At 40.5% G+C, this 72,089-nt stretch overlaps 1 protein-coding gene and 2 non-coding genes across 3 annotated transcripts; 1 reads left to right on the top strand and 2 right to left on the bottom strand.

Moving 5' to 3' along the window:
• The first annotated feature begins 26,382 nt into the window (after positions 1-26,382).
• Positions 26,383-26,454, top strand: TRNAC-GCA. Its single transcript has one exon. It is a non-coding gene; the product is annotated as a tRNA-Cys (tRNA).
• Positions 26,455-38,800: 12,346 nt separating this feature from the next.
• Positions 38,801-43,466, bottom strand: LOC122428645 (glycine cleavage system H protein, mitochondrial-like). The gene is made up of 2 exons (XM_043448676.1): positions 43,430-43,466; positions 38,801-39,497 (listed from the first exon to the last, which is right to left on the bottom strand). The coding sequence occupies exons 1-2, from the start codon at positions 43,464-43,466 to the stop codon at positions 38,953-38,955; spliced, it is 582 nt and encodes a 193-aa protein (XP_043304611.1). The 3' UTR covers positions 38,801-38,952.
• Positions 43,467-52,483: 9,017 nt separating this feature from the next.
• Positions 52,484-52,555, bottom strand: TRNAC-ACA. Its single transcript has one exon. It is a non-coding gene; the product is annotated as a tRNA-Cys (tRNA).
• Between the last annotated feature and the right edge of the window lie 19,534 nt (positions 52,556-72,089).

Raw genomic sequence — 72,089 nt, 5'->3', positions numbered from 1 at the left:
TGGCGTCACTTACTCAATGAGCATGAGTTTGCGCAAACTCCAGGAGATGGTGAAGGACAAGGAACTCTGGTGTGCTGCAGTCCATGGGTTGCCAAGAGTCAGACATGACTGAGTGGCTAACAAGGACAACAACCCTCATAAGGCGCTAACTTTACCTTTTCAGTTCCTTCATGATGGAGGGCACTTTGTTCATCTTGGCCAATTACAGGTCTTGCCTTTACCCTCTGGATCCAGTGCTCTTTGACTTGTAAAACATTTCACTTTGGTTATCCACTTTTATGAAATTTTCTATTCTTTCTCAGATCAGGTTTGTTTATTTATTTATTTATTGGTATGTTGACACTGTTTATTTTATTTTTTCCAGGTGATTTTTTTTTCATTTATTTTTATTAGCTGGAGGCTAATTACTTTACAATATTGTAGTGGTTTTTGCCATACACTGACATGAATCAGCCATGGATTTACATGTGTTCCCCATCTCGATCCCCCCTCCCACCTCTCTCCCCATCGGATCCCTCCGGGTCTTCCCAGTGCACCAGCCTGAGCACCCAGATCAGGTTTAAAAAAAACATTTATTTATTTGCTTGGCTGCACTGGGTCTTAGTTGTGACATGTGAACTTTTAGTTGAGTTGAGGCAGGTGAAGTTTCAGCTGCAGCGTGTGGGATTCAGTTCCCTGACCAGGGACTGAACCCAGGTCCCCTGCGCCGGGAGCGTGGAGTCTTAGCCATGGGACCACCAGGGAAGTTCCTCTGCCAGATCAGTTTTGCAACCAGATTCTAATTTTCCATCTTTATCTTAGAAACAAACAAGCCTCGGTCCCACAGCTCCTTGAAGATTAATTTCACTCATTTTCCGTTATTCCGTATAACCCAAATTCTCAAGGATTGTTAACTGTACTGTTCACTGGTTCCACCTCCTGAACTTTTCTGTAATGTATTCCAGTATGGCTTCTACACCGCCTCACCACTGTACTGAAACTTCTTGTCTCAGGATCACTGACAATCCTGACACAGCTATTTGCAATGCCTCCTTCCTTGTCCTCTTATCCACCCGTTGGGTATTTGATGGGGTTGGCCATTTACTTCTTGAAACACTCTCTTCTCTTGGCTATCATTACCCTATTGTTTTTTAATTTTCCAAACACACTGGCTTCCTCAGTCAGTTTTCTTTCTCAGCTGGCTCCTCTTCCTCCCTTGAAGTGATGGCATTCCTCTGGTTTAAGTTGTGGATCCTCTTTCCTTTTCCTTTTACTCTTTCTCCCTGAGTGATCCCATTAATTCTCTGTTTTTTAAAAATCATTATGACTCAAGACTCTGAAGTTTATATCTCCAACCTAGATGATTTTTTTTTCCTGAGCACCATATGCAACTTTGCTTACCTGACAGCTCAACCTGTCTGTATGTCTTACAGACACTTCAAATCATATACATCTAAGATTGTTGTAGTTCAGTCACTAAGTTGTGTCCAGCTCTGTGACCCCATGGACCGAAGCAAGTCAGGTTCCTCTGTCCTTTAGTATTTCTTGGAGTTTGCTCAAATTCATGTCCATTGAGTCAGTGATGCTATCTAAACCATCTAATCCTCTGCCTCTCCCTTCTCCTTTTGCCTTCAATCTTTCCGAGCATGTGGGTTTTTTCCAATGTGTCTTTGAGTCAGGTGGCCCAGGTATTGAAGCTTCAGTTTCAGCATTAGTCCTTCCAATGAATACGTCTAAGATAGAACTTCTCATTTCTTTTCTATAAGTGAATACCCACCCCCATCTGTTCTATACCAATAAATGACACGATTTTCCTTTAGTTACTCAATCCAGGGGCTTCCCTGGTGGCTCAGTGGCAAAGAATCTGCATGTAATGCAGGAGACCCAGGTTCAATCCCTGTGTTGGGAAGATCCCCTGGAGGAGAACATGGCAACCCACTCCAGTATTCCTGCCTGGAGAATCCCATGGACTGAGGAGCCTGGCGGACTACAGTCCACAGGGTCATAAAGTGTCTGACATGACTGAAGTGACTGAGCATGCACATACTCAATCCAGAAACCTGAATCAACCCTGATTTTCTTTTCCCAGAACCCCATCCAAAGCATCGGTAACTTCAGCTGACTACCCTCCAAACTGCCTTGACTCTCTCTTTTCTCCCTCTTTTTGGTTGTTGGTCATAGCCCATCCTCCATAGACTATGGTGATGTCTCTTTGATGGTCTCTCTGATTCCACATTTCCACATTTGCTCCTCTATAATCCATTTCCACATCACAGGCAAAAGTAATTCATCTTCCAGAACATAAACCTTGTTTAAAACCTTCAGTGGCTTTTTTTTTATCTGTAACAAATCCAACCTCCTTGCAAGTCTTGTGGGCACTGTCGACCTACCTGATCTGTCTCTGCTGATCGCTCCAAACTTAGGCTGCACTATGCCATCACTACACCAAAGTCACTCTTTTTCAAACACACCCAAATCTTTCCTACTTCAAGATGTTCACACATGCTGCTCCTTCTGTTCTTTCTCTTCACTGTTGACTCGTGTGACTTGCCTGCTGGAAATCAGCTTAAATATTGTCTTTGACGTGGATGGCTTTTCTGATCAATCAGACTAAAGTAGGTAGCATTTCTACTCCATCTATCTGTGAGTGATCTAAATATCTTTCAAATGACAATTGCTTATTTTCAATCTATTCTCAGAAAACAACTTCTTTCCCTAATAGTGATATAAATCCCAGTGATCTATTCTTGGAAAAGCCAGTTTAAATATAAAATACTGACTGTGATATGGTAACAGTTTCATGACAATGGATTTGGATTCAAATTTGAGCTTAAACCTGTTGCTTTAAAATCAGCTCTTCCTTCCTCTGTTTCATAATTAGCAGATAGATGATAAATCAAACAGAATGAGATAAAGGAGAGATGGAATACAACTGCTGAATGATAAGACAGTCTTGTAAGACTTCCTGCATTCAGGAACAGAGGAGTCATGAGGAAAGGGTCAAACATTCGTTAGATGCTTGCTCTGTATGAGGCACTATGCGTGCGTACCTGCAACCTCAGTCACTTCAGCCGTGTCCGACTCTGTGACCCTATGGACTGGAGCCCACCAGGCTCCTCTGTTCATGGGATTCTCCAGGCAAGATTACTGGAGTGGGCTGCCATGCCCTCCTCGAGGGGAACTTCTCGGCCCAGGGATTGAACTGAGGTCTCTCTCCTGCACTGCAGGCGGATTCTTTACCACTGAGCCCCCAGGGAAGCCCCGTTGGGTACTGTACTAGATACTTAACTAGCTCTTCTGACTTTACAGCATTACTGGCCCAAAGTCGGGGCTGTTGCTGTTGTTCAGTCACTGAGTCATGTCCGACTCTGTGAGACCCCATGGACTGCAGCACGCCGGTCTTCCCTGTCCTTTACTATCTCCCAGAAGTTGCTCAAACTCATGTCCATCGAGTCGGTGATGCCATCCAACCATCTCATCCTCTGTCATCTCCTTCTCCTCCTGCCTTCAATCTTTCCCAGCATCAGGGTATTTTCAAATGAGTCAGTTCTTTGCATCAGGTGGCCAAAGTTTTGGAGCTTCAGCTTCAGCATCAGTCCTTCCAATGCGTATTCAGGGTTGATTTCCTTTAGGATTGACTGGTTGGATCTCCTTGCAGTTCAAGAGGCTCTCAAGAGTCTTCTCCAGCACCACAGTTCAAAAGCATCTTTGGCGCTCAGCCATCTTTATGGTCCAGCTCTCGCATCTGTACACAACTATAGGAAAAACCATAGCTTTGACTGTATGGGCCTTTGTTGGCAAAGTGATGTCTCTACTTTTTAGTGTGATGTCTAGGTTTGTCATAGCATTTCTTCCAAGGAGCAAGAAGTCATGGGCTATTAACTCATACTATTTTAGAGCTGGAAAGAATCTCAAAGATCGAAGATCCTTTAGTTTATTATGTGATGAACATGCCCATTATGTGATTCCTCTAGCAATACATCATCTAATGCTTTCCTGGTCTCCCCTTGAACTCTCTACCTCCCACTGCAGCTCATTCCATGGTTAATAATTCCAATTACCAGAATGTTTTAGCTCAATGGCCTGTAACTGTCTCCATGTAACTTCCACTCACTATGTCTATGCCCTGCAACCCAGCAGAGTGAGATGTCTCTGTCCACCCCATGAGTCATCCATGTATTAGAAGGTGGTCATCAAGTGGCCTTCAGGGCTTCTCCAAGCCAAATGTTATCAAGATGGTTTTAGACTTAGAGTTAGTGTGATTTGAGGCTGACTGACCACAACTAGGATTCCTGCAGACTTCCTCCCTTCATTTTTCCCCTGTGCCTCTGGGCCTGGTGAACATAGTTGGGATCATTTTGCAGTTCCTTATCTCTAAATAAATACTTTTTTAGGTGTAAGGATGCTCCTATTATTATTGTCCATAGAATAGCTGCTCTTTAAATGCTGCATTTTATTTGTGCTGCTGCTGCTGCTAAGTCGCTTTTGTGCTAGATGTATTTAACTTTAATCCAGTGGCTTCCCAGTTGGCTCAGTGATAAAGAATGTGCCTGCCAATGCAAGAGACACAGGAGGCGAGAGTTTGATCCCTGGGTCGGGAAGATCCCCGGGAAGAAGAAATGGCAACCCATTTCAGTATTCTTGCCTGGGAAATTCCATGGACAGAGGAGGCTGGCTGGCTACAGTCCATGGGGTCGCAAACAGTCAGACATGACTTAGCAACTAAGCAACAACAAAAACAACTTTAACCCACACAGTATCCTTGGGTGGTAGGTAATAGTTTGAAACATATGAAACCATCATTTTTACAGGAAAAAAATGGCTGACTAGCAGAGATATTACTTTGCCAACGAAGGTCTGTCTAGTCAAAGCTATGGTTTTTCCAGTAATCATGTATGGATGTGAGAGTTGGACTATAAAGAAAGCTGAGCATCGAATAATTGATGCTTTTGAACTGTGAGGTTGGAGAAGAATCTTGAGAGTCCCTTGGACTGCAAGAAGATCCAACCAGTCCATCCTAAAGGAAGTCAGTCCTGAATATTCATTGAAGAGACTGATGCTGAAGCTGAAACTCCAATCCTTTGGCCATCTGATGCTAAGAACTGACTCATTGGAAAAGACCCTGATGCTGGTGAAAATAGAAGGCAGGAGGAGAAGGGGACAAACAGAGGATGAGATGGTTGGATGGCATCACTAACTCAATGGACATGAGTTTGAATAACCTCTGGGAGTTGGTAGTGGAGGACAGGGAAGTCTGGTGTGCTGCAGTCCATGGGGTCACAGAGTCGGACACGACTGAGTAACTGAACTGAACTGAACTGATCAACAACTTCAAACGGTGCAATTATTACTAATCTCATTTTACAGATGAGAAAATCAGAGACTCAGACTTGCTACATAGCTTGTTCGAGGTCACAAAGCCAAGAGCAGGGTGAGGTCTACCCCTACAAACGTCCAGCTTGAGAGGTGGCTCATTGGCTGCACGTGCTGCTTCCTTTATGCATCACTTTGCCATTGCAGATGCAAGAAATCTAGGTGAAGAGAAAGAGACCACAGTCATCCATAACGCGGTGTGGCAGAGTGGAAAGGAAACAGGAATTTGAGGCAGCTGTGTATTTGCTAATTAAGTCATTATCCCAACACTTACTATTTGCGTGACCTTGAGAAAGTTACTGAACTTCCCTGAAAGCCAATTAGCGTGTCTCTAAAATTGGGTTATTAATATTTCACTTGCAGGGCTTGTGTGAGGATTCCGTGGGTTGACATTCTATCGAGCTCCCGCCCAGCACCTTCCTGTTGCCTGGCCTGTCTTGCTGTACGGTTTCAGCCCACCCACTGTCTCATTCTCCTACATCAAGGGACAGTCAGTTTTTTCCTAAAAGGCCATTAGTAGATGTTACAGACTTTGTGAGCTGAGAGGAAATACCCTGAGCTCTTCAAGCACCTGTTCTCACCAAAAGGCTATAGTTATCTTTACATTCTACTTTGAAAAAATGTAAAAGCCATTCTTAACTCACAGGCCATATAAAAAGAGGTGGGCCAAGGGGCTGGGGTTTGCCAGTCCCTCCGCTAGCTGGCTGTTAGCGTATTTTGCTCTCTCTTCTCAAGTCTCCAACACTTTCTCACTCATGTGTGTGTGAGCTTAGTCGCTAAGTCGTGTCCAACTCTCTGTGACCCCATGGACTGTAGCCCACCAGGCTCTTCTGTCCAAGGGGTTCTCCAGGCAAGAATACTGAAGTGGGCTGCCATTTCCTCCTCCAGGGGATCTTCCTGACCCAGGGATCGAGCCTGTGTCTCCTGCATCGGCGGGCAGGTTCTTTACCACTGAACCACCTGGGAAGTCCCTCTGGCTCATGCTCACTGTCAATGATTACATTGCTTCCTCTTTCATTGAGACAATAGAAGCAATCAAAAAAGACAGAGCGGCAGCTCCCCTGGCCTCACCTCCCTTTATCGTGCTTCAGTCTCCTCGTTTCTTTAACTAAAGAGCTCTCTGGGCTCCTGACACAAGCAACCACTTCTGCTAATGCACTCAATTCCATTGCCTCCTACTTACTCAGAAACAATGCTCTAACAATTTTCCCCTAGCTCCTTCAAGGCACTGACATTTCTTCCCCTGCTGGGTCAAACATGCTGTGATTTCTCTCATCTTAAGGAAACTCTCCCTTGACCCCACTTTCTCCTTCACTTACCATTCACTCCCCATTTCTTGCAGTAGAACTCCATGAATGGATTAACTATGTGGGCTAACTCTAATTTCTCTTTTCTCTTTCTTCACTATCAGTAATGACCTGTAGGTGGCCTACGTGAATGAGCAGTTCCTAGTCTTCATTTAGCCTGTTTTATCAGCAGTGTTTGCCGCAGGATGATTCCTTTCTCTCTGAAACCTTCCTTCACTAGCCTTCTTGGGTACAAGACTCCACTTCTTGTCCTCCTTAACCACTGCCGCTCCTTCTCAGGATCTTTGCTGTCCCTCCTCATCTTCACGACCTCTTAATGCTGGAGCATCTCAGGGACTGGTCCTTAGCTCTCGTCTATTTTCTATCTATACTCAGTCTTGTAATAATCTTATACAGCCTTATGGCTTTATCTATGTGTTATGACTTCCATATGTCTATTTCCAGCCTGGCTTATTTCCTGAACCCCAGATTTTTATATCTGACTGTCTGTTTAACATCTCTGCTTCCATATCTTATAGGTATTTCAAGTTCAATGTGAGTTTCAGCTCCTGCTATTTCCCCATCAACAAAATAGCTTTCTCTTTTTGTCCTTCTCATTTATGTAAATGGCAACTCTATTATTTTGGTCACTTAAGATAAAACCCCTAGCTTTATCCTCTTTAAAAAAATTTTAATCAACTTTTGAGATATAATTTATGCTCATTAGACTGTCCATTTAAAGTGCACAATTCAATGAATTTCGACCGATGTACATGTCATGAAACCACTGCCACAATCAATATACAGAACAGTTCTATTTCCCTTTGTCACCCATTTGCCCGGCTACATCTTCAACTACTTTCTTTTTCTCACATCTGAAATTCCATCCATCAGCAAATCCTGTTGCCCAAGTCTTCAAAATACACCTAGAATCCTATTCCTTCTTATCCTATTACTACTACTGTTCCAAGACACTCATTTTTTGTGGGTTTTTGCGATGACTTCCTGCTTATGCACTTCAGTGTGTTCAAAACACAGCAGTTGAATATACACTTGTTAAATATGAGTAGTTTCTATCACTCCATTGTTAAACCCTTGGTGTCTTCCCTTTTCAGGGCAAATGCCAAGCTCATTACAGGGGTACACTTCACTCTTTCCAATCTGTCCATCCATCATGCCCTTATCTTTCCATGTTCCAACTTCTCTCTCTCTCCTTTCCTTGTCTCCACCCTATTCCTTGAATATACCAAGTCTGCTCCCACCTCAGGGCCCTTGCATAGTCTGAGTTCCGGCCCCTTTCTTTCTCAGGTACACACATGACTTGCATCCTCACTTCCTTCAGATCTTTACTCCAAAGACCCTTTTCTCTATGAACCTTTTCTTGATTCTCTCATTTAAAATTGTACCCCCTCCCACTCTTTATTCCATACTCCTACCTTATTTTGCCATTGTACTTATCACTATTTGGTAGTCAACATATGCAGGTTGTGCCAGTGGTAAAGAACGCCCCTGCCAATGCAGGAGACGTTAGAGATGTGGATTTGATCCCTCAGTCAGGAAGATCCCCAGGGGGAGGGCATGGCAACCCACTCCAGTATTTTTGCCTGGAGAATCCCGTGGTCAGAGGAGTCTGGTGGGCCACAATCCATCAGATTGCAAAGTGTTGAACACAAATGAAGCAATTTAGCATGCACCCACACATACATTTGTTGACCCTGCTATATGCCAATGACCATTCTAGGCACTTGGAATGCAGTATTAAATGAAACAGTCGGAAATGTCTATCATCCTGGAGTTTTCACATATTTTACTAATTTTTCCTGCTTCTCAATCATCTCCCATTAATGAGAATTAAAGCTCTGCAATAACAGGGATTATGTCTATTTTGTTCAATGCTATATCAGTAGTGTCCAGAAAAATGCTGGCAAGTAGTGGGATTTTAACAAATACCAGCTGTTGTCTTTTAATTTTATTTCTCCGGATAAAAAAGCAACCTCTGGTCCAAGCTTTATTAATGTAGAATAGATTCCTGCAGTGTCCTACTTTAGACCTTGAGGGAATTTGCAGCCTGTGAAAATTGAAGACACAATTGAATTACTAATTAAAAAATGAAACCAGTTCAATTCTGTGATCCTCTAAGAGTGGGATTTAAACTCTGAAGTGGTATTAATCTAACTTTCCAGAGAACTTATCAAGAAAACTCCAGTTCTCTGCAGACAGCCTTTTCTAAGACTTTTGGCTTGATGAGCAGCTGCCTGCATGTTGAGTAATGAGGTGGGCTACGCCACAGATTGCTCCTTCCTTAAAAACGTGCCTTATAACACCATTGTCTGGATTAGTGCTTCCCAAAGTGTGGTCCCTTGACTATCTGCATTGGCACTGATCAACTCGAACGACTAAATCAGGATCTCTGGGGGTAAGATTCTAAAATCTTCATTCTTTGCTAACTCCTGATATAGATGGTTCTTTGAAGTTTACAGTTATTTGGTTTAAAATTTGTCTGAGTTAGGACAACTGGGGCTAGCAGGATTGAATCACTGTAGCTGAAAGAGAAAGTCAAGAATTCTCAGCAGGTGGGTTGCGGTGGTCAGGTGAGGATTGAAAGATGTGACTGAATTCAAAGGTTAGAATTTCTGGCTATGCCCTTGTTGTGGGTTGAATGGTACCCCTACACAAAAGAGAGTCCCAACTCCCAGCCCCTCAGAATGTTACCTGGTTTGAAAATTGTTGCAGATATAATTAGTTAAGATGAGGCCCTATGGGGGTAGGTGGAATCTCTAATCCAATATGATTGATGGCCTTACAAAAAGAGCTCCATGTAAAAACAGGAAAAATGCCACGTGAAGATGGAGGATTTGACGATGAATCTATAACCCACGGGACACCAAATTGTCAGCAAAGCTTGTGAAGCTAGGAAAAGACAAGGGAGGGTTTCTTTATAGGTCCCTGAGAGACCATGACTCTGCCCACATCTTGATTTTGAATTTCCAGCTTCTAGAAATGAGAGACAACTAGTTTAAGCTCCCCAGTTTGGCAGCCTCAGGGGACCAGGAGTGCCCTTGTCCTTCAGTTATTTATCAGACAACTACAAATGATGTTGTTCAGACTTATGGACGAGGGGAGAGGGGAGGAGAGGGTGAGATGTATGGAAAGAGTGACATGGAAACTTATATCATCATATGTAAAATAGATAGCCAATGGGAATTTGCTGCCTGGCTCAGGAAACTCAAACAGGGGCTCTGTATTAACCTAGAGGGGTGGGGTGGGGAGGGAGATGGGAGGGAGGGTCAGAAGGGAGGGGACATATGATTCATGTTGCGGTTTGATAGAAAACAACAAAAACTCTGTGAAGCAATTATCCTTCAATTAAAAAAATAAATTAATTAAAAAAAAGAAAAAAAATAATGTTGTTGAGGTGGGATTGTAGATAAAAGAAGAAGAGGCTAGAGTAACAACTTCAGAGACTTCTAGACTAAGGGAATTTTCAAAGTAGACTGGAAATTTTTCTAGAGGATAGACAAATAGACCAATGGAAGATTAAAGAAGCTAGAAAAATGTTCATACTGCATCAAAGCTGATGTGTGACAGAAATGGCATTGTTAGAAAGTGAGAGAGACATGGACTAAATAATATAAAGGAGCGAAAAACTTGGCTATCCACATACAAAAATAAAATTAGATCCCTACTTCATGTAATAACAGTAATGACTTAAACACATTTAGTAGGTACAGTTCTAAGAGCTTTTTGCATATCCCTGTTGCAACTTCACACTTACCTATCAATAGACACTGTAATTTGTATACCCATTTTACAGATTAAGAGACTAGGGCACATAAAGGTTAAGTGACTGGCTAAAAAGCGATAGAGCTGAGATGTGAGCCCAAGCAGTCTAGTTTCAGATTCCATGCTCTTAATCACTATGCCATACTATTTCTCACTTCATAAAGAAATCGAGTTAAGATATATTAAAAATTTGACTCTGAAGATAAAAAAACTGAAAAAATTTAGAAGAAAACAAAGAAGAATATCTTTAAGACTTCTGACATGAAATAAATAAAACTGGTAAAGTACAAGTTATAAAAAATATGGATGGCATATACTATGATGAAAATTTTCTTCATCAAAAGACATCACAATAAAAGTGAAAAAGATATCTGCAGCATGTACAATCAACAGAGACTTAGTATGCAGTGTATATAGAAGAAATCATTCTCATCACTATGGAAAGGACAGACAAAACAGTAAAAAAGTAACACATAAAAAACACACAGTGACATGGAACCTCACTGATGAGGAAACAGAAATAACTAATAATCACTTGAGAAGATGTTTGTAATTTCACACCTGTCACATTGACAGAAATTTAAAAAATTTCTGACAATACTACATCATGACAAGAATGTAAAGCAGTGGCAAGTCCTACACACTTCAAGGGGAATGTAAATTGGTGTAGCCGCACTGGAGATCAGTTTTACAATATTTAATAAAGTTGCAGATTCACTTGCCTTATAACTCAGCGACCCACAGGAATATACCCCATGGCAACTTGTCCAGGAGACAGAGATGCTCACAGCAAAATATGTTTTGTAAAAGTGTTTGTAATAGCAAACACTAATCATCAACAGAAAATTGGATAAACTCATGATGGTATATTCACACAAAGGACTACTATGCAGCACTGAAAATGAACAAACTAGAGCCAAGTATATTTATAAAAGAACCTTATAAACATAGTGATACTTTAGAAAATTGAAGAATATGTAAAAGTTAAATACATAAAGCTATATAAATGTTAAAAAGTTAAAAAATATATAATGGTTAGCAAATTTAAAAAAGTATGTAAAGGTTAAAAACATAACACAATTCAAGAATTGTTAAAGGTTAGACATACACCGAATAAAACTACCAAAAATGATTGGAAAAGGCAAACCCTATATTCAGCAGTGGTTACCTTTAGAGTGAAGGGGGGGATATATGTGTAATGAGTAAGCAGAGGGCATTAAATATACTGGGTTAGTGTCTTTTGAGACGAGGTGGTTGCATAGCATCAGCCACCAATTCAGTGGAGATGAACTTGGGCAAACTCTTGGAGATGGTGAGGGACAGGGAAGCCTGGCGTGCTCCATGGAGTCACAAAGAGTCAGACACGACTTAGTGACAGAACGACAGCAACAACAAAGTGCTGTTTTATTCCTTAAACTAAGGGTGGGTGCATGGTACTTACTTGCTGTTTCCTTTTCTATGTCTTAAATATTCCCCAAATAATTTTTTTTTAAGAGAAAAGAGCTGTAAAATGCAGGCAAGTCATCTGAATGTTAATTGTTGTTGGGCTTTCAGCTCAGAAGAGGCAGGAAGTGACCACATTGCCTCCTGTGGCATCCACTCTCTTCCCTTCTCTTATTCCAGGAAAGAGAAATGCTGTTAAGAATGTTTTTGGACTTCCTCTTTCTGAGAGCCAGGCTCTTTGTGTTTCTGTCCTAGGATTCCCTTCCTCGTGGTCTGGATAGGGTACTCTTTGGGTAAAGCAAGCTCTTTGCCGAGTGAGTACTTTTTGCAGAGTCATGGAGGTTTCTAGTCTTCTGTGTTTGACAAGCTGTTTTTGATTGAATATTTTTAAAGTGTGCTTTTTATTAACATGCTCTAAGTGACAAAATTCTCTCAAAAATAAAGTGTGCCTGACATATAGCTAATATTCCTCCTCTGCACAACCAAAGGCTTTTCTGGATGAGCCATAAATAAGAATGGAAGAGCTTGGTGTCTGGTGCCTCTGGAGGGCTCATAGCATCTCTCTGGGAATCCGTTTGGTCTCAATCAAAAGGAAAAGCTGGCGAGAAGGTGTTTTTCACACAGTCGTGGTGTTTCCTATGCTCTTCTGTACAGCAATGTCAACTGAAAATATCATTCAGGTTGTGGATGTTATTGTGTAATATCAATACTTTGCCACAGTGAGTTTTACCCAAGTATTTTAGTATAGTGGGTAGAATAAATCTGAGTTCAGATATTACTCTTTTTGTATTATTTCAGTAATACTTTTCCCTTTTCAGCATCCTGGCCATCAGCTCTAGTATTTGCAAAGCACCAAGGGGAGGAATAGAAAGCAGCCGACCACCTCTTTGTTTACATAAATTCAGAAGGATTCAACCTGGAAAACTATTATAAAAACTGGAAAAAAAATGCTTTCTCTCCCTTGAAAATTTATATTTCATAATAATCATTATTTTGATTACAGTGGCAGGGAAAATTCTTCCAGCTAATTCAGCATTTTTTTATTGTTTCAAGGAGTATTTTTTTTTTTTTTTTTAATTTTTTGGTTTTGTCAATTGCTGGTCATTTAAATTTGGTTCCACTACTGAAACTGAATTTGGAGCTTAAGAATGGAAAGATTTATTTTAACAAACTTCTTAAAGTATATGACTTTCTAAAGTGGTAATAAGAGGGAGGCATTGCCTGGATATGGTAGGATCGGGGTCAAGGAACAGGTATGATCCGAGAGTTCTCCTTGTCTGCAGGAACATTCCTCTGTAACAGTCATCATTATGAAGTGGCATGGGTGGGGGTAGACCTGCCCCTGGAGTCCTGTTTATTGTGCATAAAAGAATGCCTTTTTATTGTGCAGTTGCCAAGTTGTCTCCAACTCTTCACCACCCATTGCACTGCAGCATGCCAGGCTTCCCTGCTCCTCACCATCTCCCAAACTTTGCCCAAGTTCATGTCCCATGCATCAGTGATGCCATCCAACCATCTTAGACACCACTTAAAGCCGTTGCCTTGTTATTAAACTCCTGTGATGCTGGAATGGTGAATTTAAAAAGTATTTATTTATGTGGCTGCCTCAGGCATTAGTTGCATCATGTGGGGTCTTTCCTTGGGTCGCCCGAGTCTCTAGCTGTGGCCCGCAGGCTCCAAAGCAGTTGGGTTCAGTGGATGTAGCACTTTGATTGAGTTGCTCTGTGGTGTGTGGGATCTTATTTCCCCAATCAGGGATCAAACCCATATGCCCTCCATTACAAGTCAGATTCTTAACCACTGGGTTATCAGAGAAATCTCTGGAATGCTGAATTTTATCACTTGATTAGCCATTTTCTACCAGCATCCAGTAAACACTTTCTACTTTGTAGTCCTCTGAGTGAGAACAATTTTCCAATAGTATTATTTAATCCTTAGAAGCATATTTATTTTCCTAGATCACTTGCATTTGGTTACTTAGCAAAGAATGTATGAAAACGTCCTTGTTAAGCATGGAGCATGCGGTGGATGTGCCTGGATGCACGGCAGACCTGGGAGGCCGGGCCGAGTGCTTTTATACTGTTCATGTGGATGCTATTGTCCAAATTTCCATAGCTGTGTCACAACAATATAGCTATTCTAAGGGGTTTGTAGTGTGGAAGAGGGAGATGGCAGGGTAGAAGGACGTGCGCTCATCTTCTCCTGCGAGAACTCCGAAATTACAACTTGCTGGTGAACAACTGTTGACAGGAGAATGTTGGATCCCACCAGAAAAAGACACCTCACGTCCAAGGGCAAAGGAGAATCCCCAGCAAGATGGTAGGAGGGGCGAAGTCGCATTTGGAATCAAACCCCATACCCGCCAGAGACATTTGGAGGGCTCAAACTTTGTGCGCACCAGGACCCAGAGACCCAACAGAGACTGAGCCAGATCTGTGTCTGAGTGTCTCCTGAAGAGGTGAAGGTCAGTAGTGGCCTGCCGCAGGGGCAGAGGCTCTGGGTGCAGCAGACCTGGGTGTGGCATAAGCCCTCTTGGAGGAGGTTGCCATTAACCCTACTATAGAGTCGCCAGAACTTACACAGGACTAGGGAAATGGACTCTTTGAGGGCACAAACAGAACCTTGTGTGCACCAGGACCCAGGAGAAAGGGGCAGGGACCCCACAGAGACTGACCCAGACTTGCCTGTGAGTGTCGACGAGTCTCCAGCGGAGGTGTGGGTCGGCGGTGGTCTGCTGCAGGGTTGGGGGAACTGAGTGCAGCAGTGACTGCTTGGGACCTTTTGAAGGAGGTCTCTGTTATCTTCATTATCTCCACTAGAGTTTGGCCTCAGGTCAAACAACAGGGAGGGAACATAGCCCCACCATCAACAGAAAATTGGATTAAAGATATACTGAGCATGGCCCTGCCCATCAGAACAAGACCCAGTTTCCCACTCAATCAGTCTCTCCCAACAGGAAGCTTCCATAAGCTTCTTATCCTTATCCATCAGACCACCAACAGAATGTAAACCACAACCACAGAAAACTAATCAGACTGACCACATGGACCACAGGATTGTCTAACTCAATGAATTGTCTAACTCTGAGCCATGCCATGTAGGGCCACCCAAGATGGACAGGTCATGGTGGAGAGTTCTGCCAAAATGCGGTCCACTGGAGAAGGGAATGGCAAACACTTCAGTATTCTTGTCTTGAGAACCCCATGAACAGTTTGGAAAGGCAAAAAGATACAATATTGAAAGATGAACTCCCCAGCTTGATGGGTACCCAATATGTTCCTGAAGATCAGTGGAGAAATAACTCCAGAAAGAATGAAAAGACTGAGCCAAAGTAAAAACAACAGCCAGTTGTGGATGTTACTGGTGATGGAAGTAAAGTCCGATGCTATAAAGAGCAATATTGCATAGGAACCTGGAATGTTAGGTCCATGAATCAAGGCAAATTGGAAGTGGTCAAACAGGAGATGGGAAGAGTGAACATTGACATTTTAGGAATCAGTGAACTAAAATGGACTGGAATGGGTGAATTTAACTCAGATGACCACTATGTCTACTACTGTGGGCCAGAATCCCGTAGAAGAAATAGAGTAGCCACCATAGTCAACCAAAGAGTCCTAAATGAGTACTTGGATGCAATCTCAAAAATGACAGAATGATCTCTGTTCATTTCCAAGGCAAACCATTCAATATTACAGTAATCCAAGTCTATGTCCCGACCCATAATGCTGAAGAAGCTGAGGTTGAATGGTTCTATGAGGACTTACAAGACCTTCTAGAACTAACACACAAAAAAGATATCCTTTTCATTATAATGACTGGAATGTCAAAGTAGGAAGTCAAGAGATACCTGGAGTAACAGGCAAATTTGGTCTTGGAGTACAGAATGAAGCAGGGCAAAGGCTAACAGAGATTTGCCAAAAGAAGGCACTGGTCAGAGCAAACACCCTCTTCCAACAGCACAAGAGAAGACTCTACACATGGACATCACCAGATGGTCAACATCAAAATCAGATTGATTATATTCTTTGTAGCCAAAGATGGAGAAGTTCTATACAGTCAGCAAAAACAAGACCAGGAGCTGACTGTGGCTCAGATCATGAACTCCTTATTGCCAAATTCAGACTTAAATTGAAGAAAGTAGGAAAACCACTAGACCATTCAGGTATGACCTAAATCAAATCCCTTATGACTATACAGTGGAAGTGAGAAATAGATTTAAGGGACTAGATCTGGTAGACAGAGTGCCTGATGAACTATGGATGGAGGTTTGTGACACTGCATAGGAGACAGGGATCAAGACCATCCCCGTGGAAAAGGAATGCAAAAAGGCAATATGGTTGTCTGAGGAGGCCTTACAAATAGCTGTGAAGAGAAGTGAAAAGCAAAGCAGAAAAGGAAAATATACCCATTTGAATGCAGAGTTCCAAAGACTAGCCAGGAGAGATAAGAAAGCCTTCATCAGTGATCAATGCAAAGAAATAGAGGAAAACAACAGAATGGGAACGACTAGAGATCTCTTCAAGAAAATTAGAGATACCACGGGAACATTTCATGCAAAGTTGGGTTTGATAAAGGGCAGAAATGGTATAGACCTAACAGAAGCAGAAGATATTAAGAAGAGGTGACAAGAATACACAGAAGAACTGTACAAAAAAGATCTTCATGACCCAGATAATCACGATGGTGTGATCACTCACCTAGAGCCAGACATCCTGGAATGTGAAGTCAAGAAGGCCTTAGAAAACATCACTACAAAGAAAGCTAGTGGAGGTGATGGAATTCCAGTTGAGCTATTTCAAATCCTGAAAGATGATACTGTGAAAGTGCTGCACTAAATATGCCAGCAAATATACCAGCAAATTTGGAAAACTCAGCAGTGGCCACAGGACTGGAAAAGGTCAGTTTTCATTCCAATCCCAAAGAAAGGCAATCCCAAATAATACTCAAACTACCACACAGTTGCACTCATCTCACACGCTAGTAAAGTAATGCTCAAAATTCTCCAAGCCAGGCTTCAGCAATAGATGAACCATGAACTTCCAGCTGTTCAAGCTGGTTTTAGGAAAGGCAGAGGAAATTTGCCAAGATCAAATTGCCAACATCTGCTGGATCACTGAAAAAGCATGAGAGTTCCAGAAAGACATCTACTTCTGCTTTACTGACTATGCCGAAGTCTTTGACTGTGTGGATCACAATAAACAGTGGAAAATTCTGAAAGAGATGGGACTACCAGACCACCTGACCTGCCTCTTGAGAAACCTGTATGCAGGTCAGGAAGCAACAGTTAGAACTGGACATGGAACAACAGACTGGTTCCAAATAGGAAAAGGAGTATGTCAAGGCTGTATATTGTCACCCTGCTTATTTAACTTAAATGCAGAATACATCATGAGAAACGCTGGGCTGGAAGAAACACAAGCTGGAATCAAGATTGCCGGGAGAAATATCAACAACCTCAGATTTGCAGATGACACCACTCTTATGGCAGAAAGTGAAGAGGAACTAAAAAGCCTCTTGATGAAAGTGAAAGATGAGAGTGAAAAAGTTGGCTTAAAGCTCAACATTCAGAAAACTAAGATCATGGCATCTGGTCCCATCACTTCATGGGAAATAGATGGGGAAACAGTGGAAACAGTGTCAGACTTTATTTTTGGGGGCTCCAAAATCACTGCAGATGGTGATTGCAGCCATGAAATTAAAAGACGCTTACTCCTTGGAAGGAAAGTTATGACCAACCCAGACAGCATATTAAAAAGCAGAGCCATTACTTTGCCAACAAAGGTCTGTCTAATCAAGGCTATGGTTTTCCCAGTGGTCATGTATGGATGTGAGAGTTGGACTGTAAAGAAAGCTGAGCACTGAAAAATGGATGCTTTTGAACTGTGGTGTTGGAGAAGACTCTTGAGAGTCCCTTGGACTTCAAGGAGATCCAACCAGTCCATCCTAAAAGAGATCAGTCCTGGGTGTTCATTGGAAGGACTGATGCTGAAGCTGAAACCTCAGTACTTTGGCCTCCTGATGCGAAGAGTTGACTCATTGGAAAAGACCATGATGCTGGGAGATATTGGGGGCAGGAGGAGAAGGGGCTGACAGAGGATGAGATGGCTGGATGGCATCACTGACTCGATGGACATGAGTTTGAGTAAACTCCGTGAGTTGGTGATGGACAGGGAGGCCTGGTGTGCTGCGATTCATGGAGTCGCAAAGAGTTGGACACAACTGAGTGACTGAACTGAACTGAACTGAACAGGAGCCAGGGATCAAGACCATCCCCAAGAAAAAGAAATGCAAAAAAGGCAAAATGGTTGCCTGAGGAGGCCTTACAAATAGCTGACAAGAGAAGAGAAGCTAAAGGCAAAGGAGAAAAGGAAAGATATATCCATTTGAATGCAGAGTTTCAAAGAATATCAAGGACAGATAAGAAAGCCTTCCTAAGTGATCAATGCAAAGAAATAGAGGAAAACAATAGAATGGGAAACACTAGAGTTCTCTTCAAGAAAATGAGAGATAGCAAGAGAACATTTCATGCAAAGATGGCACAATTAAGGACAGAAATGGTATGGACCTAACAGAAACAGAAGATATTAAGAAGAGGTGGAAAGAATACACAGAAGAACTATACAAGAAAGATCTTCATGACCCAGATAACCATGATGGTGTGATCACTCACCTAGAGCCAGACACCCTGGTTTGGGAAGTCAAGTGGGCCTTAGGAAGCATCACTAGGAACAAAGCTAGTGGAGGTGATGGAATTCCAGTTGAGCTATTTCAAATCCTAAAAGATGATGCACTCAATATGCCAGCAAATTTGGAAAACTCAGCAGTGGCCACAGGACTGGAAAAGGTCAGTTTTCATTCTAATCCCAAAGAAATCAATCCCAAAGAATACTCAAACTACCACACAGTTGCACTCATCTCACACACTAGTAAAGTAATGCTCAAAATTCTCCAAGCCAGGCTTCAGCAATACGTGAACCATGAACTTCCAGATGTTCAAGCTGGTTTTAGAAAAGGCAGAGGAACCAGAGATCAAACTGCCGACATCTGTTGGATCATTGAAAAAGCATGAGAGTTCCAGAAAGACATCTACTTCTCCTTTACTGACTATGCCAAAGACTTTGACTGTGTGGATTACCACAAACTGTGGAAAATTCTGAAAGAGATGGGAATACCAGACTACCTTACCTGCCTCCTGAGAAACCTGTATGCAGGTCAGGAAGCAACAGTTAGAACTGGACATGGAACAACAGACTGGTTGCAAATCGGAAAAGGAGTATGTCAAGGCTGTATATTGTCACCCTGCTTATTAACTTATATTTAGAGTACATCATGTGAAATGCTGGGCTGGAAGAAGCACAAGCTGGAATCAAGATTGCCGGGTGAAATATCAGTAACCTCAAATATGCAAATGACGCCACTGTTATGGCAAAAAGCAAAGAAGAACAAAACAACCTCTTGCTGAAAGTGAAAGAGGAGAGTGAAAAAGTTGGCTTAAAACTCAGCATTCAGAAAACTAAGATCAAGGCAATCTGGTCCCATCACTTCATGGGAAATAGATGGGGAAACAGTGGAAACAGTATCAGACTTTATTTTCCTGGGCTCCAAAATCACTGTAGATGGTGACTGCAGGCATGAAATTTTTTTTAAAGACACTTGGTCCTTGGAAGAAAATTATGACCTACCTAGAGAGCATTTTAAAAAGCAGAGACATTACGTTGCCAACAAAGGTCTGTCTAGTCAAAGCTATGGTTTTTCCAGTAATCATGTATGGATGTGGGAGTTGGACTATAAAGAAAGCTAAGCACTGAAGAATTGATGCTTTTGAACTGTGGTGTTGGAGAAGACTCTTGAGAGTCCCTTGGACTACAAGGAGATCCAACCAGTCCATCCTTAAGGACATCTGTCCTGAATATTCATTGGAAGGACTGATGCTGAAGCTGAAACACCAGTACTTTGTCCATGTGATGGGAAGAGCTGACTTCTTGGAAAAGACCCTGATGTTGGGAAAGATTGAAGGCAGGAGGAGAAGGGGATGACAGAGGATGAGTTGGTTGGATGGCATCACCGACTCGATGGACATGAGTTTGAGTAAGCTCTGGGAGTTGGTGATGGACAGGGAACCCTGGCATGCTGCCACCCATGGGGTTGCAAAGAGTCAGACAGGCCTGAGCGACTGAACTGTACTGAAGGCGTGGTCTGTAAAAGTAGATGTGATGGTCTTGTTCATGCTCTGTATTCATATGTAAAACAAGGTCTGCCACAGAATACATGCTGTTTTCCCATTGAAGGAAAAGAAGCATTAATGAATGAATAGGTGACAGATTGAATACAAGACTTTTTATGTTCGTCATATTCATTCTTCTAACATTCCAGAATACCAGTTTTCTCTAACTAGGGCTGCTGGGAGATACAAAGAGCAGTAGGAAGTACCCAGAAAAGAGACAAGAAAGCAGCAGCTGGGAAGCACAGGCAGGTCGTAGGTCTCTAATCATTTTCTGTTTTATACACACAAGATTAAAGATTCCCTCTGAGTTTTGATTAAGGATGCACAGTTACAAGATTAAATATGGGTGAGTCAAATTAGAAGAGGTTTAACTCCAATCTCAGAATTAATCAAGGCTCCCTCTGCTACCCGCTCCCTCCCATTAAGCTGTCTTTACAGCATGGGATTAGAGAAAACCATTTAAGACTTTGTGTCCTCTGGCTCTCTGGTACCTTTTCCATACAGCTGTCCTCGTTCAGATCACAAACAATTCTCCCGTCAAGAATCAAAGCTCATTTCCCCTTGAAGTTTCTGTTTATAAGCATGACAAAATTCATTCCAGAGTCTGCACATATTTATTTATTTTGGCGACTGGCAGGGTCTGGTATCAGGTACAGCATGCTCTCGCCTTATGCATTGTCACGAAACGTATTAAAACTTGGTACGCTTGTCTATGTCCAAAAACACCTCCTTAATCATTCCAGTAATTATGCAAACAATCCCATGGGTCCGGCTATAAACATGTCCTTCCCTTCCCGAGAAGCCTTCTGATTCTCTCCTTGGAAGCCACACCAAAGGGAGTGTGGGCAGAACGCACCATTAATAAATCCACCGAGGGGAGGTTAATTTGATCACGAGGCGTCTGTGAAATAAAGCTGTCATGGCCGTATTAAAGGCTGTAGTTCAGGCAGAAGCTTGCATGGTAACAATCAAATAATTCTTAAGAAAGAAATAAAAGGATCAGAAAGAAAAATGTGGATCCTAACTGTAGACTAGATTCCAGATTTTGCAAATATGTTTTCTTGCTTGATAAAGAATAAGAGCTATTGCCCTTTAAATGCGTTATTGGTTGTAAGAAAATGTTCAAGTCCAAGAAAACTCTATAGAGACTTTGTTACTTATGGCTCAAAACCTGGCACACTGAACCCTTGGTGGTCCATATTTGACGTAGGTCCATCTCTTCAAGGGGTAGATGATCATGCTTATTCATGGAGGTCTTCCTTTCCCCCCCATGGGAGGGGACCATGAGTTTCAGAGACTCAGAGTCATTTAAAAAGGCTTATATTATCTTCTCTATCTTCTCTCTTCTTTGTTTTTTGTTTTTGTCTTACCTAGTACCAAGGAAGACCAGGAGAAATGTGAAAAGTTAGACCCTAGGTTCTTATGTAAGGTTCGAAACACAAAAGAGCCCTCATGATCCGGTGTGTGTGTGTGTGTGTGTGTGTGTGTGTGTGCATGCACACTCAGCTGTGTCTGACTCTTTGTGACCCCAGGGACTGTAGCCTGCCAGTCTCCTCTGTCCATGGAATTTCCCAGGCAAGAACACTGAAGTTGGTTGCTACTTCCCTTTCCTGGAGATCTTCCCAACCCAAGGGTTGAACCCTTGCATCTCCTGCATTGGCAGACCTGTTCTTTACCAGCGGAGCCACCATTATCAGATAAAGATATACAATCTCCAAAATGGAAAATGTCCAATATAAAGATAATGGAACTCCACTGAGTGCTAACATGGACTCTTTAAGGAACCTGGGCCAAGGGAGAGCCATAGACTCTGACGTGTGGCAGCCCACATTGGCTGTTTATAGTTGAGTGAAGGAGTCGATGCTTTGGGTTCCCAGATCCCAAATCATTGAGACACAATTTTCATTTCAAACTGTCTGCAGGGCATGATGGGAGGATCCCTGAGAAACTCTTGCGATAACCCTTCCAGCCTCTAAGATTAGAATGTAGTGTTCCCTGAGAAAGAAGCATCAGACATCTGGAAATGTGGATTAGCAGAGAAGGCTTTTATGGTCAAATAGAAAATCCTGGGCTTTATCCTTTAGATCACAGAGTCAATGGAGAAGTTTGGAGAGAGGAATAATGGGACAGAAATGGTGTCTAAAAATATGGATTTGAGTATGGTGTAACTTGAAGGATTTCTGGCAAAGAAGCTAGTTCAGAATATTTTTCCAACAATCTGTGTCTGAGAAGATGAAATCCTGTTGGTCTGTTGAATGAGCTGAACTCAACAAGAAGGGAAATAAGGAACAACTTTATTTTCATTCATCTATTGTATTTGAACATGTTCTGTCCAGTCCTCTCCCCTTATTCCTGGATGAAGTCTGGGCAAGATCTCAGCTGTCTTGTCCTTTTGCCTCATTAGAAAAGTCCCATTTTACTGTCACTTATTAAATGGTCCAGTCCAGTCTTAACGGAAACCTCAGCTTCATATCCAGTTCTGAGCTTCTCTCCTTTCCCCTGGCTCAGGTTTGAACTATCATCTAAGAAAGGGGTACAGTCTTTCCTTCTTATACTCCTTTCTCTTCTTTGTACCTGCTGCAAGTCACTCGTCCTGGATCGGAACATGAGAAAGAAGGGGTTAGAATGAAATGGAGAAAAGCATTTTTACCTAGTTCACGTTATTTGTCAGGTTCCCCTGGTGGCTATTGATTTGTGTGGCTGGTCTCCATGTTCTGGCTTATCTGCGGGCTGCTGAGTGATCTGCTGTGTGTATCATGTGGGGTTTGAATGGTGTGGCAGGAAATTCACTCCTCAGTTGGCTTCTTCCCACCCTCTGTCTACCACCTTGTGCCCTGCATTATATGCATATCCGCTTGCATCCCATCAAGATGGTGAAAGCCTGGCTACCTTCTAGTGTTCACTGAACCCATGGGAAATGCATGGCTCCTTGCCATTCCAAACTCGGGCTGTCTCTGATATTCTTTTCCTCTCTCCTACCAGCATCTCCATCTTCTACCTTCTCCAGTGGGAAGCAGGCACCAGACTGTATGTTCAACAAACACCCCTGAATTCTAGCACATCCACGTCAAACACTCTAGAGAACAATTCCACCGTATTCTTCTCCAGGGAAGTAAGAATTTCTGCAGTTTGTCAAGCCTCCAGCTGAGGAGTGAGATATTGTTAAGGGCAGAATGCATCTGTTGAAGTCTCAGCCCTAGAACTTCAGCACGTGACTATACTTACAGATAGAATTTGGGAAGTAATTAAAACAGAGTCACCGGGGCGGGCTCTAATCTGCTATGACTGGTGTTCTTATAAAAAGAGAAGGTTTAGACACAGAGAGTTGCAGAGAGAAGACCGTGTGAAGGTACACGGAGAGAAAGGCCAAGGAGAGAGACTTCAGAAAGAACCAACTCTCCTGACACCTGGACTGTGAGAACTGATGACTGTGAGAAAAGAAAGTTGTGTTGTTTGAGGCGTCCAGTCTGTGATATTTGTTACAGCTGACCTGACACACTAATATGTTGTTGTTGTTGTGGCTCAGTTGCTAAGTCATGTATGGCTCTTGCAACCCCAAGGACTATAGCCCAGCAGGCTCCTCTCTCCAAGGGATTTCCCAGGCAATGGAGTGCATTCCCTTCTCCAGGGGATCTTCTTGACCCAGGGATCAAACCCACATCTCTTGCATTGGCAGGCAGATGCTTTACCACTCTGCCACCTGGGAAGCCCAGCAAACTAGCCTAGGTACCCATTTTCATTTTGCCCATTTCTGTAAATTGGGTTGTGTGAATCAGGAATTTTGAAAATTCTCCAGAGTTCAGCTGGACTCTGAAGGCAAGAGTGTAGACTTGTGTGAGTGGCACCAAGAGCTTGGGCCTCTCTGCACTGGGGTGCCACGGGGCAGACTGGAGGAATTCAGCAGTGAACAGAGGCCGTACCCTGAAGCTGAGAGGTTGCTGGTCTGGCCCTGTGCCTGCCCAGTCGTTCAGCAGTGGGCATCCTGGGAAGAGGGCCCCTCCGTCTGCGCGCACCTGTGGTTTAGCTCTGCAGCACCCTGCCTGTATCTATGTACATGTTTGATTCTTTCAACTTGGATGCTCACGTTTAAGTCTGTTTCTATTTCTGCCACAACAGTGGGCAGGATTTTCCTTTGAATGGCGGATGCTTTGAGAGAATTTTGCTTTGAGAGAATTTTACTTTATTTGTACTTGTGTGTGTGTTTTTCTCTCTCACATTCTAGTTATTCAAGCTGAAAAAAAATGAGATGAAACTAAGTGTTCATTTGAATTTCAACTTCAGGCTATAGCCTATCTTGAAATTCCAATTTGGATGGCGTTTGTTTCAGGACTTAAAATAATGCAGGATTCTTTTAGCTGAAAATGTGAAATCAATGCCTTTTTGATGAATAGAAGTTTTACATCTGAATAATAAACAGGCTGGTCTTTGTTTTCATAAATAGCTGGGGAAAATCATAAACCTCAGTTATCTCCTGTCATTAAACTCATCCTGGAGATGTGTGGAATCTACTTTAGAAATACTTAACAAAAATAAGTTCACAAATGTAGATTATCCAAGGAGAAAACATTAAGCATTAAATATAGAGACTATGAATAAATTATTTGTTCTGTATAAAAACAGAGAAGCTCACAATGGAAGCATGAAATAGAGTAAGCGTCATTATTGTTGTTCAGCTGCTAAGTCGTGTCTGGCTCTGAAACCCTACCAACTATTGCATGCTAGGTTCCTCTGTCCTCCACTGTTTCCTGGAGTTTGCTCAGATTCATGTCCGTTGAGTTAGTGATTTTATCTGTCTCATCCTCTGCCACTGCCTTTGCCTTCTGCCTTCAATCTTTCCCAGCATTAGGGTCTTTTCCAATGAATCAACTCTTTGCATCTCGTGGCCAAAGTATTGGAGCTTCAGTTTCAGCATCAGTTCTTCCAATGAATACTCATGGTTGATTTCCTATAGGATTAACTGGTTTGATCTCCTTGCAGTCCAAAGGACTATCAAGAATCTTCTCCAGCACCACAATTTGAAAGCATCAATTCTTTGGCACTCAGCCTTCTTTATAGTTCAACTCTCACCTGCACATGGCTACTGGAAAAAATCGTAGCCTTGACTACACAAACCTTTGTTGGCAAAGGGAAGTCTCTGCTTTTGAATATGCTGTCTGGGTTTGTCATAGATTTTCTTCCAAGGAACAAGCGTCTTTTAATTTCATGGCTGCAGTCACAATCCTCAGTGATTTTGGAGCCCAAGAAAATGAAATCTGTCAATTTTTCACCTTCTGTTTGCCATGAAGTGGTGGGACTGGGTGCCATGATCTGAGTTTTTTGAACACTGAGTTTTAAGTCAGCTTTTTCATTTTCCTCCTTCACCCTCATCAAGATGTTCTTTATTTTCACTTCTTACCATTAGAGTGGTATCATCTGCATATCTGAGGTTGTTAATATTTCTCCCATCAATCTTGAGTCCAGGTTGTGATTCATCCAGCCTGGTATTTCTCATGATGTACTCTGCATATAAGTAAAAAAAAAGGAGGACGACAATATACAACTTTATTGTACTTCTTTCCAATTTTGAACCAGTCAGTTGTTCCATATCCAGTTCTAACTGTTGCTTCTTGACTTGCATACAGATTTCTCAAGAGACAGGTAAAGTGGTCTGGTATTCCCATCTCTAAGAATTTAAGAATTCACAGCTTGTTGTGACCCAAACAGTCAAAAGTTTTAGCATAGTCAATTAAGCAATAGTAGTTGTTTTTCCAGAATTCCTTTGCTTTCTCTATGATCCAACAGATGTTGACAGTTTGATCTTTGGTTCCTTTGCCTCTTTGAAGCCCAGCTTGTACATCTGGAAGTTCTCAGTTCACAGACTACTTAAGCTTAGCATGAAGAATTTTGAGCATTACCTTGCTAGCATGTGAAATGAGTGTAACTGTACAGTAGTTTGAACATTCTCTAGTATTGCCTTTCTTTGGGATTGGAATGAAAACTGACCTTTTCCAGTCCTGTGGCCACTGCTGAGTTTTCCAAATTTGCTGACATATTGAGTGCAGCACGTTCACAGCATCATCTGTTAGGATTTGAAATAACTCAGCTGGAATTCCTTTACCTCCACTAGCTTTGCTTGTAGTAATGCTTTCTAAGGCCCACTTGACTTAACATTCCAGGATGTCTGGCTCTACATGAGTGACCACACCATCATAGTTATCTGGGTCATTAAGACTTTTTTTTTTTCTTTTATAGTTCTTCTGTGTACTCTTATCACTTCTTCTTAATATTTTCTGCTTTTGTTTAAAGCAGGTGGCTTCCCTGGTGGCTCAGAGGATAAAGCGTCTGCCTGCAATGCAGGAGACCTGGGTTCGATCCCCAGGTTGGGAAGATTTCCTGGAGGAGGAAATGGCGACCCACTGCAGTACTCTTGCCTGGAGAATGCCATGGATGGAGGTGCCTGAGGGTCCATGGGGTCACAAAGAGTTGTACACGACTGAGCACCATCACTTTTCTACCATTTCTGCCCTTTTCTTGCCCATCCTTGCATGAAAATTTCCCTTGATATCTCATTTTCTTGAAGAGGTCTTTCCCATTCTGTTGTTTCCTTCTATTTCTTTGCATTGTTCATTCAAGAAGGCCTTCTTATCTCTCCTTGTTAGTCTCTAGAACTCTGCATTCAGTTGGGTATATCTTTCCCTTTCTCCCTTGTCTTTTGCTTCTCTTTTTTCTCAGCTATTTGTAAACCCCCTCAGACAACCACTTTGCCTTCTGGCATTTCTTTTTCATTGGGATGGTTTTGATCACTACCTCTTATACAGTGTTATGAAGCTCCATCCATAGTTCTTCAGGCACTCTGTCCATCAGATCTAATCCCTTGAATCTATTCATCACCTCTACTGTATAATTCTAAGGGAGTTGAGTCATATATGAGTGGCCTAGTGGTTTCCCTACTTTCTCTAATTTAAGGCTGAATTTTACAATAAGGAGCTGGTGATTGGAGCCACAGTCAGCTCCAGGTCTTGTTTTTTGCTGACTGTTTGGAGCGTCTCCCTCTTTGGTTGCAAAGAACATAATCAATCTGATTTTGGTATTGACTGTCTGGTGATGTCCATGTGTAAAGTTGTTTCTTGTGTCATTGGAAAGGGGTATTTGCTATGGCCAGTGTGTTCTCTTGACAAAATTCTGTTAGTCTTTGCCTTGCTTCATTTTGTACTCTAGGCCAAAGTTGCCTGTTATTCTGGATATCTCTCCACTCCTTACTTTTGCAGTCCAATCTCCTATGATAAAAAGAAAACCTTTTTTGAGTGTTAGTTCTTGGTTGTAGGTCTTCACAGAACTGGTCAACTTTAGTTTCTTAGGCATTTGTGGTTGGGGCAGAGACTTGGATTACTGTGATGCTGAATGGTTTGCCCTGGAAAGGAACCAAGATCACTCTGTTATTTTTGAGATTGCACCCAAGTACTGCCTCAGACTCTTTTGTTGACTATGGGGGCTACTCCATTTCTCCTAAGGGATTCTTGCCCACAGTATTAGATATGTGGTCATCTAAATAAAATTTGTCCATTCCCATCTGTTTCAGTTCACTTATTCCTAGGCTGTCGATGTTCAATCTTGCCATCTCCTGCTTGGCCACATCCAATTTTTCTTGATTCATGGACCTAACATTCCGGGTTCCTGTGCAATATTGTTCTTTACAGCTTTGAACTTTACTTTCACCACCAGACACATCCACAGCTGGGCGACATTTCCACTTTGGCCCAGTCGCTTCCTTTTTTTTAGAGCTAATAGTAATGGCCCTTTGCTCTTCCCCAGTAGCATATTGGAGACCTTCCACCCTGGTGGGTCATCTTCCAATATCATATCTTTTTGCCTTTTCATACGGTTCGTGCGGTTCCCGCAGTAAGAATACTGGAGTGATTTGCCATTCCTTCTCGGTGGGCCACGTTTTGTCAGAACTCTTCACAATGACCCATCTGTCCTGGGTGGCCCCGCACAGCATGGCTCATAGGCTCATTGAGTAACGCAAGACCCTTCGCCACAACAAGGCTGTGATCCATGAAGGGGACAGCATCATAGTAATCACCAAATGTAAGACACTTCAATAAAGACTTTAGTGTTTATGTTTATCTGAGGTTGATTTACCAGTTACTAGATGGTCAGTCTTCTTCCAGTGGCCATAAAGGATGATTTATAATAAGCATAAAGAGTAGGATATCCTCTGTGATTGATACCTTGATGAGGTAAGGAAATATATTGCAATTAAATTCCCATTGCTTTAATAGTTACAAAATTAGTATATATGGCTTAGTATTATAAGCATGCATGCTATTTGGTTGTCTTATCAATTTTGGGTCTGTATTATTTTAAAAAGTATCACACAAATAGAGTTCCTATGAGATTCTGCTTGATTTTCATTTGGGGAACTATTTGGTCCTCTTGGGGGAGGACTTGTACTTCTACAATTTTCTTCCAAGAACAACTTCTGGCTCATTTCATTTTAGTAAGGTATGTATAATTTACTGTTTTTAAAGTTCTACCCTTTTGGTGGAGCACAAGGAAACAGAATTTGGGAAATGGATTACAGATTTCGTATGAATTCAATGTAGAAACTATGTAAAGAAAGCAAGCATAATATTTAATCTCTGATACCCAAGCACAATCACTAAGCACAGAAACATATCACTAGAGGTGTTTTACTTTTACATTTTTTTAAAAGTAAAAATCCCCACTTTTTTTGGGGTAGTATATTGGACACAACTGAGTGACTGAATTGAAGTATGCATTGATTTCTGTATATGTATTAACTGTTCTGCTTTAACGAGCATTCTCTTGTTAATGATTATTATTTTCAACATTTATATTTTGAAATAATTATTTACTCACAGAGGTAAAGAGAAGTCCATGTACCATTCATTCAGTTTCTGCATTGGTAATATCTTACATAACTGTAGTGCAAGAGCAATATCAGGAAACTGACATTGGTATTGGTACAATATGTGTATGTAATTTCATCCCATGTTACAGATTTGTGTAATTACCTTCACAAAATACAAAACTATTCCATCACTGTAAATGTGCTACCCTTTTATAGTTAAGTCTCTCTGTCCTCCACCATTCCTTACTCCTGCTAACACAAGTTTGTTTTTCTTCTCTATTACATTGTCATTTTGAGAAAGTTATATGAATACAATCATCTAGTATGTGACCTTTTGAGGTTGGCTTGTTTTCCAGCTGGGCAGAATGCCCTGAGATTCATCTAAATCGTTGCATGTTTCAAGTTCTGCCTTTTAAATGCTGAGTAGGATTTCATGGTGCGACTGTATCAGTTTGTTTAGCCCTTCACCTGTTGAAGTACATTTGAGTAGCTTCTGCCTGTTTGCTATTGCAAATAAAGCTGCTACGAACAATCCTGTCCCAGTTTTTCTGTGCTCCTAAGTTTTCACTTCTCTGGGATATTCTCAGGAGTGTGATTATTGGGTCACAAGATGAATATATGCTTAGTTTAGCTTTTTTCTCTAAAGAAACTATCAGGTCATTTTTAAGAAACTGATGAGTTTAAGAATGTGCCAAGGCATATGGTGTAAGGATGTACCATTTTGCATTTCACCAGCAAGATTTTAGAGGTAGAGTTTTGTCACATCCTCATAAGCATTTGGTATAATCACTATTTTTAATTTGAGTACTTCTGTTAAAGGTATAGTGACATCTCATCATGGTCTTTTAAATATTCTTTTAAAATATGATTTTTAGTAGTTGGGGTTGTCTTCCTCCAGCATATATTTGAGATCTTAATAGATGATTGTTTTTCTATGCCATCTTAGCCAATAACCATTATAGCCTATTCCATGATATTTCCTCAAAAATTCTATTCTCACTGTTTTATTGAGCTATTACCTGGCCAGAGAAAACAGCCTACAGGTTGTCTTTTTCTTTAGACCAACTATTTATACATTGCCTTTGTGTTAACTATTCTCTCATAGGCTTGCAGGGAGAGAGAGACAGAGAAAGAGAGAGACAGGGAATCAATGTATCCTGATTTAAAATGAATACATTTGATGCTGCTGCTTGAACCTAGGTTGTGAGTTTATTGTGTTGGTTTTTGGCCTGGCGTATATCATCAGGAGGCATTTGAAGTCCCTGTTATCTGATCAACATAAACCTTCCTCACTGCCTTGCACAATTAATTTTTGTAATCACCAGAATTTGGCTGAGGAATCGCCTTTGGCCTTCAAGAGACCACAGCTCCTTGTCTGAATTTCCTTTCATTGCCAATTGGGGAGGGCTTCAGAGAGGAGGAACATGAAGGCAGGGGTGCATGCGGAGGTGGGTTTATGCGGGTGAGGAATGCAGTTTCATAAAATGAGTTTTGCTAGGGGAACAAAGTGCTCCCGCCTTCGTGGGAAGACAAGATTGAAGAAGAAGCTCTCCTTAATGCATTAGGCAAGAGCAGGTCGATGGATGAATCTGCCAAACTCCCTTCCTGGGAAGAAACAAGTCCCCCAAACCCGAGAGCTAATGGCATGCCAGCCAGTTTAAAAATGGACATTAGACCTGAGGCAAATGTGATGCCTATTAAACTGTAGAGGTTGTGAGAGAGGGGCACCTAATTAGGGCATAAGTCAGCCCAGTGTGACAGCACTCGGTCCAGGGAAGATGGATTCACCAGCCTGATGCTCAACTTCCCGGCTGAGCTGAGTAGGTTCACCTCTTGCTGGTGTCATCACAGATAATCCTCCTGGGACATGAGGTCTTAATGTATGAGTTCGTCAAGGCTAGATGTGAGACTTAATAACTCCATAAATCTCTGGGAGACTTTTTTTTTTCCTAACTGACTACTTCATAACAGCGCTTATTGATGATGAGCTGAGTTTTCAGAAATCAATTGCTAATTAGTGACCCAGACAAGAAAATGATATAGATGATACCCAGGTTGCAGACAAAAGCTATGAAAAAAAGGGGAAAGCTACTGAATACAGAAAGAACTCAAAGGCAAACAAGACCTGAATGCCAAGTCAGCTATAGAAAAACTCCTTGGGCTTGAAAGTAGGAGGCCTAGCATCTAGTTCTAATGCCAGCGTGAACTTTGAGAGCGTATCCGGGATGTTCATTTTGTGGACTAAACTAAGTGATCTGGAGAGTCTGATGTGGACTTATTCTTTTTTCTTAAGTAGACTTTCTTTTTTAGGGCAATTCTGGGCTCACCACAAAATTGAGTGAGAGGTGCAGAGATTGCCAATAAATTCCCAGTGTCCACATATGCATAACCTCCCCTACTGTCAAAATCCAAAACCAGAGTGGGAGTTTTACATTTTCACAATGGCTGAACCACACTGATATTTCACTGTAATCCTAAGTCCATGGCTTACATTGGGGCTCACTCTTGTTTTCATATATCCTATGGGCTTTGACAATGGATAAATGATACATACAGGCGTGCTCGGTTGCTTCAGTCATGTCTTGACTCTTTACAACCCTGTGGACTGCAGTCTGCCAGGCCCCTCTGTCCAAGGGATCCTCCAGGCAAGAATACTGGAGTGGGTTGCCATGCCTTCCTCCACACCTTGACCCAGGGATTGAACCCACATCTTTTACATTGGCAGGTGGATTTTTTTTTTTTTTAACCACTAGAGCCAGCTGGGAAGCCCACAAATGATATACCTCCACTTTTATAAGATATAGACTAGTGTCATTGCTTTGAAAAGTCCTCTGGGTTCCACTTCTTCACCTCTCCTTTCCCCCAACCCCTAATAACCATTGATTCTTTTACTGCCTCCAAAGTTTTATCTTTCCTAGAATGTCATGCAGTTAAATCAAGCAGTATGTAATTTTTCACTTAGAAACACGCATTTATTATACTTTTCCTGCTTGTCTACTCATAGCTTGACAGCTCATTTCTTTTTAGTGTTAAGTAACATCGCATCGTCTGGAGGTACCACAGCTTATTGATCCATTCTCCTGCTGAAGTACATCTTGGCTGCTTCTAGGTTCTGGCGATCATGACTAAAGCTGTTCTACATATCTACGTGGGGCTTCCCAGGTGGATCAGCAGTAAAGAATCCACCTGCCAATGCAGGAAACATGGGTTCGATCCCTGGGTTGGGAAGTGGCAATCCTCTCCAGCATTCTTGCCTGGGAAATCCCATGGACAGAAGAGCCTGGCAGGCTACAGTCCATGGGGTCACAGAGTCCAACACAGCTGATTGACTGAGAACACACACGCACACATTGTGTGAATCATTTTTAACTGAAGATCCATAATTGACATTAGAGTTTATTCTATGTTATATAGTTTTGAGAGTTTAGTAGAATGAATAATAACATGTATCCATCAAACAAATAGCATATAGATTTGGCTTCATTGACCTAAAAACTCCCACTGCCACACCTACTTCTTCTTTACCCTATCCTTCTCATCCCCTGGCCAAGTATTGAACTTTTTACTGTTTTCATAGTTTTCACCTTTACCAAAATATCCTATGGATGAAATTGTATAGTATAAAGCCTTTTTTGGATTGGTTCTTTTATTTAGCAAAACACATATAAGATCCCCCATATCTCTTTTGTAGCTTGATACCTATATTGTTAAGATTAATTAATTTGACCGTGAGTTATTCAATGCATAGTTGGGACTAAAGACAAAATCACAAATGAGAAACAGCTGTCCTTATATGAAGTTTACATGGAAACCAGTGGAGAGACAGATGATTAGACAGTGACACTGTAAGGCAGAAAGGAAGAAATGAGGTGAAAACTGAAGACAGTGCGTGACATCAGGGGATGTTTAAGAGAAGAGAGCAGGGTGATATAGGAGTGTAGTGAAGGAGACAAGGTTTGAACATAAGCTGAACCAGCTTCCCATTTTATAAGCCAGAAAGGGGAAAGGAAACATGAAAAAAAAAATCCACCAGCTGAGAAATTAATGCATTAGAGGAGAGTGAGAAAGTGAGACAGAAGACAACAAAGAAAAATGTATTTTTAGTTGTAGCGGTTCTGAATGAATATTTGGTATGAACATTTTATATTATTTCTTCTCATAACATGAAATAATCTTTCTGGTGCCTAGAACAAAATTAATTCCTTTCTCCTGAATAACTGAATTTAGATATTGGTCTTTTTCTGCTGAAAACTGCAGTATTTTAAAACTGGAAGGAACCTTGATGGAAATTTGGCTTAACTCACTCATTTTGCAGATGAAGAGACTAATGGCTAAAAACGAAGTGATTTTCCCAGGTATTTAGGAAATAGGAGTGTGGGGCTGGAAAGTAGGTCTTGTGATTCTAATGATCTTACTCTGCCTTCTTTCTAAAGATACAGAAAAAATGAGCAATAAATATGTCCAACAAAAAATTCTAAAATACATCGGGACAAAGAGGAGAATGACGGGTGAAACTGTTTCTTACCCAAGTAAGAGATGAGTCCAGAGAGTTCTTATATACCAGATATGACTGAAATCAGGAACTAGGAGTAAAAGGGGGAGATAAGAATAGTTGGTGTGGAGAGAGAAGAAAGGAACGGAAACCAGTAGAGAAAGGAGCTATGGGGACGGAAAGAGCGAATGAACAAGCACGCTGTTTGATCCTTCACTTTAAAGAGGATGTTGCCATTTTTATAGAGTCAAAACACTGAGTGCTGGGCAACTTTAAATTTCCAGATAGCCAAGGATGTGTGAAAATAACATCAATTCCAGGAAGGAAGTCAATTTCTGGTCATCTTTTGAGAAAATCTCAAGTGTGAGGCTATTCTTCTGAGGTCAACCCACTCTCACAGATGTCCTTGTTTCTCCAATTTTCTATACCATTTTTCTGTATTGTTCTAGAGTGCTTGGATGTAAGCAACTTGCATACTGCTGGGGGAGCTGATGGAAAGCTCATTTGCTCTTGCCAGGCCTGTTCATGTCCCACCGGAAAGGATTAAGATCTGTCCTTTTTCTCCTTTTCCTTCTCATCTCCCTCTTCTTTCTCCTTCTGTTCCTCTTTCTCTCTCTGTCTTTTAGCTGTGGATAAAGATGGTCTGCATCCCTGCAAATTGTTTCCTGTGCCTAAGACATTATTTTTTTGACTGATGTTTTTAAATGGCTTTGCATCTTTTCTCTCTTCCTTCCCAGACAGAGAGGTTTTTACCTACTCTGGGGATAAGAAATGGTGGGGTGTGGGTGATGATAACAGGGAAAAGGAACATTTTTAAAATCCAAAGCTAAAATAATGGCCTCTTAGTTCTTTGAGAGAATTGCAATGACGCATACATGGAACACAGTCCCTGAAATCCTCTTGTCCAGCAGCATGAATGGGATGGATGCAATGGGGTGGTTGTAGGAATATAAATTAATGCTTCACAATATGGGCTTCCCTGGTGGCTCAAATGGTAAAGAATCTGCCTGCAATGCAGGAGACCTGGGTTCAATCCCTGGGTCTGGAAGATCCCCTGGAGAAGGAAATGGCAACCCACTCCAGTACTCTTGCCTGGGAAGTTCCATGGAGAGAGGAGCCTGGTGGGCTATAGTCCATGGGGTCACAAAGAGTCCGTCATGACTGAGTGATTAGCTTTCACTTTTTCACTTTTCCTCACAATATATCCCAGCATATGGAAACAGTGGCAGATTTCATTTTCTTGGGCTCCAAAAATCACTGCAGACAGTGACTGCAGCCATGAAATAAAAAGATGCTTTCTCCTTGGAAGAAAAGCTATGACCAACTTAGCATATTAAAAAGCAGAGACATTACTTTGCCAACAAAGTTCCATCTAGTCAAAGCTATGGTTTTTCCAGTAGTCATGTATGGATGTGAGAGTTGGACCATAGAGAAGGCTGAGTGCCAGATAATTGATGCTTCTGAACTGTGGTACTAGACAAGACTCTTGAGAGTCCCTTGGACTGCAAGGAGATCCAACCAGTCAATCCTGAAAGAAATCAACCCTGAATATTCCTTGGAAGGACTGATACTGAAGTGCCAATACTTGGGCCACTTTATGTGAAGAGCCGACTCATTGGAAAAGACCCTGATGCTGGGAAAGATTGAAGGCAGGAGGAGAAGGGGATGACAGAGGCCGAGATGGTTGAATGGCATCACCAACTCAGTGGACATGAGTTTCAGCAGACTCTGAGGGATAGTGAAGGACAGGGAAGCCTGGTTATGCTGCAGTCCATGAGATCTCAAGGAGTTGGACACAATTTACCAACTCAACAGCAATATAATAATAATGATAATAATGAAAATTGCAAAATATCACTAGAATTACTAAAAGTGACATAGACTAGGGACTTTCTGGTGGTCCTGTGGTTAAGAATCCATCTGCCAATGCAGGGAACATGGGTTGGATCCCTGGTCAGGAAACTGAGATTCCACATTCCCATGTGGCAACTACTGGGCCTGTGAGCCCCAACTAAGATGTGACACAGGCAAAAACAAAATAAATAAATAAAATAAGAATGACATAGAGTAGATATGAAGTGAGCAAATGCTGTTGGATAAATGGTGTTAACAGGATCACTTGACAAAGTGTTTCCAGCAAACCTTCAATTTGTAAAAATGCAACATCTGGAAAGTGCAGAAAAATGAGGTATGTTTGTATATGAATTTCCCAGATGGTATTAGTGGTAAATAACTCACCTGCCAATGCTGAAGTTGTCTTACAACTTGGGTTCGATTCCTGGGTCAATTCCTTGGTCAATTCCTGGGTCAATTCCTTGGGTTCAATTCCTGGGTCAGGAAGATCCCCTGGAGGAGGAAATGGTTTCCCACCCTAATATTCTTGCCTGAGAAATCCCATGGACAGAGGAGCCTGGTGGGTTACAGTCCATGGGATACCAAAGAATCAGACATGACAGAGCAACAGAGCTACACAGATGCCTGTACATGCCAGTGCTTTTTAATAGACTATTTTTGATAGTTGTTTTACAAATTCTTTCCAGTTTGCTGCTTATATATGATACCTAATTAACATGCCACATATTTGCCTTTCAAAACTATCCCAGTGTTGCCAGTGACTTTACTTGTTTCGGGAAGTGGTTCTCAAAACACAGAGATGTTACTTCGCTGACAAAGGTCCGTCTCGTCAAAGCTATGGTTTTTCCAGTAGTCATGTATGGATGTGAGAGTTGGACCATAAAGAAGGCTGAAGACCCAAGAATTGATGCTTTTGAGCTGTGGTGTTGGAGAAGACTCTTGAGAGTCCCTTGGATTCCAAGGAGATCAAACCAGTCCATCCTAAAGGAAATAAGTCCTGAATATTCTTTAGGGTGAAGCTCCAATACTTTGGCCATGTGATGTTCACTAGAAAGGACCCTGATGCTGGGAAAGATTGAGGGCAGGAGGAGAAGGGGATGACAGAGGATGAGATGGTTGGATGGCATCACTGACTCAATGGACATGAGTTTGAACAAACTCCAGGAGATGATGGAGGACAGAGGAGCCTGTCATGCTACAGTCCATGAGGTTGCAGAGTTAGAATCAATTTAGTGACTGAACAACAACAGCAACAAATCTCTATACCTACATCTAGATCTTTATATCTATCTCTCTCTATAACTCAGCAATATCTGTTAATATATATTTCTATCTCTGTTTATCTATGTCTTCTTTTTCAGATTCTTTTCCCTTATAGATTATTGCAAGATATTGAACAGATTTCCCTGTGCTATACAGTCCTTGTTTGTCTATTTTATACATAGTATTGTGCATTTATTAATCCCAAACTCCTAATTTATCCCACCCCCCATGATCCTCCTTGATAACCATGTTTGTTTTCTATGTCTGTGAGTCTGTTTTGTATTCATTCATATTATTTTTTTTTGAGACTCCGCATATAAATGATATCATATGGCATTTATCTTTCTCTGTCTGACTTACTTCACTTAGTCTGATAATCTCTAGGTCCATACATGTTGCTGCAAATGGCATCATTTTGTTCATCCTGCCATGCTTTTTAAGGCCTTCCAACTGATTAAGCCAGGCCTGCCAGATTATCCAAGATAATTTCCCTTAATTAAAGTCAACTGAGTAGGGACTTTAATGAAATCTGCAAAAATCTTTTCATAGCAATGACTAAGTTTGTGTTTGATTGAATAACTGGAAACAATAGCTCAGCCAAGTTAACACATCACAGAAGCCACTACAGAAGGCATGGACTGACTTGAAAGGGAGAGTACCAGGAAGCATTAAATGGTGGTTTTGAGGCTCAAGAATATAAATCTTCTCTCCTTCTCAGTTTTGGGTGTGCTCTGCATTCAGAAATTTTCTCCTAATGCAGTTGGAAAGAAAGCAAAATAAGACCTCAATAATCATTTCTGCAAATGTGTGAAAGCCGAATGTGAAGAGAGAAGCTTGTTTTCAGAAACTGGGAACTGACTCGCCTTTAAAAGGAAAATCAGTTGCCTCTAGAAAAGTGGAATTGCAGTGTTGTCCTGAATGGCAATTTGCCTTGGATGGCAAAATTTATTACCAACCTATCAGGCAAGACACTGAAGACAAAGCTTTTATGTCTCAGTCAGTCAGCGATGCAGCCTTGGACCCAGGTGAGGAGCATGAGTCTGGAGAGGAAGGCTGCCTGCCCTTTCATCTCGGGGTGTTTGATGAGAAGTTGGACAGGTAGATCATGGTTTATTTTAGTGTATCATAAAAATGACTATGACCCTCCTCCCTATATCTGAGGGAGTTTCGCTAGTCTATTAATTAAAGATCCACGCTTAATTTAAAAACCTCTGATTGTCAGGGAATCAATCACTTAGCAGTGACAGGTAAACTCTTAAGAACTTGGAGCACAATTTAATTTCCATCTCAGAGAGTCAGAGATTAATGTGGCGCTTATGGCAGCCAGAGTGGATAATGATATGTTCGATAAGAGTCCACCATGACAGTCTATCATGAGCTCTGGGGTTAGCAGATAAATGTTATTATTGAAGGACAGTAGAAATCACTGCTGTCATAAAGTACACCTTTCAGAGGAAAACTGCCTGAAAAGGATGGAGTCCACATGAAAACCATGAATTATATCACACAAACAGGAAAATACTCATCAGGGTCAGTGTAATGGAAAAGTAGCACCGCTTTATCTCCTCTTTATGTTCTTCTTGGTCTCTTATGTTACAGCCTCCTGGCACCATCTTGATACCCTCTGGGTACCCAAAGGTCTTCCTCAAATCTTCCCTCTCAGGTTTTTAGTCAGCCTTTGATTCTTTCCCTCCCAAATTTCTTCTCTTAAGACATAGCTCTCCTGTAAATAATAACCTTCAGAACTCTGTTTTCAGTACTCAGACTTCTGGGAGATGTTCTGACAATGGAATTCACTCATTGGTGGTAGATCACAGATTAAAATATGAAGTTCCCACTGGTTTGACATGGAAATTTTTTTTTTTATTAAGAAGTTGAATATTTTATTATTAAATTGTTTATTCTCCTGCAAGGCTGTTGCTTCACTGTATAAAAATAGCACCAGCAAACACAGTATATTGCAAAATTAAGACAGTAATATTCTTCACTGGACACTATACAACTAACAAACTTTTCTCCACTGGCAGTTATTTCTAGTGGGAAGATCATTTTGACCCAAATCCAAGGATAGCTGTAAGCAAGTTACAATGTCATATAAGGTATAAGATAACCATGTTATCCTGGAATTACATAATTTTTGTAATTAGTTTTATCAGAGATAATTTCAGGAATTCTGAATATTATAACTGGAGCCTAGCCTAAAAATCACAGGATGCTGTGGAAAAGATACACAGTGTTTAACGGAAGGCATTAGAAAGTTAAGGGGTATTTTCTTCAGGAAACATTGTTACAAGTAGTTTCTTTTGCTAAAAGTTGCTTTTTAAATATCTATCCACCACTAATTTAAGACAACTATGCTAGATTAAGTTGTTTCAAAGTAGTTTATTTAGGGGTTCCATTTTCATTCCTCAATAGATTTTATGTATTTTTCATATGCTTCTTCACTCATGAGTTCATCTAGTTCTGAAGGGTTACTGAATGTCATCTTGATCAGCCAACCGTCTTCATAACAAGACTTGTTGACAAGTCCTGGATTTTCTGCTAGGGCTGTATTAATTTCAGTTACTTCTCCTGATAGAGGGGAATAGAGTTCACCAGCAGCTTTCACACTTTCCAAAGCACCCAACTCCTCTTGTTCGTTCAACTTTGTCCCAACTTCAGGCAGACTACAGTAAACAACATCTCCCAAAGCTTCCTGTGCAAAATTGCTGATTCCCATTGTTCCAACACCGTTTTCTGTTGTTACCCATTCATGTTTTTCTGTGAATTTCCACACCGACAGCAGAGCAGGGCCGGTGCGCAGTGCCCGGACGGCACCCGCCCGCAGTCCCCAGGGCCTCGGCGAGCAGGGCGCGCTGGCTGCAGAGATGGCGCGCAGGCTGCCGACCGCGGCCCGCACGCTCCGCGCGGCGCCTAGAGCACCCCGGCCGTGACATGGAAATTTAACTGTTTTAATTCACCTTCTTTCTTGTAGAGGAAGGATGGCATGGAGATACTTTCTCATCCATTTCCTGGGAAAGAGGACTAATTTTTTGGCTGCTGCTGATGGAGTTTGATGCGCCATCAGATTCCATCAAAAAAGAAAGAGAGGGAGGAAAGTATTTCAGCAGAGAGAATATATACTTGGGAATGTGTACTTATCTTCCCCAAGCTCAAGACCAGTTGAGGATAATGATAAGGAAGTTGTTCTTCCATCATGTCCAACTCTTTGCAACCCCATGAACTGCAGCATGCCAGTCTTCCCTATCCTTCACTATGTCCCAGAGTGTGCTCAAAATCATGTTCATTAAGTCCATGATGCCATCCAACCATCTCCTCCTCTGTCACCCCCTTCTCCTTTTGCCTTCAATCTTTTCCAGCCTCAGGGTCATTTCCGATGAGTCAGCATTTCACATCCAGAGGCCCAAATATTGGAGCTTCAGCTTCAGCATTCATCCTTCCAATGACTATTCAGGGTTGATTTCCTTCAGGACTGACTGGTCTGATCTCCTTGCAGTTCAACAAGGAAGTATTAAGACCGAATATTGTCTTTATTTCTATTGTAGCTGACCTTGAGAATGTGACATATATGTAGGCAAGTGGAGTCCTGATTCTGAACCCAAGAAACAGACAGGCTTACCCTCTCAGTCCTAGGCTATGTTGGACCAGCACAGGACTCCCCATAGGGATGCCTCTGTAAGACATTCATCATGGAATAACAGAAGAATGTTGACTCCCTTTGAGCAGCTCCCTCTAAGAGAGGATCAAGGAGGGCCTGGGAAGCATAGTCCGTTTCTTACCTCTTATTCTTTAATAAAATAAAAATTTCTCTCTCAATTCTTAGGGATAGAGTAGGTGAGAAGGAAGACATAGCCAGAAGTGTTACCTATTGCACTCCCTTTCTATGGGGGAGAAATTCATCTCTTCACGAGAAAGAATGATGTTGAGGAGATTCCCATGTAGGTAGAAGGAGAGATCTGTGCTTGCTGGAACAGAGGAGCTCTGTGCTCATCTCCTGGATGCACTTCTGGAAGAACTGAGAAGAAATGACTGGTTGTCAGTATTTAAAGAAGCAGAACCCCAGGCACCTGACTTACCAGCCTTCTCAAAGATTAACACACATCAAAACATGGGCTAGAGGTAGTTGAATGACTAGAGTTGAATTTACCATCAGGGTGTCAGAATAGGGGGTGGGAATTGAAATGCACCTGAGCTATAGACAACTAAGGAATGGGATATTATATTTTGTGAACTCTAAGATGCTTAAAGCTCAACATTCAGAAAACTAAGTTCATGGCATCCGATCCCAACACTTCATGGCAAATAGATGGGAAACAGTGGAAACAGTGGCTGACTTTATTTTTGGGGGCTCCAAAATCACTGTAGATGGTGATTGCAGCCATGAAATTAAAAGACGCTTACTCCTTGGAAGGAAAGTTATGACCAACCCAGATAGCATATTAAAAAGCAGAGACATTACTTTGTCAACAAAGGTCCCTCTGGTCAAGGCTATGGTTTTTCCAGTAGTCATGTATGGATGTGAGAGTTGGACTATAAAGAAAGGTGAGTGCCAAAGAATTGATGCTTTTGAACTGTGGTGTTGGAGAAGACTCTTGAGAGTCCCTTGGACTGCAAGGAGATCCAACCAGTCCATCCTAAAGGAAATCAGTCCTGAATATTCATTGGAAGGACTGATGCTGAAGCTGAAACTCCAATACTTTGGCCACCTGATGTGAAGAACTGACTCACTGGAAAAGACCCTGATGCTCAGAAAGATTGAGGGTGGGAGGAGAAGGGGATGACAGAGGATGAGATGGTTGGATGGCATCACTGACTCAATGGACATGAATTTGGGTAAACTCCAGGAGTTGGTGATGGACAGGGAGGCCTGGCATGCTGTGGTTCATGGGGTTGCAAAGAGTCAGACACAACTGAGCGTCTGAACTGAACTGAAGATGCTGAATTCAGTTATACTCCACCAAGAAAAATGTTGCTACTAAACTGTGACTTAATTCTATCATTTCTCTTGGTGTTTTTACTTTATACTGATGAAAACATTTTTCCTAGATTTCTCTAGGTATAGAATTCTGTCATGTACTACCCCTATGCATAAATAAAAAGGAAAATATAAGCAGAATCAATTTTAATCCACATTAATAGTAGTCTTTCCCACTTGGAGTTTTCTGAATACAGTTTTCTGTATTTCATTTTGATTTCATTTCTGAATTTCATTTTGATTCAGACTTGTCAGTGTTCATGGTTTCTTTTCAGTACCTTCCTCTGTGCTATGAAAGCATTGGACATGCAGCATTTATGAAAAGTATGTTCCTTGAAATTAATATGATGTTCAATTAAGAAAAGAAATAGATAGGAAAGAGAGGGGAAAAAAGCTTGTTCCACCATTGTTTCTGGATGTTCACTTCCCATTTCACCATAACTGCCACATGGTGACAATGATGGTAAGACACTTTTGATTGTAAAAATTCTCCCAATTTCAGAGATGTTAAGATGTAAATTTTAAAAAATGTGTAGCCTAGAATGGATAGATAGTATTTTTTTTGTTTTTTTGCACAACTGAGTTTCATTCCTATTACATTTATAATTGGGAGATAGCTTAAAGGCCTATTTTCCAATATTTTACAAAATGATAATAAAATCAAGGCTTATATAAGCTATGTCTATTTCCCAGGATCACAAAATCTTGTGGGTTTTAATGTAATACTGCTTAGAGGTGTGTGTGCGTTCAATTGTTCAGCCATGTCCAACTCTTTGTGACCCCATGGATCATATGCAGCCTGCAAGGCTCCTCTGTCCATAGAATTTCCCAGGCAAGAATACTGGAGTGGGTTGCCATTTCCTCCTCCAGGGGATCTTCTAAACCCAGGGATCAAATCTGTGTCTCCTGCATTGTAGGGAGATCCTTTACCACTCAGCCACTGGGGAAGCCCACTGCTTAGAGGTATGACAACTTAATTCTCAGTAATGACAGCTCCTTGTGGGCTCTGGGCAGTGGGGCCATGATTGGTTATGTAACAGCTGGGTCTCTTTCTCTTATATCTTAAATTACATAAATATGCCACCATCTACTATCTGTGTTTCAATAGGGTCTTTTATTGATCATTACAAAGAGGCATTAGACGGATTTAGGAATAGAAAAATAGGATGCATTTACTCCAATATTCAAAATGATAATAAAACCAGTACAAAATGATAATAAAACCAAGGCTCATATAAGCTGTGTCTATTTCCCAGATCACATAATCTTGTGGATTTTAATATAATACTGCTTAGAGGTGTATTGGCTTCCTTTGTAGCTTAGTCGGTAAAGAATCTGCCTGTAGTGCAGGAGATCTGGCTTCGATCCCTGGGTCTGGAAGATCCCCTGAAGAAGGAAATGGCAACCCACTCCGGTATCCTTGCCTGGAAAATCTCATGGACAGAAAAGCCTAGTGGGCTGCAGTCCACGGGGTCACAAAGACTCGGACACAAGTGGGTGACTAACACTTACTTACTTACTCCAATATTTAGTGCCTCTCAGTTTATCACCTTTTGCCTTAACCAAATATTAAATGTTAACTGATGTATAGGTCAATGGAGTTCTATGAGCTGTATGATCTTGGGATGTCACTTAGTTTATCTGGCTATTGAGTTACTTAGTTACAGAGTCGGGGTTTCCCTGGTGGTTCCACGGTAATAGAATCTGCTGGAGATGTGGGTTTAATCCCTGGGCCCAGAAGATCGCCTGGAGGAGGAAATGGCAACTTTCTTGCCTGGGAAATCCCATGGACAGAGAAGTCTGGTGGGCTACAGTCCACGGGATTGCAAAGAGTCAGACTTGACTTAGTGACTAAACAACAACACCTGTAGAATACACAGGTTAGATTAGATCATCTTCCAACAGGACACATAATGATCTTCCGGTTCATCACAGTTCATCACGATACAAGATACACATCTACAGGAAATAAGGTCTAAGTTGAATGGTTTATCTTTGTTGGAGAAATGCGAAACCAAAATGGTTCTGACAGAATGATTAGCAATAAATTGATCCCTGAAAGATCAATTATGCCAAGATTTATTTCTGTACAAGCGAAGGACTATTTAGTCATTCTGGATCATTTTAGTTTTTAATCTTCAAATGTCATCACTGTAGCTTCTGATCTTTTCTAAGGGATTTAAGTCATTTTGGTAAGGTTTATAATTTCACATCAAATCATGGCTAACAATAAGAGGAAGTTCAGGGGCTCAAAAATGGCTATAAGAGCAGAGAAAGGGACCTGCAGTGAATCCACAAGCTAACCAGATACCTGATGCAGGAATGTTTATTTTCTAAGAGATACCACCCCTGTGAGTGATGTTGATCTGAGTCTCAGAGAAATGAGGAGTGTCTTGCAATCTTTCTGCTGGCTAATGCACCAGAAACCTAGCTGGCCCATTCCTTGGATATTTGGTTCTGCTTCTTTATTTTCCAGCTGCTGTTATCTATATTCCTCTGTCCAGCTTTCTCCACAGGATCCTCTTATGCACTTATTTCCCTTAACTTTTCCCCACTCTGCTGTATCTGAGGCAAGCCTAACAATGTTTTTATTGTTTATTTGTTTATATTGCTAAGGACTACATGATCAAAAAAGGTAACCAATCTTAGCAAAAAAATCTCATAATATATGAAGTCTCTAGAGTTCGCTGAAATGGAAAGAAGTTTACATATACATTCTGGCAGCCTGTTTTGCAGACTACCAGTCCTGATGGCTCAGCAGGTTAAGAATCTGCCTGCAAGGCTGGAGACTCCGGTTCGATCCCTGGGTTGGGAAGATCCCCTGGAGGAGGAAATGGCAACCCGCTCCAGTATTCTTGCCTGGAACATCCCATGGACAGAGGAGCCTGGTGGGCTACAGTTCATGGGGTTGCAAAGAGTCGGACACAGCTGAGTGATTAAGCCAGCAGCAACAGCAGCCGTCCTGACTACATTGGGTTCTGGTCCAGGGTGCTCCAAAGTCAGCCTCGAGTCCAGCAGCTCTGGCACTGTTGGTGCCTGCATTGTGTGGCTCCCTCCTTCCTGTATCTCTTTGTCATGTTCCTTCCTTAACCTTTAAGCTACTTTTAAAAGCTGACCTTTAGTCCAAATGGTGTGTCCAGAGTTGGTCATTATAACATGATCACGCTTGGGTTCGTTTTCAGGTTATTATTTTCTCTCTTCGCCTTGATCTGTGGGAATGCCACTTCTTTCTTGCTGACTCCTAGTTCCCCACCTTGGTCCAGGTCAATACTTTTCTACATTCATCTCAACTCCAAATGGGAGATTCTTTCCAGTGGTATGCTGTTAAATGTTTAGCAGCCAGCTCTTAGAAGCAGAAGAAAAATCTGTCCTGCGGCATTTGCAATTTCCACAGTGTAAGTACTCCCACTGTGGTTGATTTCAAACTACCTATGTGGTACCACTGAACTAGTATTTGGGGACAGAAGCACAGAGATGGCTGTTACTAGCTGGCTCCAGTATCCCACTGGTTCTCTCTCTAACTAATTTATTGAGAACGGTGGTTGGCATAGTGCATGGAGAAACCAAATTTATTCTTACTGCATCTCAAAAAACAAAACAAAACAAAAAACTTTTGTCATTTTTTCCCCCTCATCTTAAGAAATCCTAGGCAGATTCCATAACTTCTCTGATGACTTTTAGTATTAAAATATCTACTCAATGTACAGTTCATGTAAAAAAAGCTGGCGCTTGGAGCCTGATGCTCATTTTTTACCCCAAGTCCAGGTGACCTCAGGGGGTCCTTCCAGAGCTAATATGCTGGGAAAATCAGAAATACTTGTTCACAGTCCTTTGTGACTTGGCTTTATTGATGTGAGCCAGTAGTCTATAATCTGGTCAACTTGTAATGTTGAATTTCTCTCTCTCTCTTTTTGATACTCTTTGGTCTGACCCAACAAAGCGCTTATGGGCTCTAGAACTAGATTGCCTGGTTTTGAATCTTGGCTTTGCCACTTACTAGCAGTGCGACTTTGACCTTCCCATGCCTTTGTTTTCTCACCTGGAAAATGGGGAAATTAGGAGAGCACCTATTTCATAGTGTTCTGCAGATTACAGGGTTATTATGGGTATAGGATTTGCAGCAGTGATGTGAGTGGTGGGTACTATATACATGTCAGATACCATTGAAAAGTGTGAAAGTGTTAGTCACTCAGTCGTGTCCGACTTTTTTGCAACCTCATGGACTGTAGCCTGCCAGGCTCCTCTGTCCATTGGATTCACCAGGCAAGAATACCGGAGTGGGTAGCCATTCCCTTCTCCAGGGGATCTTCCTGACCCAGGGATCAAACCTGGGTCTCCTGCATTGCAGGTAGATTCTTTATCATCTGAGCCACCAGGGAAGCTCTAGATATCTTCAGTTCAGTTCAGTCACTCAGTCGTGTCCGGCACTTTGCGACCCCATGGACTGCAGCATGCCAGGCCTCCCTGTCCATCACCAACTCCCAGAGCTTACTCAAACTCATGTCCATCGAGTTGGTGATGTCATCCAGCCATCTCATCCTCTGTCGTCCCCTTCTCCTCCCGCCTTCAATCTTTCCCAGCACCAGGGTCTTTTCCAATGAGTTGGTTCTTCACCATATATTATCACTATCAAAAAATGATGGAGACACACAGGCTACTTCTCTCTGCCTCCTGCAGGCAGTGTGGCGTCTCTCTCTGCGTTAAGTTCTCTCTGAGCTTGAGGAACACACATCCTCCGTATGACTCTCTTCTGCCATGTTCACTTTCCCTGGCTGAAGGAGCTGTGCCTCCCCGCTCTGTGGACGGGAGGGTAAGTACCACGGCCTAGGACACGTGAGGCTGTGTTCCCTCTCTGGTCTCTCCAAGGTCCTCATGAGGTTCATCTTTCCAATAGTTCTTTTTTTGAACTAATAACTCCATTCCTGGTAATCAATCCTAATAAACAAAAACTCAAATAATGGCAAAGCCTCCTGTTTAAAGATGTTCTTTGTATCTCTCTCCTTTTGGTTTTCTCTTATATACTCTGGTGTGGGGGAGGGTGGTATTTGGTAAAGCTGTTAGAACTGGTTTTAGCTACCCCGTGGCAAGTCTTACACAGATACCCCTTTAAAATCATGAGGATACTTGTCAGGGAATGTTCTCAATTTGGGGTCTCAGGTGAAAATGGAAGACAGGAGGGTTGGGTCTTAATATTCTGCCACACACCCTTTCCTGGATCCTCCCACAAACTTCCCTAAAATACAGAATATTAAATCTGTATTCTGCAAATTCTTCTATCCAGCTAGACTTGTTCCCTTCTGTGACTTTTTGTGTCTTTAAACTTATTTTCTAATGACAACGTTCTGCAACACTTAAAACATTTACCAAATATATTTTCTGGTTTATCTAAAAAATGTGTTCTTTTAAAAAATTTATTTTTGGCCCATACCCTGGGGGTGCTAGAATATTTGCTTCCTTTTATAAGTTACACCTGATATCAAGAACATTAACACCAATTTTGACAAAATAGTAATTGCACTGTACATTTTATGTATGTTACAATTCATAGTAAGTTGAAACAGGAGTATTTTTCATAAGCTCCCACCACTGCAATTTTTATAATCTAATACATAGTAAGGATGCTAACTAGTTAGAATCAATGTGTTCAAGAAAGACTTTGAAGCTGTATTTTAATTTTAAGAATTTATTTATAGCTCTGATAAATGGCATTTTACATGTTGTATCACAGTGGGGTTCATTCTAAGCACTAAGTGTGGGACTTATGAATTACAAAAGAATCTTCTACTTTACACCAAATGCTTTGCCTCTTAATGGAAATTTATCATTGATTTTATTTGAAATAACTTGCTTTTTGAGACCATAAATAATTCAGTTTCTATTGAATTAAATCATAACCTCAGGACTATAAATCTAGCAATCTAGAATAGTTGATTAATGCTATGAAATGTTAAGCTTGAGTAAAGGGTTATGAATACATGAAAGGATGGGGAAAGTGATAGTATTGGAAACTTTAAATACATTGGCATTATTATATTAATGCACTTCTAGGATATTTATTCATAATATGTGGATTATATCACAATGTATTATATTATTGGAAACCCTGCATGTGTGTGTATGCTCCTCTACCCGTGGGATGCTCTAGGCAAGAATACTAAGGTGGGTCGCCATGCCCTTCTCCAGCGAATCTTCCCAACCCGGGGACTGAACCTGTGTCTCTTAAGTCTCCTGTATCCACAGACAGGTCCTTTATCACTAGCACCACCTGGGAAACCCTAAATAAACTCCAATGAAAACACTTAAATTTTATAACAGGATAAGTAATGAGTTTATTTGCAAATTAAGATGACAATAAAATGTCACATAAAAGCCAAATAGGGTCGGGCATTAGCACTCAATGGGATATTATGTACTTGTTTGAAGGTGATTTTGTAAAAATGTATAATAGGAGAATTATTCATGCCATAGTAAAGAAAGTTAGGTACTTTTGTCTACACAGACACACACACACACACACATATATATATACATTCAGTTCAGTTCAGTTTAGTTGCTAAGTCATATCTGACCCTTTGTAACCACATGGACTGCTGCACGGGGCTTCCCTGTCCATCATGAACTCCCAGAGCTTACTCAAACTTATGTTAATCGAGTCGGTGATGCCATCCAACCATCGCATCCTCTGTCATCCCCTTCTCCTCTCTCCTTCAATCTTTCTGAGCATCAGGGTCTTTTCCAATGAGTCAGTTCTTCACATCAGGTGGCCAAAATATTGGAGTTTCAGCTTCAGCATCAGTCCTTCCAATGAATATTCAGGACTGATTTCCTTTAGGATGGACTGGTTGGATCTCCTTGCAGTCTAAGGGACTCTCAAGAGTCTTCTCCAACACCACAGTTCAAAAGCATCAATTCTTCTGCGCTCAGCTTTCTTTATAGTCCAACTCTCACATCCATACATGACTACTGGGCAAACCATAGCTTTGACTAGATGGACATTTGTTGGTAAAGTAATGTCTCTTCTTTTTAGTATGCTGTCTAGGTTGGTCATAGCTTTTCTTCCAAGGAGCAAGTGTCTTTTAATTTCATGGCTGCAGTCACCATCTGCAGTGATTTTGGAGCCCCCCAAAATAAAGTCTGTCACTGTTTCCCCATCTATTTGCCATGAAGTGATGGAACTGGATGCCATGATCTTAGTTTTCTGAATGTTGAGCTTTAAGCCAACTTTTTACTCTCCTCTTTCACTTTCATCAAGCGGCTCTTTAGTTCTTCTTTGCTTTCTGCCATAAGGGTGGTGTCATCTGTGTATCTGAGGTTATTGGTATTTCTTCCGGCAATCTTTATTCCAGCTTGTGCTTCATCCAGCCTGGCATTACACATGATGTACTCTGCATATAAGTTGAATAAGCAGGGTGACAATATACAGCCTTGATGTACTCCTTCCCCTATTTGGAACCAGTCTGTTTTCCATGTCCAATTCTAACTGTTGCTTCTTGACCTGCATACAGATTTCTTAGGAGGCAGGTAAGGTAGTCTGGTATTCCCATCTCTTGAAGAATTTTCCACAGTTTGCTGTGATCCACACAGTCAAAGACTTTGGCGTAGTCAATAAAGCAAAAGTAGATGTTTTTCTGGAACTCTCTTGCTTTTTTGATGATCTAGTGGATGTTGGCAATTTGATATATTGCATATGTGTATATATTTATATATACATGTGAAGTTTCATATATAAAAATGAACATGATTATATGAAACCAAAAAGAAAAAAACAAAACCCCAAATTCCATTTAGATCCACAAAAAAAGAAAATCAAGTCATCAAGTGTTAACACTGATAGTATTTTGTATAGTGGGAGTATGGTTGATCTTTTTTCTCTGTTTTCTATTTTCCATAATGAGCATATATTCGTTTTAGAATGAACAAAACAAGAAAGTTTTCAAAAGTAATGCAGCCACACATAATGGGTTCCCTGTATTAAATTTACATAAATGTGTGATTTCATTAAACAGAAATGCATTAGCACCAAACTGCACTTCCTATTACCGTGTGTCACTTCAGGCAGTTATTGAGAATCCTTCCCACCTTAAAGAGTATAAACCTATTTCTTTAGTTCTGCAGCCTAAGTTAAAAGGTGGAGTAAGTGCTAACATTTCTTTTTTAAGAAAAAAACATCAATTTTAGTGCAGACTTTCTACCTAGCACTGAAAATGTCATTAGGAAATTGTAGTCCTTAACCTAAAAGCTTAAAAATCTAAATTATATGGATGAATCAGTTTAGACTCATGAATAATATGAAAAGGTCTTTTAATCGTAAAAAGGCCTGGACAATAAAATGAATCGTTTTGAGGTTGGCTATTTCTGTGTAAGATGAGATTTTTTTTTCCCTCAGAAACATTTGAAAGTGTATTGCAGCTGGAAATCATTCCAACAGTGAAGGGAAAAAAATAGAGCTATAAATAGGATAAAGAAACAAGTGAGCAATTAGAAAACAGAGGAACAAACTGAAGACAACAATAGAGGCTGGGAAAACAGCAGCAGTAGATTCAGAATCTGTGTTTACTAATGGCCTATGTAAGCAGACAGAGGAGAGACTGTCCATCATGTATGGATCCATGTGACTTTTTGACACCTGGTTTCACATATAATAGGAGATTATTTAAGTCAGGACCTCTAGAAATAAATAATCTTTTGCTGCCATTCAAGAATAATAACATAGTTATTAACAATAAGAATTAATGTCTAATATCTAATAATAAGAATATATGAAATCAGCTTGTCCATTAGTTTTTTTTTTTTTTTTGAGTTTTCATATGCAACATATACAAATTTTAGCTCACATTGCAATTGTGATGTGCAGAGGAAAATAATTATTTTTTCTGCAACTGATCTGTTTCTCTCCCAGAGAGCTCATCTTCTAGTTAGTAGGGAAAAAATATTACCTAAATGTGCAGTTTAAAGCCAAGACCCCTTGGATGAATTAAACACTTCCAAGCAACTACCAAGACTCTATTGTGGAGTGATTTTCCAGCATTTTATGAGAAGTTTATCTTTCTGAGCTGCAATTCAGGTGTATGGAGGGAGGTTAGTTGCCCTTGGCAATGAGTGAAGGCTAGGTTGGGCTGGTCCTTGATTCTACCCAGATGCTATATTCTTTTGTGTCCCTTTGGGTCCTGCCTTCCTCATACTGACAAGTTTGTAGCTGGAGAACTCCCAAGACCTTTTAACGGTTTAGGAATGACCTACCATTTCCCTTCAGATCTTAATGGTGCTAGGCTTTGGTTAAATTATTTCCTTAAACTTAATTTTTTCATGCATGTGTGTATTTATTCATGTGCATAAGTGTTCAGATTTATGTATGTATCTGATTATCTGTGTCTATTTTTATTTGTGAAAAGTTGATTTACAGTATTAAATAAATTTCATGTGTACAAGATAATGATTCACAGTTTTTAAGGTTGCACTCCATTTACAATTTTGGCTATATTTCCTGTGCCATACAGTATACCCTTGCAGCTTATTTACTTTATACATAGTAGCTAGTATCACTTAATCTCCCACCCCTGTCTTGTCCCTCCCATCTTCCTTCTCCCCACTGGTAACCACTAGTTTGTTCCTTTTATCTGTAAGTCTGTTTCTTCTTTGTTATATTCTCTGGTTTGTTGTTTATTTTTTAGATTCCACATATAAGTGATAAATACAGTATTTGTCTGTGTCTGATTTATTTCATTAGGCATAGTATTCTCTAGGTTCAACCATGTTGCTTCAAATGGGAAAAATTTATTTTTTATGGCTGAGAGTATCCCACTGTGTGTGCACACACGTATTTGTTGTTGTTGTTTCATCACTAAGTCATGTCCAACTCTTTGTGTCCTCATGGACTGTAGCCCACCACGTTCCTCTGGCCATGGGATTTTCCAGGCAAGAGTACTGGAGTGGGTTCCCATTTCCTTCTCTGACACATACATATACCATGTCTTATTCATCAGTTCATTCATTGATGGACACTTAGATTGCTCCCATATCTTGGCAAGTGTAAGTAAACTTTTATAAATATTGGGATGCATGTATCTGTTCAAACTAGTGCTGTTTTCTTTGGATATATGCTCAAGAGTGGAATTGCTGGATCATATGGTAGTTCTATTTTTAGTGTTTTAAGGAAACTCCACACTATTTTCCACAGTGGCTGCACCAGTTTACATTCTCAACATGTGTTTTTCATATTTAGGTGTGTATCTGCTCATGTACACCTTTTGTGAGGACAGCAGGAAGGGGAGAGAAAGCATAGGTATTAAACTCTATTTTGTATGTATGAAGTCTAGGTATTTATGGGCATCATTATCATATATAATCTTCATGGAAATCTTAGCAGTAGCTACTGTTATCATCTCTTAATCAATAAAGAAGGTGAACCTGAAATTTAATATCAGAAACGGAGCCCATGTCTAATTGAATTCAAAATATATGTTCATTTTATTGTGTTATGGGTGTAGTAAGAATGGAAGAAATAAGTTTATGACCCTTGGTGTTCATTTTGTGATGTTGCCATTTAAATCAGTTATACCAGTTACACTATTACCAAAAATGTTTTCTAGTTTGTAGCTGCATGATAGTATTCAAGTTTGCTTCAATGTGCATATCTTTGATATTTAGTGAGAAAGAGCATATTTTCACTGTTTAAATGTATTTGTATGTTTTTCATGTATATATTGCTGTCTGTTTCCATTTTAATGGTATTATTGTTATTCTTGTACAGTTTAGTGAGAGACTAAATGATGTAGAAGTCCCCTGGACAGCAAGGAGGTCAAACCAGTCAATATTAAAGGAAAGTGAAAGTGAAGTCGCTCAGTCATGTCCGACTCTTTGCGACCCCATGGACTGTAACCTATCAGGCTCCTCTGACCATGGGATTTTCCAGGCAAGAATACTGGAGTGGGTTGCCATTTCCTTCTCCAGGGGAATCTTCCCAACCCAGGGATTGAACCCGGGTCTCCTGCATTGTAGGCAGACGCTTTACCATCTGAGCCACCAGGGAAGCTCAATTAAAGGAAATCAACCTTGAATATTCATTGAAAGGATGGATGCTGAAACTGAAGCTCCAATACTTTGGCCACCTGATGCTGAGAGGCGACTCATTGGAAAAGACCCTGATGCTGGGAAAGATTGAGGACAGGAGAACAAAGGGGTGACAGAGGATGAGATGGTTGGATGGCATCATTGACTCAATCAACATGACTTTGAGCAAATTCCAGGAGACAGTGAAGAACAGGGAATCATGGCATGCTGCAGTTCATGGGGCCAAGAGTCACAGATGACTGAGCAGTTGAACAACATTTGCCATAGAAAGAAATATTTTGCATATTTGATATCAATATTGTTTCTATCTCTTTTTCCTTTCCAGCTGAGGTTTTCTGTGTTTGGTAAACTTTCTAAGATAAAAGTTTAAAATTTTGCTTTTTTTTTTTAATTAGTTGGAGGCCAATCACTTCACAACATTTCAGTGGGTTTTTTCATACATTGATATGAATCAGCCATGGATTTACACGTATTCCCCATCCCGATCCCCGCTCCCACCTCCCTCTCCACCCGATTCCTCTGGGTCTTCCCAGTGCACCAGGCCCGAGCACTTGTCTCATGCATCCAACCTGGGCTGGTGATCTGTTTCACTATAGATAATATACATGATGTTCTCTCGAAACCTCCCACCCTCGTCTTCTCCCACAGAGTCCAAAAGTCTGTTCTGTACATCTGTGTCTCTTTCTCTGTTTTGCATATAGGGTTATCATTACCATCTTTCTAAATTCCATATATATGTGTTAGTATGCTGTAATGCTCTTTATCTTTCTGGCTTACTTCACTCTGTATAAGGGGCTACAGTTTCATCCATCTCACTAGAACTGATTCAAATGAATTCTTTTTAATGGCTGAGTAATATTCCATGGTGTATATGTACCATAGCTTCCTTATCCATTCATCTGCTAATGGGCATCTAGGTTGCTTCCATATCCTGGCTATTATAAACAGTGCTGCGATGAACATTGGGGTGCACGTGTCTCTTTCAGATCTGGTTTCCTCAGTGTGTATGCCCAGAAGTGGGATTGCTGGGTCATATGGCAGTTCTATTTCCAGTTTTTTAAGAAATCTCCACACTCTTCTCCATAGTGGCTGTACTAGTTTGCATTCCCACCAACAGTGTAAGAGGGTTCCCTTTTCTCCACACCCTCTCCAGCATTGATTGCTTGTAGACTTTTGGATAGCAGCCATCCTGACTGGCGTGTAATGGTACCTCATTGTGGTTTTGATTTGCATTTCTCTGATAATGAGTGATGTTGAGCATCTTTTCATGTGTTTATTAGCCATCTGTATGTCTTCTTTGGAGAAATGTCTGTTAGTTCTTTGGCCCATTTTTTGATTGGGTCATTATTTTTCTGGAATTAAGCTTCAGGAGTTGCTTGTATATTTTTGAGATTAATCCTTGTCTGTTTCTTCATTTGCTATTATTTTCTCCCAATCTGAGGGCTGTCTTTTCACCTTGCTTATAGTTTCCTTTGTAGTGCAAAAGCTTTTAAGTTTCATTAGGTCCCATTTGTTTATTTTTGCTTTTATTTCCAATATTCTGGGAGGTGGGTCATAAAGGATCCTGCTGTGATTCATGTCGGAGAGTGTTTTGCCTATGTTCTCCTCTAGGAGTTTTACAGTTTCTGGTCTTACATTTAGATCTTTAATCCATTTTGAGTTTATTTTTGTGTATGGTGTTAGAAACTGTTCTAGTTTCATTCTTTTACAAGTGGTTGACCAGTTTTCCCAGCACCACTTGTTAAAGAGGTTGTCTTTTTTCCATTGTATATCCTTGCCTCCTTTGTCAAAGATAAGGTGTCCATAGGTTCGTGGATTTATCTCTGGGCTTTCTATTCTGTTCCATTGATCTATATTTCTGTCTTTGTGCCAGTACCATACTGTCTTGATGACTGTGGCTTTGTAGAAGAGTCTGAAGTCAGGCAGGTTGATTCCTCCAGTTCCATTCTTCTTTCTCAAGATTACTTTGGCTATTCGAGGTTTTTTGTATTTCCATACAAATTGTGAAATTATTTCTTCTAGTTCTGTGAAAAATACCGTTGGTAGCTTGATAGGGATTGCATTGAATCTATAGATTGCTTTGGGTAGAATAGCCATTTTGACAATATTGATTCTTCCAATCCATGAACACGGTATGTTTCTCCATCTGTTTGTGTCCTCTTTGATTTCTTTCATCAGTGTTTTATAGTTTTCTATGTATAGGTCTTTTGTTTCTTTAGGTAGATATACTCCTAAGTATTTTATTCTTTTTGTTGCAATGGTGAATGGTATTGTTTCCTTAATTTCTCTTTCTGTTTGCTCATTGTTAGTGTATAGGAATGCAAGGGATTTCTGTGTGTTAATTTTATATCCTGCAACTTTACTATATTCATTGATTAGCTCTAGTAATTTTCTGGTAGAGTCTTTAGGGTTTTCTATGTAGAGGATCATGTCATCTGCAAACAGCGAGAGTTTCACTTCTTCTTTTCCTATCTGGGTTCCTTTTACTTCTTTTTCTGCTCTGATTGCTGTGGCCAAAACTTCCAAAACTATGTTGAATAGTAGTGGTGAGAGTGGGCACCCTTGTCTTGTTCCTGATCTCAGGGGAAATGCTTTCAATTTTTCACCACTGAGGGTAATGCTTGCTGTGGGTTTGTCATATATAGCTTTTATTATGTTGAGGTATGTTCCTTCTATTCCTGCTTTCTGGAGAGTTTTAATCATAAATGGTGTTGAATTTTGTCAAAGGCTTTCTCTTGCATCTATTGAGATAAATCATATGGTTTTTATCTTTCAATTTGTTAATGTGGTGTATTACATTGATTGATTTGCGGATATTAAAGAATCCTTGCATTCCTGGGATAAAGCCCACTTGGTCATGGTGTATGATTTTTTTAATATGTTGTTGGATTCTGTTTGCTAGAATTTTGTTAAGGATTTTTGCATCTATGTTCATCAGTGATATTGGCCTGTAGTTTTCTTTTTTTGTGGCATCTTTGTCAGGTTTTGGAATTAGGGTGATGGTGGCCTCATAGAATGAGTTTGGAAGTTTACCTTCTTCTGCAATTTTCTGGAAGAGTTTGAGTAAGATAGGTGTTAGCTCTTCTCTAAATTTTTGGTAGAATTCAGCTGTGAAGCCATCTGGTCCTGGGCTTTTGTTTGCTGGAAGATTTCTGATTACAGTTTCGATTTCCTTGCTTGTGATGGGTCTGTTAAGATCTTCTATTTCTTCCTGGTTCAGTTTTGGAAAGTTATACTTTTCTAAGAATTTGTCCATTTCTTCCAAGTTGTCCATTTTATTGGCATAGAGCTGCTGGTAGTAGTCTCTTATGATCCTTTGTATTTCAGTGTTGTCTGTTGTGATCTCTCCATTTTCATTTCTAATTTTGTTAATTTGGTTCTTCTCTCTTTGTTTCTTAATGAGTCTTGCTAATGGTTTGTCAATTTTGTTTATTTTTTCAAAAAACCAGCTTTTAGCTTTGTTGATTTTTGCTATGGTCTCTTTAGTTTCTTTTGCATTTATTTCTGCCCTGATTTTTAAGATTTCTTTCCTTCTGCTAACCCTGGGGTTCTTCATTTCTTCCTTCTCTAATTGCTTTAGGTGTAGAGTTAGGTTATTTATTTGGCTTTTTTCTTGTTTCTTGATGTGAGCCTGTAATGCTATGAACCTTTCCCCTTAGCACTGCTTTTACAGTGTCCCATAGGTTTTGGGTGTTTGTGTTTTCATTTCATTCATTTTATAATATTTTGATTTCTTTGATTCTTCTATGATTGTGTTATTCAGAAGCGTGTTATTTTAGCCTCCATATTGTTTAAGTTTTTTAACATTTTTCCCTGTAATGTGAGATCTAATCTTACTGACCACCGTGATCAGGAAAAGATGACTGGAATGATTTCAATTTTTTTGAATTTCCAAGACCAGATTTTATGGCCCAGGGATTGGATCTTATTCTGGAGATGTTCCGTTGTGCACTTGAGAAAAAGGTGAAGTTGATTGGTTTGGGGTGAAATGTCCTATAGATATCAATTAGGTCTAGCTGGTCCATTGTGTCATTTAAAGTTTGTGTTTCCTTGTTAATTTTCTGTGTAGTTGATCTATCCATAGTTGTGAGTGGGGTATTAAAGTCTCCCACTATTATTGTGTTACTATTAATTTCCTCTTTCATACTCGTTAGTGTTTGCCGTACATATTGCGGTGCTCCTATGTTGGGTGCAAATATATTTATAATTGTTATATCTTCTTCTTGGATTGATCCTTTGATCATTATGTAGTGTCCTTCTTTGTCTCTTTTCACAGCTTTTATTTGAAAGTCTATTTTATCTGATATGAGTATTGCGACTCCTGCTTTCTTTTGGTCTCCGTTTGTATGAAATATTTTTTTCCAGCCCTTCACTTTCAGTCTGTATGTGTCTCTTGCTTTGAGGTGGGTCTCTTGTAGACAGCATATATAGGGGTCTTGTTTTTGTATCCATTCAGCCAATTTTTGTCTTTTGGTTGGGGCATTCAACCCATTTACATTTAAGGTAATTATTGATAGGTGTGGTCCCGTTGCCATTTACTTTGTTGTTTTGGGTTCACGTTTATACAACCTTTCTGCATTTCCTGTCTAGAGAAGATCCTTTAGCATTTGTTGAAGAGCTGGTTTGGTGGTGCTGAATTCTCTCAGCTTTTGCTTATCTGTAAAGCTTTTGAATTCTCCTTCAATATTTAATGAATCCTTGCTTGGATACAGTAATCTAGGTTGTAGGTATTCTCTTTCATACTTTTCAGTACGTCCTGCCTTCCCTTCTGGCCTGGAGGGTTTCTATTGATAGATCAGCTGTTATCCTAATGGGAATCCCTTTTGTGTGTTATTTGTTTTTTCCTTGCTGCTTTTAATATTTGTCCTTTATGTTTGATCTTTGTTAATTTGACTAATATGTGTCTTGGGGTGTTTTGCCTTGGGTTGATCCTGTTTGGGACTCTCTGAGTTTCTTGTACTTGGGTGATTATTTCCTTCCCCATTTTAGGGAAGTTTTCAACTATTATCTCCTCAAGTATTTTCTCATGCCTTTCTTTTTGTCTTCTTTTCCTGGAAACTTCCTATGATTTGAATTGTTAGGCATTTCACAGTGTCCCAGAGGTCCCCTTGAGGTTGTCCTCATTCTTTGATCCTTTTTTCTTTTTATCCTCTCTGCTTCATTTATTTCCACCATTTTATCTTCTACCTCACTTATCCTATCTTCTGTCTCCGTTATTCTACTCTTGGTTCCCTCCAGAGTGTTTTTGATCTCATTCATTGCATTATTCATTTTTAATTGACTCTTTATTTCTTCTAGGTCTTTATTAAACATTTCTTGCATCTTTTCAATCTTTGTCTCCAGGCTATTTATCTGTAACTCCATTTTGTTTTCAAGATTTTGGATCATTTTTATTATCATTATTCTAAATTCTTTTTCAGGTAGATTCCCTATCTCCTCCTCTTTTGTTTGACTTGGTGGGCATTTTTCATGTTCCTTTACCTGTTGGGTATTTCTTTGCCTTTTCATCTTGTTTAGATTGCTGTGTCTGGACTGGGCTTTCTGTATTCTGGAGGTCTGTGGTTCCTTTTTATTGTGGAGGATTAACCCAGTGGGTGGGGTTAGACGATTGGCTTGTCAAGATTTCCTGGTTAGGGGAGCTTGCGTCAGTATTCTGGTGCGTGGAACTTGATTTCTTCTCTTTGGAGAGCAATGGAGTGCCCAGTAATGAGTTTTGAGATGGGTCTATGTGTTAGGTGTGTCCTTGGGCAGCCTGTATGTTGATGTTCAGGGCTATGTTCCTGCGTTGCTGGAGAATTTGCGTGGTATGTCTTGCTCTAAAACTTATTGGCTCTTGGGTGGTGGTTGGTTTCAGTGTAGGTATGAAGGCTTTTGGACAGTCACTTATTACTTAAAGTTCCATGTAGTCAGGAGTTTTCTGGTGTTCTCAGGTTTTGGGCTTAAGTCTCCTGCCTCTGGGTTTCAGTTTTATTCTTCCTGTAGTCTCAGGACTTCTCCAACTATACAGCCCTGATAAGAAAACTTCTAGGTTAATGGCTAAAAGATTCTCCCCCGTTAGGGACACCCAGAGAGGTTCACAGAGTTACATGAAGAAGAGGAGAGGGAGGAGGGAGATAGAGATGAGCAGGAGGAGACAAAGGGGGACTCAAGAGGAGAGAGACAGATCTACGCAGCTGTCTGTTCCCAGAGTGTTCTCCGTAGCCCAGTCACCTAGAAAGATTCACAGAATTGGATTGGAAAGAGAAGGGGAAAGGAGGAAATAGAGGTGTTCTGAGGTAGAAAACAGAGAGTCAAGATTGGGAGAGAATAATCTTCGGTTTAAAAATAGGGCTTCTCTTCTTTTTTTTTTTGTAAGGTTATAGCGTATTGAAAATGAAAATTAAGGAGTAGTAGAGGAGTACTAGAGGACTTTAAAAGAAATAAGAGAAAAAGAAAAATAGAAAATAGAAGAGAAAAAGGAAAGAAAAAAAAAGAAGAAAAAAGAAAAAAAAAAGAAAGAAAGAAAAAAAAAAAGAAAAAAAATTTTTTTTCCCCTAATTAAAAAATCGTAAAAGTCTATGGAAATGAAAGTTAAGGAGTAATGGGGGAGTAATAGGGGATTTTAAAGGAAAATAAAAGAGAAAAAAGAAAAAATAAAAAAAAATTAAAAAAGAAAAAATAAAAAAAGAGAAAAAAGTAAAATTATATCTAGGAGTTTCTCTGGAGCTGTTGCGGTCAGTGTGGGTTCGGCTCAGTTTCAGATAGCTCCTCGTTCCAGCTTACACTTCTCGATATCTACAGGCCCCTTCCGGTGTAGTCGGTGGTTTCTAGAGGGATTTTAATCTGTTGCACCAGTCCCTTCTGAAGCGGTTCCCTTTGTTTATTTGGCTTCTGTTTGCCGGTCTCTTCAGAGCCTCATTTCCGCCCTGACACAGGCGGGCGGAGGTGGACTCTTATTCAGGTAGCTAGTTCCGTCGCTTTGAGGGGAGGGGCTGACGCTGCTTTCTCCATCTGCGCCGCTCAGGCTCCCGGCTGCTCTATATGGAGCGCGCCCCGCGCTGCGCTAGGTTCCAGCTGTTCCACAAAAGCGCGGAAGGAAAAGCTGCGCCTGCTCTCTGTGCCTTCCCCGCCAGAGCGGTCCAGGCAGCCAGGGGCTTGGTGGGCGCACTATCCCCAGGTGTGGCGCACTCACTCCCTTCCGCGGACCCAGTTTCAGTTTCCGCTGGCGCCAGTCGGGTGGTGCGCCTTCCGCCCTCTGCGTCCCCAGCCCCAGTCCCCGCCCGCGCCGGTCGGGTGCCTGCGCCCTGTGTCTCGCCGCGACCTTCCCCTCCCCCCTGCCTCCTGCCTCCGGCGGGGCTGGGCGGGTCCGCAGCCTGCGAGCTCTTCTCTGGACTTTCTCGGTCTCTTTGTTCTGCGAACGGCCGGCAGTGTGTTCGGGCAGGTTAATTTTCTCTCTCTCTTTTGGTCTCCCACAGTTCAAGTTGGTAACTCACAGAAGCTCCCTCCGATTGTCCTCAGGGCACTCAGGCCCGGACCCTACCCCAAGCAATGCCGCCTAAGACCTCCCGGGACGGATCTCCGTCCTTAGCTCTTTTGTCTCACTTTTTATCTTTTATATTTTGTCTTACCTCCTTTTGAAGACAATGGGCTGCTTTTCTGGGCGCCTGATGACCTCAGCTAGCGATCAGAAGTTGTTTTGCGAAGTTTGCTCTGCGTTCAGTTATTCTTTTGATGAATTTGTAGGAGAGAAAGTGGTATCCCCGTCCTACTCCTCCGCCATCTTGGCTCCTCCAAAAGTTTAAAATTTTGCAAACAGAAATTTCATAATTTTTTTCTTTGCAATTTTACTTGGTACTTTGACCTAGAAAGTTATTGTACATGTGTAAAGCAATTATCCTCCTATTAAAAAAATAAAATAGACATTAAAAAAAAATAATCATTCCTCTGCAGGTAAAGGAGATATCTTAATTGTTCTAATATTTATGACTTTGCTAAAAATGATTCTTTTATGGACCTAGCCTTTATTTAGGGGGTGATAAAAGGTAAATATATAACTTAATTTCTTTTAAAATTGGTAAATTTTATCAATATAACTTATTTATAATTTTTATTTTAGCCAATGGGGCTTTAATATAATGCTGCTGCAGTTTCTGATTTATCTGTTTTGTTCTATTCATCCTTTTTTTCCAGTCTTATGACAGCTAAATTTTTATTACTGATGTTTTGTAAGCTTTTTAAAGAAAATATTTATTTATTTACTTATTTCACTGTGCTGGGTCTTAGTTGCGGCGGGAAAGAGCTTTCACTTTGGCACTGGGACTCTCCGGTGCGATGCAGGGGCTCCAGAGCGTGCCGGCTCAGCTGCTCCGTGGCCTGTGAGATCCCCCTGAACCGGGATGGAGCCTGCGTCTCTGCAGTGAAAGGTGAATTCTTAGCCAGTGGACCACCAGGGAAGTCCCTATAAGATTTTCATATCTGATAAAACTCAGTTCTCCCAAAAGAATACTTTGCTTTTCCTGCATTAAAAAAAACCTGTGATGATTCCTTTTTAAAAAATATTTCTTTAATATTCCAACTACTTTAAATGTTTTTTTCAGAATCAGTTTTAGAAGTTTTTTGTTATCTTCCTACCACTCCTAATTGGGGATGTGAATGAGATTATAATACCCATATAAATTAGAGCAGCCAAACTCTCCACATACATGCATTTTTTTCTTATTTAATCTATGTGTCGCCTATGACATCTACAGATAATCAAATATATTGAACTACAAGTTCAAGTTTCCTGGCATTTGGTTAAATAATCTTTTCATCACACCACACAATGCAAGCTGTATAATATTTCAAAGAAAAGAGACCATGTCTTTCTTATTTTTCCTAGAGGAGAAGAGAATCACAAATTTGTTATGATGTATCTAATAATTATTTTTAGTATTGTGCTTGCTCAGTGGCTAGGTCATGTCTAATTCTTTGTGATACTTTGGGCTGTAGTCCACCAGGCTCCACTGTCCATGGGATTTTTCCAGCAAGAATACTGAAGTGGGTTTCCTTCTCCAGGGGATCCCCCCAACCCAGGGATCAAACCCACATCTCCTGTGTGTCCTGCATTGCAGACAGATTCTTTATCCACTGAGCCACTGGGGAAGCCCCATTTTTTTTTTTTTCTTTTTACCGGGTGGCATAATGGCCCCATTGATGGTCCCGTCCGATGCCAAGGCCCTGATTCTGTCACAGATTCTTAACTTTCCCTCTTATCAAAGCTTATGATTCAGAAATATATTTCAGATCAATATCTGCCTCCAGCCTGGGGGTGTGGGGAGCTGCTGAGTGGTCCTTCTCAGCCCGTTAATGCTCAGTATTACTGCTAAGGAAGCGGACACATGCTAAGGACACATTTTCAGTGACATTGACAGCTCAACCATCTTTACAAAGATATAAAACATGGTCATTAAGATACACATCATCACATGTGATAGCTCACTGTTTTTTCCTCCAAAATTTTAATATGAGCATTTTCTAACATATACAGACATTGCAAAAATGGTATAATAGATTTAGTGCTTAACTTTTTGGGTCATGGTTTCTTTTTTCTTGAGTTTAAAAATTAGATTCAGCTCTTTATTGGTCAGATTAAAGACTTCATGGCTTTTCTATTGCATCATTTCTTATATATGTCTTTTATATGTCTGCCTGATGCTTTTAAATGTGAACAGCTTCTTAGCTGGAGATAATCCTCTTGGGAAACCATTTTATTTCTCTTAGACCATAATAGGCCTTATACTATCATCATCTGGCATTCATTGACACAGTGAATAAATAGAAGGCCAATGTGATGTTTTAACTCTCGTGGGCGATTTTCCCATTTGCCTGGATGCCAGTTTGTTTCTTAATTCTTTTTTAATGTTTATTGATTTATTTGGGCTGTGCTGAGTATTCCGTGCCAGGGCTATTCTCCAGTTGCAGTGAGTGGGCTTCTCTTTGCAGCGGCTTCTCTGTGGAGCATGGGGTCTAGGGTGCTCAGGCTTTCAGTCATGACTCCCAGTGTCTAGAGCACAAGATCAATAGCTGTGTCACAACAGCTCCACGGCATGTGGGATGCTCCCAGATCAGGGATCAAACCCATGTCTCCTACATCGGCAGGTGGATGCTCTACCACTGAGTTATTGCGGAAGCCCTATTTTTTCTTTTTTATTCTTGATGTTTGATAGTCTGTCGGTGGGGAGGGTTCTCTATCACACTGGATATGCCCAGTCATGATACACTCTTTCACTCTAACACATAGGTTTTATCTATAGAATTTCAAGGTTTGTTTTTCTTGTGCTATAACTTATATTTTGTGGGTTTATTTGTTGGATTTTCTGCCTGAGAGGCACTAATTCTTCTTAGGATGGAGTGCTTCTGTCCTTCATAAAATTTAGTTCCTCTCTTTGTTTTTCAGTCGCTCAGTCGTGTCCAACTCTTTGCGACCCCGTGGACTGCAGCACGCCAGGCTTCCTGTCCTTCACCGTCTCCCGGAGTTTGCTCAAACTCAAGTCTGTTGAGTCGGTGATGCCATCCAACCATCTCACACTCTGTTGTCCGCTTCTCTTCCTGTCTTCAATCTTTCCCAGCATCAGGGTCTTTTCCAGTGAGTTGGCTCTTCACATCAGGTGGCCAGAGTATTGGAGTTTCAGCTTCAGCATCAGTTCTTCTAATGAATATTCAGGGTTGATTTCCCATAGGATGGACTGGTTTAATCTACTTGCTGTCTAATTGTTTAAATTTCTTCATTTTTTAAAAATCTGCGTTCATGGCCTCTACTTTCCACATGCCAATAATTTGCTCTTTAGCAATATGTATTCAACTCCTTGCTACTTCTAATAAATTTTTTTTAGTTCAGGAGTGATGTTGATTTGGGCATCAATTTACTGCCTTAGCTATACAATCTCCCTTTTCATCTCATTCTATCCTTTTATCATCTCTCTCTATCCATTAAATAATTAAGCCATTTTATAGTGGAACACAATTTGTAGCAATTTGTGATTTCCTTCTGTTCACTGAGTAATTTTTTCCCTCCGGTCTTGGGTCTTTGTCTTTCGGATGTTCTGCTTCTACTACTCCTCCCACTCATTTTGCCGTCACCTGCTTGCAGAGTGGCCACGCTGTTTCTCTTCACCTTGCTTACACTTTGGCAGTTCTATGCGGACATTCTATTTGCTCAGTTGAGGAGATCTCTTTTTTTTTAATTTATTTTTTAATTGGAGGAAAGTTGCTTTACAATATTTTGCTGATTTCTGCTGCACAACAGCACAAATTAGTCATAATTATATATATATATATATATATATGTATATATATATATATATATTTCCTCCCTCCCCTCCCCCACAACCGTATCTCTCTAGGTCATCACGGAGCGCCAGGCTGGACTCCCTGTGTTACATTGCAGCTTCCCACTAGCTATCTACTTTACACGTGATAATGTATACGTGTCAACACCACTTTCTCAGTTCATCCCACCCTTTCCTTCCCCTGATGTGTCTGTCCACAGAGATACCTAGGATATGTTCTGCCTCCACAATTTTTAAATCATATATGTTCGATATAATTAGCTAGGAGGCATCCACGTTTCCATGGGGCAGGGATATCCTTGAACTTCAGCTTAATCTTCAGTTCAAGCCAATATGGCTTTCTTCATTTAACCTGGTTCACTCCAGGAACCATTCCATTATCCCTCTGTTAAAAGAAGAAAAAAATAGAAATGTGCATTCAGGCTGTTTCTATTTAGGCTTGGGGGTATTAGTGAACCATTTCAGGGCTTCAGAAGCTCACTGACACCCCTGGGATGTGGGGGACTCTTGGAGGAGGGGTGTGAAGCGGTCCTGTGTCTCTCTCTAGTCTAGAGTCACCTGTAACTTCCCTTCCATTACTTTAAAAAATGTACATTCCTAGTTTAATTCTTTTTTTTGTTTGTTTGTTTTTTGGTTGATGCAATTCTTTTTCCTCTGCTTCTTAGATGTCAGTGGAGGGAAGTTCCGTGTTGCAGTTTAAATTTGTATTTATCCAGAAATTCTGCTAAGCATACTATTCATGATGCTGTGAAGAGGACAGCAGAGGCTGACATAGCCAGCCTGCAGAGATACCTAGAGTTGTTAATAAGATGCTCATGAACATATAAATTAATAAGTGGAAGGACCATACATCAAGCCAATTTCTTTTCATTCCAGACCATTGCTTTTTTACACTAGTGTCCCCTAAACATCAGGTTATTTAATTATTTAAGCAAGTATGTATATATAATTGAAATATAAATATTTACATAATTTATATAAATATTACATATTGTTTTACTATGCTTGGCATGTTTTTACAAGATTTCAATTACAAGTTGGAGGGTACTTTGGAAAAGAACAGCAAGGTTATTTCTGTTTGTTCAGTAGACACATTACCACCCAGCTGTGTGTAAAATTAACTCTTCTGGATGGTGTATTTAAAATGAACACTGTGGTCACTATTTACTTGTTTATTTCTCCCCAGATTTACTAGGATATAATTGACACATAACATGGTATAAACTTAAGCTGTACAACTAGTTTTTTAAAATTAATTAATTTATTTTAATTGGAGGCTAATGACTTGACAATATTGTGGTGGTTTTTGCCATATATTGACATGAATCATCCACGGGAGTACATGGTCCCTCCATCCTGAACCACTGGACACATTTTTTGTTGCAGAATGATTGCCATGGCGAATTAGCTATAACCTCCATCACATCACATAGCTAGCATTTTTTAATGTGATGAGAATACTTAGCAGCATTCACCCATCTGATGCAGTGTTACCTATAATCACCATGCTGTAACTTAGTTCTCTAGAACTTCATAATTTTGTAATTAAAGGTTTATACCTGTGACTAATATCTCCCCATTCCCCAGCCCTTGTAACCACCGCTCTACTCTGCTTTTTAGATTCTACACATAAGTGACGCATTTGTCTTTCTCTGTCTGACTTATTTCACTTGGCATAATGCTCTCAACATTCATACAGGTTGCTGCAAATGGTAGGATATCCTCCTCTCTCATGGCTGAATAATATTCCATTGCAAATATATACTGCATCTTCTTTATTCATTCATCAACTAATTGACACTTAGATTGTTGCCATATTTTGGCTGTTGTGAATAATGCTTCAATAAACATGGAAGTGCAGGTGTCTCTATGATATCATGTTTCTAATCCTTTTGGGTAAATACCCAGATGTAGATTTGCTGGATTATATCCCTGGGGGCTCTATTTTTAATTTTTTGGGAAAATTTCAGGTTTCTTTTTTTATAATAATTTTTACCAATTTACATTCCCACCAACAGAGCACTGTTTCCCTTTTCCCTACACCTTATATGCTCAGTACTAAAACAACCCTGTAGAAGACATGTGATAATTTGAATAAAGTTCTGGGAAGTTGATTTTTAAAATATGCAGTTGGTTTTGTTTTATTTATAGAATGAAGCACACTCGTATCAGAAGTTACCAAGAAATTTTGCAAAATCTCCCATGAAAGAATTTAAACCAGGGTGAAAAGTCATCTTGCTGTAATAGTTTATGGGAAACTGGAGACCAAGGGAATAGACTCAGTAGTACAAATTTGTTCCAGGCCTGTAATTCCTTCAGAAAACAGACTTCCCAAGATTTTAGATTTTCACTTCTCAGAGCGACACTGCTTCTTGTTTCTTCACATTGATTCATTTCTTTTACATAGATTCTGGCTTCCCTGGTGGCTCAGAGGGTAAAGCGTCTGCCTGCAATGCGGGAGACCCAGGTTCGATCCCTGGGTCGGGGAGATCCCCTGGAGAAGGAAATGGCAACCCACTCCAGTATTCTTGCCTGGAGAATCCCATGGATAGAGCAGCCTGGTAGGCTACAGTCCACGGGGTCGCAGAGTCGGACACGACTGAGTGACTTCACTTTATACAGATTCTAGATCAAAAGCTTCTCGAAGTTCAGAGTACTTGACCAGCTGAAGTTGTGTCTTGTGTTGATGAAGCGCCTTCTGGGTCATGCAGTGGGTACCACACGGCGCAGTTCTCTCTCACTGTTTACAGCTCGCAGCGGTCATTCCATGTTAGGGATCTATTCCTGTTTTCCCAAAGTCATTTTCTACTGGCAGTGATGTGTTTGCGTCCCCTTTTTACAGAGCGCTGGGGCGTTTGTTTGTGAGAATATGACAGGAACCAATGTCTTTCTTTCTGCCAAAGCTGGGAAGTTTTGCTTTTGTTTCCTCTCTACTCGGCTAGGGTTAGGGTTAGGGTTAGGGTTGGGCTGTTCCCGTGTATAATGTGAAGAGGGTTTTGTGTTAGTACCTGAGTCTTATTTGTATACCCGTAGCTTTAATCTTCTGGTTCAGTGAGTCTTATACTGTATTACACCCAAGTATTGCCTAGGATGCTTGCTAAAATATAGTGTTTGGACCCACTGTTAGAAATTCTGATTCCAAAGCATTAGGGTAGGACTTAGGAATCTGCTTTTAACAAAGTCCACAGATGATTTCAAAGGAAGATAGTCCATCACCCACTTTCTTAGAAACACCACTTTGGATCACTTAAGAGTTAGAATTTGGTTAACCAAGGAATTCTTCTCTTCCTCTGGTTATCAGAGAAGTAACTATTCTTCACGTGCTGCTATTGCCCTAATGAACAGAAACCTGATACAAAATGGGGCTGTAAGTTATATAAAAGGAGAATGTGGGATTTAAAATTGGAATATTAGAGATAGACATTTGAATGTTAAATTTGATCTAATAATTTGATCTTAATTTCACTAACGTGATGTGGAAAATGTACAAAAGAAGTTATAAGAATATTATTGACATGTATACACATAGCTTGTAGAAGAAAATGGCAACCCACTCCAGTAGTCTTGCCTGGGAGATCCCATGGACAGAGGAGCCTGGTGAGCTACAGTCCTTGGGGTTACAAGAGTTGGACACAACTTAGCAACCAAACCACCACCACACATATACCTGGTGCACTTTGTTGTAACATAGAAAATAGCATATTGTAAAGCAATTTTACTCTGATAACAAAAAAAGAATATTATTGATAACAAGTTTACATTTACTTTTGTATGTCACACTTGGCTAGGTTGTGGTACCTGTTTATTTGGTCAGACACTAGTTCTGATGTTGTGAAGATGTTCTTTAGTTGTGATTAACACTTATAATCAGTTGACTTTAAGTAAAGCAGATTACCCTCCAAAATGTGGCTGGGCCTCATCCAATCAGTTGAAGACCTTAAGAGCAAAGACTGAGGTTTCTTGAAGAAGTTCTGTCTTGAGGCTGCAACATGGAAATCCTGCTTGAGTTTCCAGCCTAATGGACTGCCTTGCAGATTTCACACTTGTCAGTTCCCACAATTGTGTGTCAGTTTCTTAAAATTTTTCTTTCTTTTTCTCTCCATGTATACACACACACACACACATTTCCTGTTGTTTTTGTTTCTCTGGAGAATGCTGACTAACACAAATGGTAGCAACTTTTGTTGTTGTTATATAAAAGTTTCTTTTTGACATCCAAAGAAATGCCCTGGGTTTGAAAGTAGAAGATATAGATTCAAACTCATTTCTGTCCTTTAATTGTTGTGTGATCTTGAACTAGTTACATGTTTCTGCTTGAAGGCACCCTTATCTGTTAAGAGGTTATTATAACACCTTTCCAAATCCTTCAAGTTTTTATTGTGAGGCTCAATTAGGATAATTTACGGGCAAGCTTTCTGAAAAACAAATTGTGATACCTTAGAAGAGTTCACCCATCACAGATGTTCTCTGCTGTGAATGCAAGAGAATGGGACAGTTTTGCACTCAGAACCATTTCAGTTCAGTGGCTACTTGCAATCTTTAATCTTTGTAGATGCATCTTGTTCCACCACCCCCATTCTTTTATTACATATCCTGCCTTATCTATTGGCAATGCCTGCAAAGAATGACTCATAGCTCTGTTTTCTTTAGGGGAATATTATTAGCCATTATTTTCTGGAGTCCACGCTTGTTTATTATTTACCTTTGTGAACCTATAGAACGGGAGCCAGGTCTCTTTTCTGTGCTTTCAGTTAAAGGCAGTTTGACAATTTTCTAGAGAAATTAATCACTAAAATTTTTTTTTTCTGGGGGGAGTCAGTTTTTATTTATTCTGCTGGTTGCTTTGACCTCAGTTTTTATTTCCAAAGCTCAATTTAATAATACCATCTAGAAGCACTGGGAAGCATCCATTCTGTTTGTTTGTCAGACTGTTCACACATCCTCACAATTCATTGTATAGTTTCCCTGTTTTGGACTTAACCTGAGTGATGCGAAGTTAACGAATGGTCATATTGGCCTGGCTTCTGATTTATAGATGAATCATTATATCAGCACTGCAGAGGGTTGACCATCTTCTAATTTCCATGTTCCCTAAGATTTGGAAACAAACATTAAGGTGATCCTAAGAAGGATAGAAACTGTTCCAGCACTTTTTTTTCTAAGTCTGTCACTAAGACCCTTTTGAATTGGGGTTAGATTTTCAAGGCATTTGAATTACCTGCATTTATGAATCTCTGGAGTTAAGTGGGAAACTAGGAAGAGACAAATGTACAGTCAACATAAGGCAAGTTTAAAGCCTAACAAAGCGGATGGAATGATATTTATCAGGAGGGTACTGTTCTTCAATTCACAGGCACAGACTCCCACATTCATCTGTGACATTGAATTGACATTGAATCTATTTTCCAATGAGAGTTGTCTTCCTCTTCCTCTGTGCTCCTTGCTCAAATTTCAGAGTCTTCATCTGCAATTCTGGGAAAGATGATGTATCACTTGCTTTCATTCAGAAAGAAGGGGGCATAACTTTCGATTCCAAATGTCTGATGCTGGTATCATATCCTTTATTAAGTATTCCTGAAAGAAACTATAGCTGTTTTACTTTACTTCACAGTCATCAGATACATTAAATCCCCTGAATCTTGGTAAATTATTAAGCAACTATTGATTTTGTTGCGGTGAACATCAAGATGTATTGACTTTTACCCAAGTCAGTATTTCCCAAAGGCATAATAAATCTTGGTGTTTATTGAAACATGCATGTTGATTTCAATGAATATGTCAGTGCATACACACACACACACATACGCATACACACACATATCTCAACATCCAGATATTTATATTGTCCTTCTGGATATCTTTACAAAAAACTAATTTACCCCAAAGATCCTATTATTTTAGGTCTGTTTGTATGTTAATGTTTCCTTTATTCTTAAAAATTTTAACCTCATCCTTCTCTTGGTTGATAATAGTAAAGGAAACTAAGGTTTATGAAGAAATCTATCGGCCTTTCACAAACTAGTTGGGGTTAATCTGGTGAGCTTGTCATTAACTGCAAAGTGGGTCTTGCTTTCTGTCTCTACCCAGTTCAAGGATCAATGAAACAATAAAAAATTATTGTTGTTAAAATTGAGAAAGTTAAAAAATTTCACTCTCCACATCCAACAAAGAATGGTTTTTATTTCAGCATTGATCAGATCAACATTAAATCAGGGACTACATCTGAGAATCCACTTCATTTCATATCAATATTTTAAAAAATTATATGGGCATACACACCAAGGAAACCAGATCTGAAAAGAGACACATGTACCCCAATGTTCATCACAGCACTGTTTATAATAGCCAGGACATGGAAGCAACCTAGATGTCCATCAGCAGACAAATGGATAAGAAAGCTGTGGTACATATACACTATGGAATATTACTCAGCCATTAAAAAGAATTCATTTGAATCAGTTCTAATGAGATGGATGAAACTGGAGCCCATTATACAGAGTGAAGTAAGCCAGAAAGATAAAGACCAATACAGTGTACTAACACATATATATGGAATTTACAAAGATGGTAACGATAACCCTATATGCAAAACAGAAAAAGAGACACAGATGTACAGAACAGACTTTTAGACTCTGTGGGAGAAGGCGAGGGTGGGATGTTCAGAGAGAACAGCATTGAAACAAGTATACTATCAAGGGTGAAACAAATCACCAGCCCAGGTTGGATGCATGAGATGGGTGCTCAGGGCTGGTGCACTGGGAAGACCCAGAAGGATGGGATGGGAAGGGAGGCAGGAGGGGTGATCGGGATGGGGAACACATGTAAATCCATGGCTGATTCATGTCAATGTATGGCAAAAACCACTACAATATTGTAAAGTAATTAGCCTCCAACGAATAAAAATAAATGGGGAAAAAAAAGTCATTGTACCATAAAAAAAATTATATGGTACAAAAAGACAAATATAAGGTCAAATTTGCATTTAGATAAAGTTAAGTGATCAACTACATGTTGCAGTTTAATGGATACAAAACTAAACCCAAATCTTTATTGTCTTCCACATGATCTTAAATTCTACCACTAAGAATTTATTATAAGTTCTCTTAGAAAATTAAAATTGCTTCTGGGTAAAGAACAAAGTCAATCAGGGGCCCGTTTATTGACGATCTGCCGTATGTCTAGGCATTTGCTCTCCTTTTGAGCTGTGGTTTGTTCTGTGGTCCTTACCTATGTCTCATGTTTCTTTAACCTTGGTGTTGTTTCTTGTGTATTAATTGGCTATTCTGTGAGCAAATGAGATAGTGCCTATTTGATCACTGAGGTTTTTCCTTCCAGCTAGAAAAGTGCTTATCATTCAAGAAGTGGGTGCTTTGATGGCCTGTAAGGAAGGCAAGAAGTGAGGAATACATTTAGAATAGTGCAAATTGTGAGCTTCCCTGCTAGCTCAGACAGTAAAGAATCTGCCTGCAATGTGGGAGAGCCAGCTTTGATTCCTGGGTTGGGGAGATTCCCTGGAGAATATATGCATTCACCTTGCTATGGTTTGAATGTTTGTGTTCCCCTCAGGTTCGTATGTTGAAATCCTGATCCACACAGGTGATGGTATTAGCAGGTAGAACCTTTGGCAGGTGGCTTAAGTCAGGAAGGTGGAGCCCTTACAAAAGTACTTTTGAAAGAAGCTTCAGAGAGATCCCTTCCTTTTTCTGCCGTATCAGAATATAACAAGAAGTCTACAGTCTGAAAGAGGGCTCTCATTCAATGTTGCCGGCCCCCTGATCTCAGACTCCCAGCCTTTAGACTGTGAGAAATAAGTTTCTATTGTTTATATAAACCCAGGGATGCTCTGGGGGCTCAGACAATAAAAAATTTGCCTGCAATGCAGGAGATCGGGTTCAATCCCTGGGTCAAGAAAATTCCCTGGAGAAAAGAATGGCTACGCACTCCGGTAATCTTGCCTGGAAAATCCGAGGACAGAGGAGCCTGGTGGTCTACAGTCCATGGAGTCATAAAGAGAAAGACATGACTAAGCTACTAACATAAACTACCCAGACTGTGGTATTTTGTTATAGTAGCCCCAGTGGACCAAGACACTCCCTTACAAATGTGTATATATTTATACATACATACGGTAAAGCAGATAACAATATTTTTCCATGAGGCAGGTTGGTAAACTGACATACCCAG

Source organism: Cervus canadensis, chromosome 27, assembly GCF_019320065.1.
Source record: "Cervus canadensis isolate Bull #8, Minnesota chromosome 27, ASM1932006v1, whole genome shotgun sequence".
Taxonomy (NCBI): domain Eukaryota; kingdom Metazoa; phylum Chordata; class Mammalia; order Artiodactyla; family Cervidae; genus Cervus; species Cervus canadensis.
The sequence above is the reverse complement of the archived record's forward strand: the minus strand, read 5'-3'. Positions and strand labels throughout refer to the sequence as shown.

Excerpts from the sequence above, each read along its gene's own strand:
- LOC122428645 (XM_043448676.1), bottom strand. The coding sequence starts at position 43,466 with ATGAACTGTGATGAACCGGAAGATCATTATGTGTCCT. Across the intron at positions 39,498-43,429 it reads GGAAGATCATTATGTGTCCT|TTAAATTTCCATGTCACGGC; the intron begins GTTGGAAGATGA and ends GAATTAAAACAG.